The following is a 72089-nucleotide window of genomic DNA, read 5'->3' on the forward strand; positions in this document are numbered from 1 at the left end:
GGCGGTGGCCATCTGTATTTTGCCCATGGTTGTGCTTTTGGAGGGCTTTTTTTTTGCGTTAGGCCGACGTTGAGGCCCGGTTTCAATAAAGGTGGAGTGGCTCCTCCCCAGTTTGTGCGAGTGAGTCGTTTGTTGGGCTTTTTGTGGGGCCCGTTTATTGTTTTTGGGGATTCATGTGGGAAGGGCTTTTCATTTTTGTGCAATAAAAAATTATCTTTATTCATGCAGTCTCCATGGTTGTTCTTCTTAGTGTTTGTTGGCTTCGCCGGCTGAGGGCTTGCGGAGCGGCTGCATTCATCTTCCCTCATGGCCCCTGGCCATTCCCTGACAGGGGGCTTAGAAGTACCGTGTAATAAGGTGGCGTCGTGCGGCCCTTGGCCCTGGTCGCTCCCTCCTGGGAACGTACTCCTGCTCCTCCTCCTCCTCCTCATGCTCCTCCTGCTCCTCCTCCTGAGGTGCTGGTCCAACGTCAGGTGGCAGTGCCTGAGTCCTGCGGATAGCCAGGTTGTGTAGCATGCAGCAAACCACCACAAATTGGGAGACCCGGTCCGGCGAATACTGGAGAGCTCCTCCGGAGCGATCAAGGCAGCGGAACCGCTGCTTGAGGACCCCAATAGTTAGCTCGATGATGTTGCGGGTGGTTTGATGGCTCTCGTTGTAGGCCTCTTCAGCAGCGGTCCTGGGCGCGCGAAGCGGGGTCATGAGCCAGGTGCACAAAGGATAGCCTTTGTCCCCGATGAGCCATCCTCTTGGGGAAGGCTGTGCCTGGAACATGTCATGCACAGTACTCTGCCGCAGGATAAAGGCATCGTGGCTGCTGCCTGGGAAGCTGGCATTGACTGCCATGATGCGCTGCTTGTGGTCACATACCAGCTGCACATTCAGAGAATGGTAGCCCTTCCTGTTGCGATACTGCTCGCCATGCTCCAGAGGGGCCCGCAAAGCCACATGCGTACAGTCAATGGCGCCCTGCACCAAGGGGAATTCCCCGAGTCTGGCAAATCCCAATGCGCGCTGATGCTGGCTCTCGAGGGCCATGGGGAAGGAGATGAATTGGCTTCTCCTTCTGAACAGTGCTTCGGTCACGTGGCGGATGCAGCGATGCGCGCCGTACTGGGAGATGTTTGCTATGTCCCCAGCAGCGTATTGGAAGGAGCCGGTGGCATAGAAGTTCAATGCCACCGTCACCTTCACTTCCACCGACAGAGACGTCCTGCACCTGAGCTTTGGCCGCAGATCTCGGCGAAGCAGGTGGCAGATCTCTGCAATCACCTCCTTTCGGAATCGGAGCCTTCTAACACATCGCGCGGCACTCATGTTTAGGTAGGAGCGCTGCTGGCGGTATAGCCTGACTGGGTAAGGCCTACGTGGCCGACGCCTGTAGCCCCCTCTGCCTCTAGCCAGGGCTGCCCCTCTCACAATGCGTCTGCGAGCCCTACGGATATGGCGCTGCAGCTGCGCGTTGGCACCCCATGCAGCCCCCATCAAATCCTGGCAAACAGTCTAATTTCCAAATGGCCACTTGCAGCGCTATTGCCTGAGTCCAAAAATACCTGGCTCTTGCTGCTTGAAACCAGTTAGCTATCCTCCTTGTTGTGTCTCCAGAAATGCGTTGCACAAGACTGTTTTCTGAAAAAAGGATGGCCTTTATACTGGAGAGGACGTTCCCTTTAATTAGCGCCCCCCGGGGCCCGCGCTGGTTGTGTTGCGTTCCTTTTTCCAAACGCTCCGGCCGCCCGCCGCACAATGGGGCGGTCCGACTGAAGTTTGCAATCGGGGCGGCCAAAGGGCGTTGCACGAGGATGTGACGTCATTTTCTGCGCGCGCATCCGGGCGGGCGCTAAACTTTGCGCCGGCGCTAACGGGCAACTTAATTTGGGGCGGAGCGCAAACTGCGCTGCGCCCGGGCGCTACACGCATAGCGCCCGGAAATCACTTCTCTTAAGGCGCTAACTGCTGGCGCAAGCTACTGAAAATCTAGCCCTATGAGTTCACAATGCCAGCTGGGAGCCTCCCACACCAGAGACACATCTCGAGTTATATTTACGAGATGTGCAGCCAGTGGGCGAGGCTTCCCTCCCTTATATCAACACACTTCACTGACTTCTTGAGAGGGGGAGAAAATTGGAATGAAAATTGGAGAGTAAAAAAGATAAATGCCTTTTATCTTTGATGCATGGAGTATATGGGAACATTAAAACAGGCACTAGTGACATTACTGCTTACACATGCAACTATTCTTTTACTTATGTACTTGTGTATATGAAGGATTGCTCAGCAAACAAATGATTCTGTAGAGAACACGTCACCTTCTAAACACAGCATTGCGGCTATGGTTGCACTCTCTGCATATTGTAACATTTGTGCATCTTAGGCTATTTCAATGCTTTTTAGATCCAGTTTTAGTTAGCATCACAAAAAATTAAAGGCAGTCAACAGGATGATCCATAACTGTTACAGTTAAAATCATCTAAAATGCCTTCTTGGGTGAAGAGATGTAACATTTTCAGAAACATTAAAAAAGGCTCCAAAAGCAGATTTTGTTCGAAGCCTTTATTCTCATAATAAAAAGCACAGCACAGCTCATCAGATGGAAGTGCCATTGATATTCAGCAACCTTTCCCTCCTCTTTAAATGAGAGTACTATACTCATGCTAAATAATCTGTGTGTTTTGTGCACCCTTTAAGTGTGTAGTTCTTCTACCCAATTTTGTGACAATGGTGAAATCGGGAATGCCCTCACCCGGGGCATAAAGAAACATGAAGCAAGCTCATTTGCAAAGGCTTGGCTCAGAGAGAGGGGCATTCTAGCCAAGGGGTGCTCTTTAAAGTCTTCTTCTTAGGCAGTCCCTCGGAACCGAGGATGACTTGCTTCCACATTAACAATGAGTTCTCAGGTGACTGATGAGTCCAATGCGGGACCTACAGTCTCTGTCACAGGTGGGGCAGACGGTGGTTGAAGGGGCGGGTGAGTGGGGTGCTTGGGTTGACGTGCGCTCCTTCCGCTGTTTGCGCTTGGCTTCCGCTTGCTCCTGGCGAAGAGACTCGAGGTGTTCGGCGCCTTCCCGGATGCTTCTCCTCCACTTTGTGCAGTCTTGGGCCAGGGATTCCCAGGTGTCGATGGGGATGTTACACTTTTTCAAGGAGTCTTTGAGGGTGTCCTTGAAGTGTTTCCTCTGCCCACCTGGGGCTCTCTTGCTGTGCCAGAGCTCCGAGTAGAGCGCTTGTTTTGGGAGTCTCGTACCGGGCATGCGGACAATGTGACCCGTCCATCAGAGCTGATTGAGCGTGGTCAAAGCTTCGATGCTGGGGATGTTGGCCTGAGCAAGAACACTGACGTTGGTGCGCCTATCCTGCCAATGGATTTGCAGGATCTTGCGGAGGCAGCATTGGTGGTACCTCTCCAGTGCTTTGAGGTGCCTGTTGTACATGGTCCATTTCTCTGAGGCATACAGCAGGGCGGGTATCACTGCTGCTCTGTAGACCATGAGCTTAGTGCCGGGTTTGAGGTCCTGGTCTTCAAACACTCTCTTCCTCAGGCGACCGAAGGCTGCACTGGCACACTGAAGGCGGTGTTGGACTTCGTCGTCGACGTCTGCCCTTGTTGACAGTAGGCTCCCGAGGTATGGAAAGTGGTCCACATTGTCCAAGGCCTTGTCGTGGATTTTGATAACCGGGGGGCAGTACTGTGTGGCGAGGGCAGGTTGGTAGAGGACCTTTGTCTTACGGATGTTTCGTGTCAGGCCCATGCTCTCGTACGCTTCGGTGAAGGTGTTGACGATGGTTTGGAGTTCGACCTCCGAGTGAGTGCAGATGCAAGCGTCATCTTCAGGCAACTGCTAACATCTTCCGAGATCTGTTCTACAGGCCACGGTAGCATATAGCCACTGAGAAAGGACCCACATACATGCAGGCCCAGCCATGCTGAAACATGTCACACAATATGAAGGTCAGAGGCTGGGTATTCTGTGGCGAGTGTCTCACCTCCTGACTCCCCAAAGCTTTTCCGCCATCTACAAGGCACAAGTAAGGAGTGTGATGGAATACTCTCCACTTGCCTGGATGAGTGCAGCTCCAACAACACTCAAGAAGCTCGACACCATCCAGGACAAAGCAGACCGCTTGATTGGCACCCAATCCACCACCTTAAACATTCACTCCCTCCACCACCGGCGTACCATGGCTGCAGTGTGTACCATCTACAAGATGCACTGCAGCAACTCGCCAAGGCTTCTTCGGCAGCACCTCCCAAACCCGCGACCTCTTCCACCTAGAAGGACAAGGGCAGCAGGCGCATGGGAACACCACCACCTCCAAGTTCCCCTCCAAGTCACACACCATCCTGACTTAGAAGTATATAGGCTGATTCTTCATCATCGCTGGGTCAAAATCCTGGAACTCCCTCCCTTACAGCACTGTGGGAGTACCTTCACCACACGGACTGCAGCGGTTCAAGAAGGCGGCTCACCACCACCTTCTCGAGGACAATTAGGGATGGGCAATAAATACTGGCCTTGCCAGCGACGCCCTGATCCCATAAGCAAATAAAAATGACCTTGACCTTATTTGGCCAGGAATCTGTGAAGGGGATTGGTGAGGGAAAGTTTCAAGGTGTGATACCATCAACCAGCAAATATTCTCCATTTAAAATGATTCTTCTTACACTGGCTCACTTTCTTGGTCCTTACGGCAGACACTACATTTGCAAGGCAGGTACGTGACACACAAAAGGCCTTATGATCTTACCTCTCTTTGCTTGCTTAATCTCTTCGTGTAATTTCTTTCTAAGATAAGAGCAGAACAAGGCTCATCCCTCATGAGCCTCCCAGGGGCGAATATCCATCTCAACAAGTGAAACAACTTCAGTCATCATTTGCAGTGTGTTCTTGCTTTTTGGATGTAGTTTATTTCTTTCATTCATTTTTAAATAACTTTTAAATAGTTGATTTATATTTAAATGGCCATTATGTAAAAGTCCTGTGGCAGTGCTGTCATGCATTGTGATTCAATAGAATTATCTTCTGTTTGTAACAAATGAACCGTAGGTTGGATGGGATCTTACTGAGACCACTTGCACCAAATGGTTAAATTATTTTTGGCACTGTAGCCATGTCCTGGGGTCAGTGCTCCTGGCTGTGACCTCCTCGCCAATCACCTCCCACACCCACCGCATTAGTTGCCCCCTTGCCCCCTGTGGGTAGAGGACATTGCTCCTCCACTCTACCTCCTCTACCAGGACCTCAGTGCCGCCCCTGTGAACCTGTGCACTCTCTCCCTCGGTCCCTGAACTGCCCTGATATGTGCCGTTGTCTGTCAGCCAGCACACTCCGAACCTTCAGTGGAAGTGCGTGTGTGGAGGCTCCATACACCGCTCCACCAAAATTGCTCCTAATCAGCGTTTGAGTGGTAAATGTGCAGGTCTCCAGTTTAACGCCTCCAAGAACGTTTAAAACAACAATGTTTAATCAGCAATTAGCCCCAAAATTGCAGGCTAAAACCAGACTATTACACAGGCGAGACTTATCAGCACATCACCCACTCAGCGCCTGTTTCCACTTTTTGCCCAAACTAACCCCCCCCCCCGATGTCTAATAGGTTCAACAAAATTTATAAGTAACCGTCTTAAACAGATGAAATTCTATTAATCTATAAAGTGTGAACTTGTTATTTTCTTTGCTATTTGATTTCTGTCTATTATCGTTATTTACTTAAGTGTATTCATTTGGTGCAATCAAACACTGTTGTCACATTTGTGTGTCATCGGAAAAAACACACCCACATGACAAGATCAAAACACACCCACATAGAAACATGGGGGCTAATATTCACCGAAGCCATCCAGCGGCAAAACTGACGGGATCGGATCAGCCGCCCGATTCACAACCTGCGCGATTCTACCTTCTATTGACTTCAATGGGCGGGCGATCCAATCCCATCAGTCTCCCATCAGGAAAAGATTACCGCCATAGACCTACACAAGGAGGCCATTGGGTCCATTGTGCTCAGTCTTTGCGAGAATCCCGCTCTCTCTCCCCAAAGCTCCGAGTCTTCCTCGGCTTCAAATATTTATGCACTTTTCCCTTAAAAGATGAAATGGTCTCTGCCTCGATTGTTCCCTCTGGCAAAACATTCCGTGTTCTAACATGAAACCTTCTAACACAAAATATAGTCTCTGATATCAGCCAATTTCATGACACATGCTAGGCCTTAGTAAACCCTTTGCTTTGTTCATTTGAGTTGTCTCAGCCTTATGTATTTTCTTTTAAGGAAAATAAAAAGAAAGAAGCATTAAAGTCCAGCCGTTTCATTGTGTGTCCATTACATTGGTGGGGCGGACACTGACCTATCAATTTAATCAACACTTCTTCCGAATGGCTCATAAATCAAGCTGGGCTTACATGGTTTGCAATCACTGATTCTCTGGCCGTGATCTGAACATCTTTTTTTGATGAGTTCCATGAAAAGCACACTGACATTTTCAGGACCAGAGGGTGGGCCACGAAAACACGTCCAGAGTCAGGCTGCCTGGTTGTAGATCATTGAGCCGAGGAATCTTAAAGTACCTGGAACCGAGAATAGGAAGAATATCATGACTCTGGGATAGCTTTCAAGGTAATGCAAAAATGAAAGCATATATTCTGCTCCTTTTAATCTATTATATATTAAAGTCAGTATGTGGGCCACGCGTTTCATGGAAAGTTCATAATAAGTGCCAGCAGTATCTATTATTCTCCCAGGTGGTGTGATCGGCCTCTTCAATGTTAAAGGTGTCACACTGCGTTTCACACAATAGACATTTTATAGTAAAGGTTCTCCACACATTTCACATAATGCTTTCTGAAATTTTATTCATTACAATTTTCTTCTTTAAATTGTTCATGTCCAAATTAAATAAAAATGAGATAGTGTATTTCACAATAATATGATGACATTTATTCATTAAATTGCCTTTTTGTACTTTATAATACCATCATTACAGTTTATATTTGAATTCCTCAACCTCTCCTAAAGGTCTGGGCTTGAACTTTATATTGTTGTCCAGAGCTGTGACCCTGTGAGCTGAATTAGTGTTGTGCAGTCTGAGCAGGTACAGTGTGTATAATTTCCCCAGGGTTATTGGTACTGTTCAGTCGTACTGGTGGAATATTTTGCTTCAGATTCTACCACTATCTACTCAATAGCTTTTGAAAAGCAAGAAGATACATTTCAAAAGCTTTATTGAGATATAAAACATGTATTGAGCATTTCCTTAACAAACAAAGCTGCTCTGTGTGAGAGGGAGAGAGAAAAAGCGCGAGCCCACCCCAAGTGTATCCTGCAGCCATTGGTGGCTCCTTTTTCTGCCACGTGCCGCCATACCACCCGCCTGCCACCTAAAAGGAAAGAAGAAAAAATACAGATAAGCATGTTGCGTCCGTGTATAATAAAACACAGACTGCGGAGAACGGTACAACAGGTGTTTACTCAACGTGGCTCACACGGGAACTGATCTGTACAGATTACTACTCAGTGCTATATACAGGTGTGGTCACTGCCGGTACTGCAGTATACATGAGCTGTAAAACACAGTTCCCCCCTTAAAGGTATATACATTACAATTCCTCCCCTTTTAGATTAACAGTATCATAACACTCATTTAACAATTAAATATCAAACTAATTACAATTAACACTTTTAACATGCAACATTAGCTGAAAATAGTCTACTTATATATTCAGTCTTTGGGGAGGCTTCCTGATCCTTTCTGGATAGCGCCTTTCCCGAGTGTCTTGCTCTTGGTGCGGAGGCGATTCTGGCCCCCTGTCGTCGGTTGGTTCATCAGCTTCCGATGCTACTGTTTCTGGGGTAGATGCGACCTGTACGTCGGGTTCATCACCAGGTACGTATGGGCGAGGCATGGGGTTGACTTGTTCCTGTGACTCTAGGATCTGGTCAGATGGCGTCTCACGATGCTCTCCCCAACGTCCACTGTGTACATTAGTGGGCCCTGCCGTGTGCATATCGTTCCTGGCTGCCATTTTTCTGTTCGGTAGTCGCGGGCCAAGACTGGTTGCCCTACATTGAAGCTCCTTGTTGGCTTCTCATGGATGTGCTGGAATTGCTTACTCTCAAAATATCTTTGTACGTTTGGTCTGAGCAAATCCAGGCGAGATCTTAACCTTCGGTTAAAGAACATCGTGGCTGGGGCCTGGTTGGTGACTGCATGTGTCGCATTCCGGTAGGCGAACAGGAAATTGTCCACCTTGTGCTGCAGTGGAATGTTGTCATTGTACATAGCCTTTATTGCCTTCTTAAAAGTTTGTACGAACCTCTCAGCCAAACCATTTGTGGCTGGATGATACGGGGCGGATGTGCAATGCCTTACCCCATTCTTTTTCAAGAACCTCCGGAACTCTTCGGACACAAACTGTGGTCCGTTGTTGGAGCAAATCTGTTCTGGCAAGCCATTCCTGGCAAAAATGGTCCGTAGGACTGCAAAAGTTTTCTCCATGGTGGTGGAGGACATTTTGATGACCTCAGGCCATTTTGAGTGCGCATCCACGGCTATTAAAAACATTGAGTCCATGAATGGACCAGCAAAATCAATATGCACCCGTTGCCATGGAGATGAGGGCCACTCCCATGGGTGTAGAGGGGCCTGTGGTGGTGCATTTTGGACTTTCTGGCATCCTGAGCAGCTCTTGGTCAGGTCCTCGATTTGGTTATTGATTCCCGGCCACCACACATAAGCCCTGGCTAGGCTTTTCATTTTTGCCCCTCCCAGATGACCCTCATGAAGCTCATTGAGCACTCTATCCATTAACTTGGGTGGAATTACCACTCGGGATCCACACATCAAGGTCCCCCGGCACACTGACAGCTGTTCTCTCCTTGTCGAGAATACTGGCAACAGTGAGTCGCCATGTGCTGGCCATCCCTTCACCATCAAATCATATACCCGAGACAGTGTCGGGTCATTTCGGGTTTCCTTTTCGATACAAGCGTTAGTTACCGGTAGGTATTCAACTATAGTCCAATGGAATATTTCGACAGGATCCACTGCTGGTGCTTCCTCCACAGTAGGCAGTGGCAGGCGTGATAGCCCATCAGCATTTCCATGCTGTTTCGTGCCCTTATATTCAATCTCATAGTGGTGCGCCCCTAGAAAAAGTGACCATCTTTGTAGTCATTGCGCAGTCATCACCGGAACGCCCTTCTTCGGATTAAAAATGGGGACAAGAGGCTGGTGATCAGTCAGCAAGGTGAATTTCTGCCCGTGCAGATAGTGATTGAACTTTTTCACTCCCCAAACTAGGCTGAGGACCTCCCTGTCAATCTGGGCGTAGTTACGCTCGGCTGAGGTTAGTGATCATGACGCAAAGGCTATTGGCCTCTCTGAGCCGTCCGAGAATTTGCGCGACAGCACTGCTCCAATGCCGTAGGGTGACGCATCACATGCCAACCGAATTGGTAATGCTGGGTTGTAATGGGCCAATACCTCTTTCGATGTGATTAGTGTTTTGCTCTTCTGGAAAGCTCGTCTACATTCGTCACTCCACTTCCATGGCACCCCAGTTTGCAGTAGGGTGTTCAGTGGGTGTAGTATTGTAGACAAATTTGGCAAGAACTTATGGTAGTAGTTTACCAGCCTGAGGAACGACCTCAGTTGTGACACATTTTCCGGTGTTGGAGCCTTGGCTACTGCCTCAATCTTCTCTGGGGACTTATGTAACCCCTCTTTACCGATAACGTGGCCACAATACGAAATCTGTTTTCTAAAAAACTCGCATTTGGGGCGGTTAGCTCGGAGCCCATATTCCTGCAATCTAGTGAGCACCTGCTCCAGGTTGGCTAGGTGATCACTGTCATTTTCGCCCGTGACCAGGATGTCGTCCAAATAACACTGGGTCCCTGGGATCCCTTGCAGGACTTGTTCCATTGCCCTCTGCCAAATAGCCGGAGCTGATGCTACCCCGAATACCAGCCGATTGTATTGGTAGAGACCTTTATGGGTGTTGATTGTGAGGTATTTTTTTGATGCTTCTTCTACCTCCATTTGCAGATACGCCTGGGACAGATCAATCTTAGTGAAACGTTTCCCTCCAGATAGCGAGGCGAAAATATCTTCAAAATACGGAAGTGGATATTGTACGGTGTGAAGGACCAGTTTCACTGTTACCTTAAAGTCCCCACAGATGCGAACCTTCCTTGGCTCCCCAGGCGTGCTGCTCAACGACTTTTTCATCACAGGGACGATGGGTGTAGCCCACTCGCTCCAGTCTATCTTGGACAGTACACCTGAACGTTCCAGACTCTCCAGCTCTGCTTCGACGGCTGGGCGGATCGCATAAGGTACCGGTCTGGCCTTAAAAAATTTTGGGCTTGCGTTTTCTTCAATTTTAATCATCGCTGTCATGCCTTTTACTGTTCCAAGTCCTGGCTGGAACACTTCTTTCGCGTCAGTTAGGATCTTTGACGGTCACCCAGGTGTGACGTCGTCATCCTTTTTGTCAGCCACAGTCAGTGCCTGTATGGAATGCCAATCCAGTTGTATTTTCCGGATCCATTCATGTCCCAGTAATGGTGGTCCTCCATCTTGCAATACATACAGGTCTAGTTTTGGTGTTTCCTTACCGTTATATATAACGGTCACCCTTATTTTTCCTTTGGGGTAGACTTTTTGCCCCGTGTACGTCTTCAAAATAATTTTTGTGTCTCTCAAGGGTATGTGTGAGAATAGCCGCTCGTAGTCCCGTCGGTTTATGACTGTTAGGGCTGATCCTGTGTCCAATTCCATCTTTACCTGGACTCCTGCTAACTTGAGAGTGACCCAAATGGTTCGGTGATCCTCCGTTGTGATCACATTATGTAGTTTCAGACAACTCAGTTCCCTGCTTTCGGAGTCGTTATCACTCTTTTGTTCATCTGAACTATTCTCCGTCATCTTATGTACCTTCTTGTACTTTCCTTTGGTAGGTATCTTATTGCTGGTTTTCTTTCCCGACCTGCAGACTCGTGCTATGTGTCCTACTTTTCCACACTGTCTGCACACTTTGTCTTTGAACCAGCAATCATTCTGGTCATGTGTTGTTCTGCCGCAGCGATAGCACTTCTCTGTTCCATATGACATTTCGTTTGTGCCATATTCTTGCAGTCTCTGTTGTATCTCTGCAGCGCCCCGTGCTGCTGCTTCATATGATACCGCAATGCTGAAAGCCTTTTCCAGCGTAAGGTCCTTTTCAGATAAAAGCCATTTCTGGGTTCCTTCACTTTGAAGCCCACACACAAACTTGTCCCTTAAGGTATCTGCCAGTCCCGCTCCAAACTGGCAGTGTTTCGATAGTTTGCACAGTTCTGTTAAATAATCAGCATTGCTTTCATCCTTATGCTGGTTCCGTTTGTGAAACTTGAATCTTTCTGCTATCAGCAGCGGTGTGGGGTTTAAATGTTCATTTAGTATCGTTTCTATATCTTCAAAACTCTTTTCCATTGGCTTCGTTGGGGTTACTAGCTTTCGTAATAACCCATACGTCTTTGCACCCATTAAATTTAACAATACCGACGCTTTCTTGTCATCTGACACCTCATTTGCCTTGCAGTACACCTCTATTCATTCAACATATGTAGTCCAATCTTCGACTTCATTGTCAAATGCGGTGATACTGCCACTCTTCGGCATTTTGGGTGTGGCTTAAAATGGCGTCTCCCAATGGCTTAAAATGGCGTCTCCCGCGCTTTCCTTCCTCCCCGCTGCTTCCAACACCTCTCCCGGCGGTTCTCGTGGCAATGGCGGTGCCCTGTAGGTTTCGCGCGCTTCTCCTGCGCTGCTGCCAATGCCGCTCTCGGCGGTCCTCGTGGCAACGGCGGTGCCCTGTAGGTTTCGCGCGCTTCTCTCTCCCTCTCTCCGACGCTGCTCGGCCCCTGAACACCGGCTGTGCCCTGTGCGCTCTGCCCTCTCTCTCCGCCGTCGACGCTGCTCGGCCCTTTGCTGTGCCGCTCGGTCGGGCTCTAGCCCACCGCTGTCCGGGAAGGGTCTGCGCACTACCTGTTGCCAGCCCGTTTCGCTGGACCACCTCAACTGGAAAGCCAAGTCTGGCTCTCGACAGCCTCCCCTGCAATTCTCGAGTCTCTGCTGGATGACTGGGCGGTTGCCCTTGGTCGACGCCCAAGTCTCTGGCCTTCACCTCCAATCCACTGATCTCCAGGAACGAATCCCCGGGACGTGATGCAGAGTTGCAGGTAGGTTTGAACCTGCCTCGTCGCCAATGTTGCGTCCGTGTATAATAAGACACAGACTGCGGAGAACGGTACAACAGGTGTTTACTCAACGTGGCTCACACTGGAACTGATCTGTACAGATTACTACTCAGTGCTATATACAGGTGTGGTCACTGCCGGTACTGCAGTATACATGAGCTGTAAAACATAGTTCCACCCTTAAAGGTATATACATTACAAAGTAGAAAAAAAAAAGAAAGACTTGCATTTCTATAGCGCCTTTCACGACCACCGGACGTCTCAAAGCGCTTTACAGACAATGAAGTATTTTTTGAAGTGTAGTCACTGTTGTAATGTGGGAAATGCAGCACTCAATTTGCGCACAGAAAGCTCCCACCAACAGCAATGTGATAATGGCCAGATAATCTGTTTTAGTGATGTTGGTTGAGGGATAAATATTAGCCAGGACACCGGGGATAACAAAAGGACAGAGTGAGAAGCAAAAAGAAGAGTTGAGAGGAGAAAAGCAGTAGAGAAGAGACAGAGTGACCGAAACAGAAGAGGAGGCCTGCATCCCAGGGTCTTAAAAGAAGTGGCTGCAGAGATAGTGGATGCATTGGTTGCAATATCCCAAAATTCCCTGGACTCTGGAGAGGTCCAAGCGGATTGGAAAACCGCAAATGTAACGCTCCTATTTAAGAAAGGAGGGAGACAGAAAGCAGGAAACTATAGACCAGTTAGCCTAACATCTGTCGTTGGAAAAATGCTGGAGTCCTTTGTAGTGTATGTAACTGTTCTACCTTTAAGAGAACTATTGTATGTAACCGTCCACCTTTAAGAGAACTATTTTAGGTGTGGCACTACTTTATCTTGGCTGCTGTATACTGTAATACCGACGGTGACCACACCGGTATATAAGTGCTGTGTCAGGATTTATTGGGCAGATTCGCCCTGACCTTCGAATAGTAAAGTCCTGTTAAAGTTACTCTTGTAGTCTGTGTATTAATTCGCCATAATACCTACAGACTTTACAGTGGCGACGAGTTCGATCTTACCCTGCGGCAACAATACTTCCGAAGCAGTTAACGAGCGTCGAGAAGAGGCACCCGCCCTCGTCGTTCTGCTGAGAGAAAACTCGAGTCTGCAGAGCAAGGAAGAAGGAAGAATTCAGACACGAAGCCTTCCATCAGCAACAGGCACTGATTGTCCCTTCTGCCACGGTGGTGAGTGAGCCGATCAGCACGAGAAGCAAGTCGGCCACGGTGACTGTGAGTAAAGGGAAAATAAAGAAATAAACGGAGGATAAGGGCGGTGAACTCGACCACGGTCGGGGGAAAAGGAGCCGGACAGAAGTCGGGCCCAGAGGCTCTGAGACTGGGGCAGCGTGGAGCACGGAAGCCGCGGTACAAGCGGGCTGGGAGACGCAACGGCGTCGTGAGACAGCTAGACCGCGACCGGCGAAAAAGGCCGGGCAGCGACCGAGGCCACGAAGCGCTGCGACTGGGATCGTAAGGCGCGGGAAGATATAAAAATAAATAAACCGCGGTGAACTCAGCCGCAGCCGGGGAGGAAAGCACCGGACTGCGAGAGGGCTGGGAGGCGCGATTGGAGTGAAAAAGGCCGGGCAGCGACCGAGGCCACGAAGCGCTGCGACCGGGATCGTAAGGCGCGGGAAGATATAAAAATAAATAAATCACGGAGAACTCAGCCGCAGCCGGGGAGGAAAGCACCGGACTGCGAGAGGGCTGGGAGGCGCGATTGGAAGCCGCTGAAGGAGAGACAGAGCCCGAGCGAGCGGGAGAGACAGAGCCCGAGCGAGGGAGACAGAGCGAGATCCAGCCCAGCGGCTGAAACTGTTCGCCGTCAACGGGTTGTACCCAGCGCCGGTTGCCCTGCCGAGAAAAGGGAACAAGGAACGCACTGAAGCCGACGCGCAGGCTGCGAACCCCGAAAGCCAGCGGTCGTCGCCCGAGGGAAAAGCTTACCCCTCCCGCCAGGGGAAGAAATGCGGGAAGCCGCCAGTAGGCGGGGAAGAAGACAGAAGCGGGAAACCGCCATTTTGAAAGTGGGCGGGGAAAGAAGGCAAGCGCGGGAAACCGCCATTTTGGAAAAAAAAAAGTTAAAGAAATATTTCGTTGTTGTTTCTCAGGAAGAGGGTGAAGATGCCTAAGCGTAGTAACATCAACGGTTTTGATTCCGATGTGGAAGATTGGGCCACGTATGTAGAACGCATCGAGATATATTGTAAGGTCAATAAGATAGCAAATTATGACAAAGCTCTAACCTTACTAAACTCAATGGGTGCGAAGACATACGGGTTATTGAAGCATCTTCTATCACCAGCTAAACCGGCGGATCAGTCTTTCGCTTATATTGTTGCTGTCCTGAAGGATCATTTGAACCCCGCACTGCTGATGTTAGCGGAATGATCTAAATTTTACGTGAGAACGCAACTAAAAGAGGAAAGCAATGCAGAGTACCTGGTTGAACTGCGTAGACTAGCAAAATACTGCCAGTTTGGGGTAAATCTGTCAGAGGCACTGAGAGACAAGTTCGTGTGCGGAATGTCGAAGGAAGGAATACAAAAACGACTGCTCGAAGAGAATGATCTTACACTTGAGAAGGCTGTCCTTATTGCAGCATTGCACGAAGCCGCAGCGAGAGGTACGGCAGAAATGCAGCGGAAGACAGCGGTACTCAGTATGGATCAAATGACTTCGGGTACAACGAAATGTTATCGTTGCGGGAAGACAACACACGATCAGAACCAATGCTGGTTTAAAAACCAGGAATGTAGGAAATGTGGCAAGCCCGGTCACATAGCTAAAGTATGCCGGTCAGGAAAGAAGACCAGCAATAATAAGTCACCGCAGAAGAAGTACAGAAAGGTACATAAGGTGACTGGGAAAAGTACAGATGAACAGAATTCGGATTCAGACTCCAACAGCAAGGAACTGGGTAGTCTGAGGATTCACAATGTGAGTAAAGAAGCTGACCGACAAACTATCTGGGTCACACTACAGATTGCAAAAGTCCAAGTGAAAATGGAAGTGGACACCGGATCGGCGTTGACGGTCATGAATAATGGGCGGCATGGTGGCATAGTGGTTAGCACTGTTGCCTCACAGCGCCAGGGACCCGGGTTCGAATCCGGCCTCGGGTGACTGTCTGTGTGGAGTTTGCACATTCTCCCCGTGTTTGCGTGGGTTTTCTTCGGGTGCTCCGGTTTCCTCCCACAGTCCAAAGATGTGCAGGTTAGGTTGATTGGCTATGATAAATTGACCCTTAGTGTTAGGGGGATTAAATACGTGGGGTTACGGGGATCAGGTGGGATATGTGTCGGTGCAGGCTCGATGGGCCGAAATGGCCTCTATCTGCACTGTGGGGTTTCTGTGAATAAGCAAGATTACAAAAAGTTGTTCAAACATATTCCCCTACGGGATACGGAGATAGTATTGCAGACATACACGGGGCATAAAGTATACCCCATCGGAAAGATAAAAGTCAAGGTGAGACACAAGGGCAAAGATCACCGAGGAATGGACATGTATGTGCTACCCGAGGGAGGTCCACCACTTCTGGGACGGGAGTGGATCAGGAAAATAAAGATAGACTGGCACTCACTAAACACAATGACGGTAGATTCCGGAAAGGAAGATGTCAAACCTGAACGGTTGTCCAGAATATTGGACGAAGCTAAAGAGGTATTTCAGCAAGGACTGGGAACACGGAGAGGAATTAAGGCAAAAATCAAGATTGCAGAACATGCAAGCCCAAAATTTTTCAAAGCCAGATCGGTACCTTACGCGATACGACCTGCTGTGGAGGCAGAACTGGAAGAGCTTGAACGTTCAGGGGTACTGTCTAAGGTGGACTGGAGTGAGTGGGCCACGCCCATTGTTCCCGTCATGAAGTCTTCATCAAGTAACAAGCCAGGGGGACCGGGAAAGGTCCGCATCTGCGGAGACTTCAAGATCACAGTTAATCCGGTGCTTCACACGGTACAATACCCGCTTCCGCGGATTGAGGATATCTTTGCTTCATTGTCTGGCGGGAAACACTTCACCAAGATAGACCTGGCACAAGCATACTTACAAATGGAAGTCGAGGAAGAGTCGCGCCAGTATCTCACAATCAACACACACAGAGGCTTGTATCGTTATAATAGACTGGTTTTTGGAGTAGCTTCGGCTCCAGCAATTTGGCAGAGGGCCATGGAGCAGGTCTTACAGGGGATTCCAAGCACTCAGTGTTACTTGGACGATATCCTGATTACAGGAGAGGACGAGGAGGAACACCTCGCAAATTTGAAGCTGGTGCTCACCAGGTTGAAGGAATATGGCCTTCGAGTTAATCGCCAGAAATGTGAGTTCTTCCAGAAACGGATCTCGTACTGCGGTCATGTCATTGACCAAGAGGGGCTGCACAAGTCACCTGACAAGATAGAAGCTGTCGTGAAGGCCCCCGCTCCGGAAAATGTATCACAGTTGAGATCGTTTCTGGGGTTGATTAATTATTACCACAAGTTTCTGCCAAATCTATCCACGGTGCTGCATCCGCTGAATGCTCTGTTGCGGAAAGAAGTACCATGGAAGTGGAGCGAGGACTGTAAGAAGGCCTTTCGCAGAAGCAAGGCGTTGATTACCTCTGAGGAAGTGTTGGATCATTTCAACCCAACGTTACCTCTTCGTCTAGCTTGTGATGCTTCCCCTTATGGAATTGGAGCAGTACTTTCACACAAGTTACCAAATGGCTCGGAAAGGCCAGTCGCATTTGCGTCCCGATCATTGACCTCCGCTGAGCGAAATTATGCTCAGATAGATAGGGAGGCCCTCAGCCTTGTGTGGGGAGTAAAGAAATTCAATCATTACCTGCAGGGCAAGAAGTTCACATTACTGACAGACCACCAGCCGTTGGTGTCCATATTCAACCCTAACAAGGCCGTTTCCAGTATGACAGCGCAAAGGCTACAGAGGTGGTCCGTGTTACTTGGGGCACACCAATATGACATCGAATACAAAAGGTCCAAACAGCATGGAAATGCTGATGGGTTATCGCGCCTACCGTTGCCAGTAGTAGAAGAGGCGGCTACAGGGGACCCGGTAGAGATGTTCCACTCATCCATAGTGGAATGTCTACCAGTAACAAATTCGATGATCGAAAATGAAACAAGAAATGATCCGACTCTCTCACGAGTCTACGATTTAACGGTGGAGGGATGGCCAGCACATGGCGAACCAACGCTGCCCGCATTTTCGCAAAGAAAAGAACAGCTGTCAGTGTGCCGAGGAACCTTGATGTGTGGATCTAGATTGGTCATTCCACCCAAACTTCAGCATAAGGTGCTAAAGGAGCTTCATGAGGGGCATCTGGGTGGAGTGAAAATGAAGAACCTAGCAAGAGCGTTTGTGTGGTGGCCAGGTATTGATGGAGACATCGAAGAAATAACAAAGAGCTGTCTAGGATGCCAGAAGGTCCAAAACGCGCCACCACAAGCTCCTCTGCATCCATGGGCGTGGCCCTCATCTCCTTGGCAAAGGGTACACGTCGACTTTGCTGGTCCATTTATGGACTCAATGTTTCTAATCGCGGTGGATGCACACTCCAAGTGGCCGGAGGTAATAAAGATGTCCTCCACCACCACGGAAAAAACCATCACAGTATTACGGACCATATTTGCTAGGAATGGCCTGCCGGAACAGATCTGTTCTGATAATGGACCGCAATTTGTGTCCGAAGAATTCAGGAAGTTCTTAAAAAGGAATGGGGTCAAGCACTACACGTCAGCCCCATACCATCCCGCCACCAATGGATTAGCTGAAAGGTTTGTCCAGACCTTCAAGAAGGCCATAAAGGCCATGGGTAATGAAGACATCAACCTACAACATAAGGTAGATAACTTCTTGTTGGTGTACAGGAATGCAACACATGCGGTCACAAACCAAACTCCCGCCATGATGTTTTTCAATAGAAGACTAAGATGCCGGCTGGATTTGATTAAGCCAAACGTCAGAAGGGACGTAGAGAACCGGCAATTTCAGGGCATGAATGAAAGGCCAACTAGATCCTTTCAGATAGGTCAACAAGTTTTGGCCCGGGACTACCGTACCGAGAAATGGCAGCCTGGAACTATTGGGAAAAGGCTAGGGTCGCTGATGTATACCGTGGACATTGGTGACAGCATCATAAGGCGACATGTTGACCAGATCATAGGGTCATCCACAAAGGACCAACCTACTCCACAACCTTACACGGCTAATGTTGAAGCAGAGATACCCAGAGCACCTACCTCCGACCTGGTAATACTAGAATCAGATGAACCTGACACTATCCTTCAAGCCGAATCGACCTTGCCAGAAGAACCTACTACCCCGCCGAAAACTACTACACCACCGAGGCGTTATCCGGACAGAGTCAGGAAGCCTCCAGAGAGACTGAATCTGTGAACTGTTTTGCATAAGTTGTATATATGTTATGATGTTATGTTAATGGGGAATAAGTATGTTGTAAGTTAAAAAGGGAGGATTGTAGTGTATGTAACTGTTCTACCTTTAAGAGAACTATTGTATGTAACCGTCCACCTTTAAGAGAACTATTTTAGGTGTGGCACTACTTTATCTTGGCTGCTGTATACTGTAATACCGACGGTGACCATACCGGTATATAAGTGCTGTGTCAGGATTTATTGGGCAGATTCGCCCTGACCTTCGAATAGTAAAGTCCTGTTAAAGTTACTCTTGTAGTCTGTGTATTAATTCGCCATAATACCTACAGACTTTACATCCTTCATTAAGGGAGCAGTAGCAGGGCATTTGGATAATCATAATGCAGTCAAGCAGAGGCATAGTTTTATGAAAGGGAAATCATGTTTAACAAATTTGCTGGAGTTCTTTGAGGATGTAACTAGCAGGGTGGACAAAGGTGAACCAGTGGATGTGGTGTATTTGGATTTCCAGAAGGCATTCGATAAGGTGCCACATAAAAGGTTACTGCATAAGATAAGAGCTCACGGAGTTGGGGGTAATATATTAGCATGGATAGAGGATTGGCTAACTAACAGAAAGCAGAGAGTCGGGATAAATGGGTCATTTTCCGGTTGGCAAATGGTAACTAGCGGGGTGCCACAGGGATCGGTGCTGGGGCCTCAACTATTTACAATCTACATTAATGACTTGGATGAAGGGATCATGTAATGTAGCCAAGTTTGCGGATGATACAAAATGGGTGGGAAAGCAAGTTGTGCAGAGGAGTCAAAGAATCTGCAAAGGGATATAGACAGGCTAAGTGAGTGGGCAAACGTTTGGTAAATGGACTATAATGTGGGAAAGTGCGAGGTTATCCACTTTGGCAGGAAAAATAAAAAAGCAAATTTTATTTACACGGAGAGATATTACAAAATGCTACAGTTCAGAGGGACCTGGGGGTCCTTGTGCATGAAACACAAAATGTTAGCATGCAGGTGCAGCAAGTAATCAAAAAGGCAAATCGAATGTTGGCCTTTATTGCAAGGGGGTTGGAGTATAAAAGCAGGGAAGTCTTGCTACAACTGTACAGGGTTTGGTGAGACCACACCTTGAGTGCTGCGTACAGTTTTGGTCTCCTTATTTAAGGAAGGATATACTTGCATTTGAGGCAGTTCAGAGACGATTCACACGGTTGATTCCTGAGATGAGGGGGTTGACTGATGAAGAAAATTTGAGCAGGTTGGGTCTATACTCATTGGAATTTAGAAGAATGAGAGGTGATCTTATTGAAACATATAATATACTGAGGGGGCTCGACAAGGTTGATGCAGAGAGGGTGTTTCCCCTCGTGGGGAAATCTAGAACTTGGGGGTATAGTTTCAGAATAAAGGGTCGCCCTTTTAGAACTGAGATGAGGAGGAATTTCTTCTCTCAGAGGGTTGTAAATCTGTGGAATTCTCTGCCCCAGAGAGCCGTGGAGGCTGGGTCATTAAATACATTTAAGGTGGAGATAGACAGATTTTTGAAAGATAAGGGAGTGAAGGGTTATGGGGAGCGAGCAGGGAAGTGGCTTTGAGCCCAAGATCAGCCATGATCTTATTGAATGGCGGAGCAGGCTCGAGGGGCCAAGTGGCCTATTCCTGCTCCTATTTCTTATGTTCTTAGGAGAGAAACAGCGATATGAAGATAAACAAAGACATATAAGAGAGGAACCGCATTCTCAGAATTATTGGGCAGATTTTGAATTTTTGCGATAATGTAAATGGCCTAGAAATTAGGTTTGCCTCCGCCAGGGCTTTTGCGCCCGAAATTTTGCGCCCGCGATAATTGCCGCTGCGCCCGCCAAAAATTCAGCTGCCCCGCGCCCAGACGGCTGCAGGCGCTAATGGAGGGTTTCAGCGCCTCGCTATGGGCGCTGAATGCAGGTTTGCGGCGCTAATCCCCCGCTGCGGCACCCGATGCGGTGCGGCAGGCTGGGGTACTGCAGGCCTCCTCCTTCTGTTAAGGAGGAGCTGCCTGCAGCCGACCGCTGACCGGTCGATTCGCCCGACAAATGAGCCCAGCACCTCGGAGAAGTGCCGGGCTCGCGGGCCACACACATCAATGCCGCGGGGGGGTGGTGGAGGAGTCCGGGGAGGGAGGTGCGGGCAGGCGGCCGCCGGGAAAGCGGCCGGCCGCCGCTCCACCTTAATGCGCCGGCGCTACGTGCTGCAACATCCCGTTGAACAATCGTTGGTTGCGGCTGCCACGGGCGAGGCGGCCGCAACTGAATTTGGGCGTCCGGCCGCGTTACCACGGCAACCGGGACGCTGCGCACACCGATGACGTCATCGGTGCCGGCGCAGCGCTACCGGCTAACGCCGATGGTAGGGCCCAACGCAATTTCGATCGCGGCTATAATTCCGGCGCAAGGCCCTCTAATGCCTCTAATTGGGCGCTAACCCCACCGAATTTCTAGGCCCTTGGGTGATAGCGAATCGGCAGCTCGTTTTACATCTCTCCTGATTATTATTTCCACTGACCACACATCTTACCACCCTCCAGATCGTTGCCGCTTCTGACCCCCGATCTTCCGCACCCCCAGCCACACCCCCCGCCCCCCACCCTGGCCTCCTCTGCCAACCTCTGATCTCCCATGGTCCTGCCCCCTACCCCTGATCTCCCTTCCCCCAGCCCTGAAACCTGATCTCGCTCCACCCCACCATCCCCTCCTTCACCCCTTGCCTGACTCCGACCCTCAATTGCCATCCCCCCACCCCGACCCTTGACCTACCACACTCCCGGCCACCCCAACAGCCACAACTACTGGCGCCCGACCCCATCCCGATCCCCGGGCCTCTCAACTACAGGCTTCCGGGAATGGAGGAGGTTATGGGCTGGTACTGAGATGGGGATGGTCTACCGATACATGGTCCCTGATCTCCCCTGCTTTTCTCTTCCACCACACTCCCAGGCCACTGGAGTCTTCTCCACTTTGCCAGATATTTCATGCTTCCTTCCCCCTCTGCTATTCTGCTATAACTATTTACATATCCTCTGGTTCTTGGATACATCTATTATTTCTCTCATTAATGTCTGATTCTGTTACAGCAGTATCCCTTCTATTATTTACTCATCTCCTCCACTTAATCACAGACCATTCTCTTTTTTCTCACCATCTCCTTTGCCCTGGCTCCTTATAAGTTGTTCACCTGTAACAGCTCCCGTTTCAGACTAAATATCATCATCCTGAAAGGTTAACCCTACCCTCCTCTCTCTACAGTTGCTGCCTGACCTGCTGAGTGTTCCTAGCTTTTTCTGTTTCTATTTAAGATTTCCAGCATCTACAGTATTTTGCTTTTAGCTTTTCTCAGTACTTTCTCCAAATGGTGCTCAACATGGAGGGGTACTGGTTTTCAGTTGCAAGAAGCAGTTGGCGGTAATCCACACGAGGTATCCCTGGCCTCATTTGACCTGAAGGCATAATGCTGCATGAGGTCCAGAGTCAAGGTTGAGGACTCCTAGGACTAGGACTCCTAGGCAGCACGGTGGCATAGCGGTTAGCACTGTTGCCTCACAGCGCCAGAGACCCGGGTTCGAATCCGGCCTCGGGCGACTGTCTGTGTGGAGTTTGCACATTCTCCCCGTGTTTGCGTGGGTTTTCTCCGGGTGCTCCGGTTTCCTCCCACAGTCCAAAGATGTGCGGGTTTAGGTTGATTGGCTATGATAAATTGACCCTTAGTGTTAGGAGGATTAAATACTTGGGGTTACGGGGATAGGGTGGGATATGTGTTGGTGTAGGGGTTACGGGGATCGGGTGGGATATGTGTCGGTGCAGGCTCGATGGGCCGAAATGGCCTCTATCTGCACTGTGGGGTTTCTGTGATTCTGTGACTATGCCCATCCAACTGTATACCACATCTGGTGGGTCTATCCCGCGAGTGGTACAGGACATACCCAGAGATGCTGGTGGAGTAATCTGGGATGTTGTCTGATAGATATACCACTATGGTAACAACTATATCAGGCTACGATAGCAAAATACTGCAGATGCTGGAAATCCAAAATAACAACAGAAAATGCTGGAAAAGCTCAGCAGGCCAGGCAGCATCTGTGGAGAGAGAAATAGAGTCAACAAGGTCGATTTTCCTGGAGCCGTCAGGCGAGGTTTCAGGTGGGGGGTGGTGTTGGGGGGGGTTGGGGTGGTGTGGGGGGGGGGGGTTGGGGGGGTGTGGGGGGTGTGGTGTGGGGGAGGTTGGGGGGGTGTGGGTGGGGTGGGGGGGAATCCCGAAATCGGGGGTCCCGCCGCCATCCCACCCAAAACCCGCCTCCACGTAAGTTTCAGGGGAGGCAGGTACCCGCCCCGCACTGGGACCCGCTGAACCGAGGCGGGAAGGGATTAGTGCCAATTAACTGCCTGTTAACAGGTAGTTAACAGGCAGTTTTTAGCCTAATCCCTATTTTGAGGGGTGTCGTGTGGGATTCCCGACAGCTCCAAACCACGCCAGGTTGGAGCAGGTGGGCCGTCGGGTTAAAGGACTTGGAGGGGTCGCGATGTCGGTGTTCAGGTGAGTGATGGGCGCATGAGTGTAAAGGTAAGTGTGTTTGGTGTGTCTAAAGTGTGTAAAGAAGTTTAAATTACCTGTACTTACCTTAACAGCCTTTCTTCCTCTAGGCTTCGGGAGTCCATCATTCAGCCGGCACTGAAAGCAAAATGGCTGCGAGCTGTCAAAAGTGACAGCCCTCAGCTTTCATTGCCGGTGAGGCTTCTAACTGAGTCTGTGTAGAAAGACTCAGGTTAGAAGTCAGACTGTCAGTGTTTGACAGCTTCAAACAGCTGTGAAACACTCCATATTTCATCTGCCAAGTCCTCTTGACAGATGAATTTTCAGTCTGTGACATCACCTGTTGCCGGATGGCCCTTAATTGGCCTGCTGAGCCCGCTGGGCGGGTTTAACAAGGTCAATCAAGGGAAAATCGCGTGGATTGGCTGAACGTCGATGTAGGTGGGACTAAAACTCAAAAATTGTAGTCCTGCCTCCTTCCCGACAGCTTTATCAAAATCTACCCAAATGTTTCAGGTCGAAACCCTTCGTCAGGACTGAGAAAAGGCAGGAAATGAAACAAAAGGCAGTTTGGGGGGCTGGGAAATGGGGGAGGGGATGAAAGAAGAGACATTAAGAGATATTCAAGGTGAGACGAGATGGTAATAGGACAGGTAAAGAGACAGACAATGGCTGTAGATGAAGTGTGAAATGCGCTGGCAGAGTGAGAGACAGCTGCCATGTGGGAGAGAGAAAAACAAGGAAAAGTCACAAAGCAAAAGTGTGGATAAAAAATATAAAAATATAATAGGGGCCGAGGTTACGATCTGAGGTTGTTGAACTCGATATTGAGTCCGGAAGGCTGTAGAGTGCCTAATCGGAAGATGAGGTGCTGTTCCTCGAGCTGTTCCGGGGCGTGAAAGGTGGTGGTTGCATAAAAGTTCAGAGAACTATATCAGGCTGTTGCTAGACTAGTCTGTGGGACAGTTCTCCCTATGTGAGTACCAGTCCCCCAGATATTAGTCATTTTTTGGAAAAGGATCCGTACCAGGCAGGGGAAGCACCACAATGAAGACCCGCACAACTTTTGAACAAAGGATGATGGCCTTCAGTAATTGGAGAGAAGTCAAAGGGCTGTCTCTTGAGAAGGTGGGAGGAACTTGTACAAAAATCTGCAGGCAATCGGTAATTCGCTGGCCTTTGGAGATGTGGACCAGCTGGTCAAAATCAAGTTGCCTTTGTCCCTGTTACTGGTAATCGATACTAGACTTTATGAGCTAGTGTGCCCTTCAGTAAGAGTTTCTGACACATCCCAATAATGACGATTTCCTGCGGGGCCTGAAAGGTGGTGGTAGCATAAATGTTCAGAGCAATGGTTACCTTGGCTTGCAGCGAGGGACTGTTGTTCTCACTGACCTTAGCTGTAGGTCATCTCACGCCAGGTAACACAACACAGTGATTGCTCGACTTCAGCCGCATCAGACACTACAGGGAGAGTTTTTACATCCCAGCACACTGGGAGCGGGTGAGGGGGGCGGTCCGGTAGCGTATGGGAAATCCGTGCGTCTTCTATCAGTGACAGGTTCCATGCCCGGAATCAGCCTGACTGACAGGCTTGGCTTCCGGGCAGGCAGGGAGTATCCTGGAGGAGGCCGCAGGACCAGGTAGGTCCGATCCCTGACCCCGGGGAGGGGAGTCCGATCCCGGGGGTGTGTCTGATGGTGCGGGAGCTTCCGGGGCCAGGTCAAAACACTCCTGCTCCTCCTGGCCCTCAAGGAGTGCTCCCTGAGGCTGTCCTCGCCTCACTGCAGCTGTTGGGCTCTCTGAGGCTTGTCCTGCCTCAGTAAAACCCGGAGGTCAGCGAGTTGGAGCCAGCTTCCCGACACGCTTCAATTTGTTGCCCATTTAACCCTTCCCCCACCCACACCCATTCCCACATAAAAGAAAGACTTGCATTTATATAGCGCCTTTCATGAACACCAGACGTCTCAAAGCGCTTTACAGCCAATGAAGTATTTTTGAAGTGTAGTCACTGTTGTAATGTGGGAAACATGGCAGCCAACTTGCACACAGCAAGCTCCCACAAACTGCAATGTGATAATGACCAGATCATCTGATTTTGTTTTGTTTTGTTGGTTGATAAGTCATAAATATTGGCCCCAGGTCACCGGGGATAACTCCCCTGGTCTTCTTCGAAATAGTGCCATGGGATCTTTTACGTCCACCTGAGAGAGCAGACGGGGCCTCGGTTTAACGTCTCATCTGAAAGGCGGCACCCCCAACAGTGCAGCGCTCCCTCAGCACTGCACTGGAGTGTCAGCCTAGCTTTATGTGCTCAAGTCTCTGGAGTGAGACTATGAACCCACAACCTTCTGACTCAGAGGCGAGGGTGCTGCCCACTGAGCCACACGTTAAAACTCCCCCCCTAATTTTCAGTCAGCTCCAGATAGCTGTCCATTGCACTGAATCTGAGATGTTGGTGGATAAAGGATTATCCCACTGCAAGCAGCCATTCTGCTTTTGAGAACATATACTACTGAGACTTGGACAGCTTCATCTCTTGAACAATAACGGCAGGTCTCACCAAACTAGAACGCTGTCCTGATCTAATTCTTTCTACCATGAGGAAAGCACCAAGGGGGAAAAATTCAGTATTGCCCCGCTTGGGGCGCCATTATCGGCCGTGCGCAAAGTTTAGAGCCTGGCGCTAATTTTCGCCCCCGACAGCAAACTTGGCTTTTATCGCCCCTGGAGGTGATTGGAGCGCTAAATCAGGCGCTTCACACCTGTCTTAAGGCGCAAAGGCCGAGGAGCGAGGCGCTACCTCCGAGTGCGGGCGAAGCAAGGAAGGGCAAATCAAAATGAACCTGCAAAGTGCTGCTCAGTATCCAAAACCCCTTCACACGGCGTTGAATCTCTCCAGAAGTCTCTCTCTCTCTCCCTCAGAATGCGTGGTGCAAAAATGTCACCAACAAAAAAAGGCAGGAAGTGGTCACCTTTAAATAGCGCTCCCCCAGTCCCTTCCTTACTGCAAAACGCTCCCATCAACCTGTCGTTGCTAGCAGCAGGCGGTAAGGCAGGGGGCGCCACTCAATATCCGGTCCGGGGCGTTGCGCACTCGACTGATGTCACGATCTGCCGGCGCAGGAGATCATGGCGGTAGTGTTTAGTGCCGCCGTAAAATGTCTAGTTAATTTCACGAGCGGCGCAAGCATCGCCGCGCCCGGGCGCTAGTTGCTTTGCGCCCCATTAGCACCCTCTTAAGGCACTAACGGGAGGCGCAAACCAACTGACTTTCTCCCCCCAACTGTTTCTATGCAACTAAATTAAATGAGGGAATTCCAGACATTAACAAGCGGTTAACAAGCCGTCAACAGTTCTCTTTTTAACTTTCATTATTCACATCACATCAATTTACAAGCTAGAGGAAATCGTCTCGAGATGAGAATAATGCAGTTCCGACCAAATTTATAAATAATAGATCAGGATTTGTCACAAGTTATATACTACACTTTCAGTGTAGCAGGTTACACAATGAGGAAAGTACATTCCAAGGGCTCATTTATGATTAATAGGTTTACGAAACAATTTGATTTGTTATTCATCAGTAACAAATATTTAATAGGTGTACCACTATTATACTAAGCATTGACTATGCTAATTGAATAAAATGCCCACACAGTGAAAGGCTGCTTCCAATTTCATATTCTTAACATAGTTCCTGTTTAAGCTTTGACTTGATCTGAGGATAGCCTCTTTGACTCACTGCGGAATAATTTTCTCCTATAAATTACTATTGAAACTATGTGTAAGCCACTTAGTTGACATTTCATGCTGAGGTGTCAGTGTCTGTACTTGTATTCAACAGCCAAACATTTGGTATTTCTTTAACAGTTTTGGGGCATCACTTGGACACACAATAGTCACAACCATAACCCAGCTCACAAAGGAAGTTTTATCTGTCTGGTACAGACGAGCAATTAAACTGAGCCCATACTAGTGCCAGATGATGCGACAGGAATCCGTGTTAAATACTGAATATTTGAAGTTTAAAGTGAAACGACAAGGTTGAAATCTTTACATAGTTGTTAAGGTCAATGACTGGATGAACAGTAACAAAAACACCTGTGGTCTTTGCAAAAGAAAACTGAAAGTGGGCGAAACCACGAGCGATTCACCAGCATATAAAAGGATTCAATTTTCTCACAGAGAATGGTGCCGCTAATACATCAATTAAAGCTCGATAAGTACATGAGGGAAAGAGGAATAGAAGGATATCTTGATGGGGTGAGATGAAGAGGAGTGAAAGGAGACTCGTGTGGAGCATAAACACCGGCACGGACCAGTTGGGCCAAATGACCTGTTTCTGTGCTGTAAGTGCTGTGTAATTCTATGAAAAATGATCTGTGCCCACTGGTAGCCTGGAGAGGTAGTTACACAAAAGTTTCCTGGGCAAGGTCATTTACATACCCATCGGAGTGATCATTGGCATAACTCCGATGTAAAACAGGTGCAATTAGCTGACATGCTTGGAAACTGGGGTGCGGCCTTTAAGATGCCAGTTCAGCCCACAAACCTCAGCTGCGGACCCAGAGGGACAACCAGGTAAGAGAGAAAGCTCGCTCACTTAATTCTCAGATAACTTCACTTCACTTCTCATCAATCTTTTCATCATCCTTTTCAAGAATTGTGCCTACATCAGGAGCACCTGCAGCAAGCAACTGGACGAGGCAGCAAGGAATCACACCAAGTAGGAGGAGAAGTAAACAGAACTTCATTGACTCTGAGCTCCAAGTCCTCCTGGACGAAGCTGAAGTCAGGAGGCCCAGACTTCTGGGTCTGTGTGACAGCGAGCCAGCTTGGAATATCACCCATGCCATCTGGTAGAAGATGGCAGTGGCACTGAGTGCCAACTCCTTCACCCCCAGGTCTGTAAAGCAGTACCAAAAGAAGTTCAATGACCCAACCAGGGCAGGCAAGATAACACACTGGACATATTTCCTTTGCTTCTTTGCTCGGCCTGGGCACAGGCACACTCTTCACACTCTTAAATCAACACTTGCAGAACTAACTGAGAGTGGTTTGAACAGAGTGCTGTGAGTTGGGTGAGTCAGGGAGTTAGGTGAGGAGTGGACGGAGGAGCTCCCTTGATTCGCCTTTGTTTTCCCTAACTTTTCACCCGGTAGGAATTGGTTCTTACTTTACACCAAGGAAAGAGTCTGAGAGCAGGAGCAGTAAAACAACAACAAGTAAAGGGAATTCCTCGAAGTAAAGGGAATTAATGGTTACAGGGAGCGGGCAGGAAATCGGACATGAGTCTAGGTTCGGAATGGTCATGGCCCTGTGGGTAGTGGAGCGGGCCCAGGGGCCGTGTAGCCTGGTTCTGCTCCTACTTCTTGTGTTCTAATTCTGTGTTAGATTTCAGGAGATGGTTTTATTCCTGTTCTTGGCTGGGGTGGAGGTCGCCTTTACAGAAGGTAAGTACTGTAGAAAATATAGGGACAGAGTGATCTCCTGGAAGAATTTCGATCGCCTAGATGGGTCAGAGAGGAATTTCCCAGATTTTTTCTCCCAAATTGGCCATTGGGTTTTTTATCTGGTTTTTCGCCTCTCCCGGGAGATCACATGGGTTCGGGTGGATGGAGAGTGATAGAAGATTTGAGGTTAGGATCAGATCAGTCATGGTCTTGTTGGGTGGTGGAGCGGGCTCGAGGGGCCGATTGGCCGACTCCTGCTCCTATTTCTTATGTTCTAACCGTGAAACCGCTAAAGTGACGTAACAACCAGGAAGGAGCTGATTGGTAAGTAGGACCTGGTGAGTATTTCTACAGTCCAGTCGTTAAGTAAAAGTAAGGTCCCTAGTTTAGAGTAAGTAGTGTTTAAAGTGAAGTAACGTCCCGAGTGTATTTAACATTCTTTAATTTAAAGGAAGTAAAGGGAGTAAATTAAGTGTAGGACATGGCAGGGCAGCTCGGCAGCGTGGAATGCTCCTCCAGTGCTATGTGGGAAGTCAGGGACACTTTCGGTGTCCAAGGCGAACACATGTGCAGGAAGTGTCTCCAGCTGCAGCTACTCGAAATCCACGTTTCAGAACTGAAGCTGCAGCTGGAGTCACTGTGGAGCATCCGTGAGGCTGAGATCTTCATGGATAGCACGTTTAACGAGGTGGTCACACCGCAGGTAAAGCATGCACAGGCAGACAGGGAATGGGTGACTGCCAGGCAGAGTAAAAGAACTAGGAAGGTAGTGCATGAATCCCCTGGGTCCATCTCCCTCTCCAACAGATTTTCCATTTTGGATACTGATGGGGGAGATGGTTTCTCAGGGGAATGCAGCAAGAGCCAAGTCCGTGGCACTACGAGTGGCTCAGCTGCACAGGAGGGGAGGAAAAAGAGTGGGAGAGCAATAGTGATAGGGGATTCTATCGTAAGGGGAACAGATAGATGTTTCTGTGGCCGCAGATGTGACTCCAGGATGGTATGTTGCCTCCCTGGTGCCAGGGTCCAGGATGTCACTGAACGGCTGCAGAACATTCTGAAGGGGGAGGGTGAACAGACAGAGGTCGTGGTCCATATTGGTACCAATGACATAGGTAGAAAGAGGGATGAGGTCCTGCAAGCAGAAAATAGGGAGCTAGGAAATAAATTAAAAATCAGGACCTCAAAGGTAGTAATCTCAGGATTACTCCCAGTGCCACGTGCTAGCGAGAGCAGAAATAGGAGAATAGACCAAATGAATGCGTGGCTGGAGAGATGGTGTAGGAGGGAGGGATTTAAATTCCTGAGGCATTGGGACCGATTCTGGAGAAGGTGGGACATGTACAAGCTGGACGGGTTACACCTCGGCAGAAATGGGACCAATATCCTCACAGGGGGGTTTGCTAGTGCTGTTGGGAAGGATTTAAACTAGTTTGTCGGGGGGCTGGGAACCTAAGTGTGGGCTCAGAGGGAGAGAAACAAAGCTGGAAGTGAAAGTTAGAAAAGTAGTCAGCAAAACTAGTAGGGAGCAGAAACAAAGGCCAACAGTAAAGAGGGTCAAAGTGCAGAAAAATATTAAACGGGCAAAGTTGAAGGTACTTTATCTAAATGCACATAGCATTCGCAACAAGGTGGATGAATTAATGACACTAATAGAAGTAAATTGGTATGATGTAATTGCCATTAGAGAGACATGGTTGCAGGGTAACCAAAGCTGGGAACTGAATGTTCCAGGGTACTCAACATTTAGGAAGGACAGACAAAAAGGAAAAGGAGGTGGCATAGCGCTGTTAATAAGGGATGAGATCGGTACGGTAGAGATAAAAGATCTTGGCTTGGCAGATCGTGATGTAGAACTGGAATCAGTTTGGGTGGAGCTAAGAAACAGCAAAGGGTGGAAAACATTGGTGGCAGTTGTGTATAGGCCACCAAACAGTAATGGTAATGTAGGGCACAGTATCAATCAAGAAATTAGAAGTGCATGTAATAAGGGCAATACGGTAATCATGGGGGACTTTAATCTACATATTGACTGGGCAAATCAAATTACCACTAATGGTGTGGAGGACGAATTCGTGGAATGCATGTGAGATGGTTTCCTGGATCAGTATGTGGAGGAACCAACCAGGGAACAGGCTATTCTGGATCTGGTACTGTGTAATGAGAAAGGGCTAATCAATAATCTTGTGGTAAAGGGGCCTTTTGGGACAAGTGACCATAATATGATTGAATTTTACATTAAGTTTGAGAGTGAGGTAGTCCAATCTGAAACTAAGGTCTTCAATCTAAACAGAGGAAACTACAAGGGTATGAGGGACAAGTTGGCCATGGTAGATTGGGAGACTACACTAAAAGGTATGAAAGTGGGCATATAGTGGCTAACATTCAAGGAAATAATGCATAATTTGCAACAAATATATATTCCTCTAGGGCATAAAAACCCAAAAGGAAAAGTGATCCAACCATGGCTAACAAAAAAAGTTAAAGCTAGTATTAAGTCAAAGGAGGAAGCTTATAAAGTTGCCAGAAAAAGCGGTCAGCCTGAGGATTGGGATCTTTTTAGAAATCAGCAAAGGGGGCCCAAGAAATTAACCAAGAAAGGGAAAATGGAATATGAGCACAAACTAGCGAAAAATATAAAAACGGATTGTAAAAGCTTCTAGAGGTATGTGAAAAGGAAAAGACTGGTGAAGGTAAATGTAGGTCCTTTACAGTCAGAGACAGGAGAATTTATAATGGGGAATGAGGAAATGGCAGGGAAATTAAATAAATACTTTGTTTCTGTCTACACGGAGGAAGACACAAAAAACCTCCCAGAAGTACGAGCAAACCAAGGGTGTGGCAAGAATGAGGAACTTAAAGAAATTACTATTAGTAATAAAACAGTACTAACAAAATTAATGGGACCAAAAGTCGATAAATCCTAAGGACCAGATGACCTACATCCTAGGGTTTTGAAAGAGGTGGTCATTGGAATAGTGGACACATTGGTTGTCATCTTCCAAAATTCTATAGATTCTGGAATGGTTCCTGCAGATTGGAGGATAGCAAATGTAATCCCGCTATTTAAGAAAGGAGGGACATGAATCTTGTCATTCATGTGGAAATGACTTATGAAATAATACTGGGCGGCCTGCGGGTGGCGCTGTCCAGGGAGAGTATAAATGCTCGGGCATGGGCCCAGCTTGCTCAGGACATTCTTTAACAGGAACTAGTGAAGGACACAACTAGATCGCCATGTTGAAAAACAGTTGATTAAAGCTTTGTTTAATACTCAGACCAAGTGCCTAGTAGTTTTCTTACATCAAGGAGGAACAGAGAAAACAGGGAACTACAGACCTGTTAGCCTCACGTCAGTAGTTGGGAAAATGCTGGAATCTATTATAAAGGATGCAATAACTGGGCACTTAGAAACTAATAGTAAGGTTGGGCAGAGTCAACATGGATTTATGAAAGGGAAATCCTGTTTGACAAACCTTTTGGAGTTCTTTGAGGATGTAACTAGTGGAGTAGACAAAGGGGAGCTGGTAGATGTGGTGTATCTGGATTTTCAGAAGGCCTTCAATAAGGCCCCATCCAAGAGGTTGGTGAACAAAATTAGGGCACATGGAATTGGGCGTAATATACTAGCATGGATTGAGAATTGGTTAACAGACAGAAAACAAAGATTAGGGATAAACGGGTCTTTTTCAGGATGGCAGGATGTGACTAGTGGGGTACCTCAAGGATCGGTGCTTGGGCCCCAGCTATTCACAATCTATATCAATGATTTGGATGAGAGGACTAAATGTAACATTTCCAAATTTGCTGATGATACAAAACTAGGTGGCAGTGTCAGTTGTGAAGAGGATGTGAAGAGGCTTCAAGGGGATCTCGACAGGCTCAGTGAGTGGGCGATAATATGGCAGATGGATTATAATGTGGATAAATTTGAAGTTATACACTTTGGTAGAAAAAACAGAAAGGCAGAGTATTTCCTAAATGGTGAAAGATTGGGGAATGCAGATGCTCAAAGGGACCTGGGTGTCCTTGTACATGAGTCACTGAACGTGAATGTGCAGGTTCAGCAAGCCATTAGGAAGGCAAATGGTATGCTGGCCTTCATTACAAGGGGATTTGAGTACAGGAGTAAAGAAGTCTTACTCCAATTATATAAGGCCTTGGTGAGACCACACCTGGAGTCCTGTGTACAATTTTGGTCTCCTTACCTAAGGAAGGATATACTTGCCATAGAGGGAGTGCAATGAATGTTCACGAGGTTGATTCCTGGGATGGCGAGACTGTTGTGTGAGAAGAGATTGAGTAAACTAGGCCTGTATTCTCTTGAATTCAGAAGAATGAGAGGGGATCTCATTGAAGCATACAAAACTTTTACAGGGCTTGATAGGGTGGATGCTGGGAGAATGTTTCCCTTGGCTGGGGAGTCTAGAACCAGAGGCCACAGCCTCAGGATAAAGGGTCGGCCATTCAGGACTGAGATGAGAAGAAATTTCTTCACACAGAGGGTGGTGAATCTTTGGAATTCTCTACCCCAGAGGGCTGTGGAGGCTCAGTCATTGGGTATATTCAAAGCAGAAGTCGATAGATTTCTGACTAGTAAGGGCATCAAGGGATATGGCGATAGGGCCGGTGAATGGGATTGAGGCAGAAGATCAGCCATGATCTCATTGAATGGCGGAGCAGGCTCGAAGGGCCAAATGGCCGACTCCTGCTCCTATTTCTAATGTTCTTATGTTGTAACCCCTGACAATGCCCTCTGGTTATGTGTGAGCGGAGCTATAACTCTGAATATTGCACCATGGCTACACATCTCCCCTAACAGAAATTACTTGCATGCACAAACGTAACGCCCTTTCCTGCACTTTAACAAGCTGATATCGCCACATTTCTTCAACCCTCCAATGCTACTTGGCACACAATCCACAACTACTATTTTTCATCTTAATAGATTGGGAGAAGGGGAAGTGCAACGAGACCTGGGTGTCCTTGTGCACCAGTCGCTGAAGGCAAGCATGCAGGTGCAGCAGGCGGTTAAGAAGGCAAATGGTATGTTGGCCTTCGTAGCAAGAGGGTTCGAGTACAAGAACAAGGATGTCTTGCTGCAGTTGTACAGGGCCTTGGTGAGACCACACCTTGATTATTGTGTGTAGTTTTGGTTGCCCTATTTGAGGAAGGATGTTCTTGCCATGGAGGGAGTGCAGCGAAGATTCACCAGACTGATACCTGGGATGGCAGGAATGACGTATGAGGAGAGATTGGGTCGGTTGGGCTTATACTCGCTGGAGTTTAGAAGAATGAGAGGGGATCTCATTGAAACTTATAAAATTCTAACAGGACTAGACAGACTAGATGCAGGAAGGATGTTCCCGATGGCGGGGGAGTCCAGAACCAGTGGTCCCAATCTAAGCATAAGGGGTAAACCATTTAGGACTGAGATGAGGAGGAATTTCTTCACCCAGAGAGTGGTGAACCTGTGGAATTCTCTACCACAGAAGGCAGTTGAGGCCAATTCATTAAATAAAGTCAAGAAGGAGTTAGATATATTTCTTAAGGCTAAAGTGATCAAGGGATATGGGGAGAAAGCAGGGACAGGGTACTGAGTTTGGATGATCAGCCATGATCTCATTGAATGGCGGAGCAGGCTCGACGGGCCGAATGGCCTACTTCTGCTCCTATCTTCTATGTTTCTATGAGATGTCGCCCGGGTGCTTGAATGGCCGTACAGGTGCATCCAAAGGCATCCTTGCAATGCCACAGTTTTCAAACATGCCTGCTGAAAAAGGACATCTGCAACCTGGATAGGACACTGTGACAAATTTTTGACTGCCATCGTAAGTTTCACTACTACTGACATTATGGTGTGGATGTTTTTATTTGGCAGTGGATCTGGTAACAGCAGATGGCACAAATCATCTACAGCTTCTCTGGGGAGGTGCAGCCATCCCCAACATTGCTCCTTTGTAAGGCTGAGGTAGATTTGCTGCCATTGGTAGTAGTGAACCTTGGTGGCCGTCTTCCTGTGGGTCTGGACCTCCCTGGTGCTGCTCTGCTGCTCTTCCTACTCCAACATGTCCAGTAAAGTAACCTTGTTGATACAATCATGACGCCATGTGGACTGAAATAGCTGTTTCACTCTTAATAATATTCCCTGCCTTTCTCCAATTCTGAACCTCACCTGATTCTCCTCATGGAGATAACAGTTGACATGATTAATGTGTTGTGGACTGGAAGACAAGCATGTGCAGAGTTCTGCACTTTCCATTAATTGGAACATAGGAACAGGACTAAGTCATCGAGCCCCCCGAGCCTGTTCCCCAGGCTTGGTGCTTCAACAGCTTTACCAACCAAAAAAATACTAGCGTCAGATCTCGGTGCTCACCTGCATTAAACTGGTTGGGTCCCAGGAGGAATTTTTGGAATTCGGGCAAAAAATGCAGTAATGCTCTGTTAACGCACCAAATTACAACGCATTAATGCACACTTAGCGTGTGCATTCGCTCTGACACACCGAGCCATCTCAACCCGGCATCGGTACATGGACAACCTGAATGTGCTCATTAGTTCCTGGTACAACCCTCATGCTTTTTGTTTTCCACATTAAATGTGCCCGAATCTCTCATGAACCTTCCCGAGGTGCGGTGATGTGTCCAGAATTCTATCCATTACTGAAACTATTCTTTCATGTGAAATCTTATCAGTAATGAAAAATGGTATCCCTTCCTTTAATACTGGTTCCTTGTCTGCCGGATAAGTAGTTGACTGCAGCTGTCAAGCTGCTTGTTTCCTTGTTCCAATAATATAGGAATCCCGATTACAAAATGTATAAATCAATGAGGACAATTTGTTAAAATTTACATTTCAGAAATCTGAACTTTACCACTAAATCTCTACACATTTTGCCTATTCAGATAAGAACACATTTATTTTTTATAGAAACTGTTATAGTTCAAAATGCCCTCATCAAATTTACCTTTGACAAGTGCCATTTGGTGTAAAACTGATGCATTTATATGTCTGGATGGGAAGGTTTTACTCTATTCTCCTTTTGACCATGATTGAACTTTATTCCCATTAATTTAAATAATTTGTTGCCCCTTCTTGATCATCTATAAGGTATCCCCAATAGCACATTACATGGAGGGTGATGAATTGCTTTGCAGTTCATCTGAAAGGTTCCAATATTCTGTAAAGTCCTGCCTGATTTTTGTGGCACCAATTTGATATTCTGTGCGATCTGATATTCTGAGCTCTTGGATTATTTTCTGTCACCAACTCAATATTTTGTAAGTAGCCAGAATATTATACCTCAAAACCTTGAGTTTCTGAGGGTCTGTGAGGGTCCGCGTGTCAAGGAGATCCTATTAGCGTTCGAGGAAAAATCATGTTTTATCAGCAACATTTTGGGCTGTAACTTGCTGGAGCAGGGCCTCCCACAGTGTACGTCATTAGTTAGACTTTTTCCTGTACCCTACAGCTGAACTATGTTTGCAATCCTAGCTCGCTGGGAGTGCGAGCTGACAACGGTGTGGCGAAGGCAACGGGGCATCTGGGACCTCAGTGAACGACGAGGCCAACAGTGCATCTCCTTAACCAATGAGGTTCAAGAATTGAGAAATAACAGAGGAATGTCTGAGAAGGAGGGTGAATTCGAGTCAATCAGTTACAGAAGAGAAATAAAGAGAGGGAAAGAAAGATTGGATTAAGAGAGAGATAAAAGAGACACAAAGGAAAAGTAAGAAAAACATTTAAAAATTAAAATTTGACTTTTTTATATCTTCAACAACAATTCATTACCTGAAGGAATGAGACTCAACAGTTTAAATTGTTCGCTTTCTGGGCCAGACAGGTTGATTGGCAGTCAGTAACAATTATCACATCATTAAAGATGTACTTGCGCTATTAATTACTAGACTTTACTTTCTGTGGCAAGTTTAATGGTCAATTATTATGCAAGTACAGCATACGGCAAACAACCCTGGTTCAATAAGGAGTGTAGAAGAGCATGCCAGGAGTAGCGCCAGTCGTACCTAAAAATGAGGTGCCAATCTGGGGAAGCTGCAACACAGGACTACATGCATGCTAAACAGTGGAAGAAGCATGCTATAGACAGGGATAAGCAGTCCCACAATCAACGGATCAGATCAAAGCTCTGCAGTTCTGCCACATCCAGTTGTGAATGGTGGTGGACCATTAAATAACTGAACATTCCCATCCTCATTGATGGTGGAGCCCAGCACGTGAGTACAAGAGACAAGGCTGAAGCGTTTGCAACCATGTTCAGCCAGAAGTGCTGTGTAGATGAATCATCTTGGCCTCCTCCTGAGCTCCCCACCATCAAAGAAGCCAGTCTTCAGCCAATTCGATTCACTCCACATGATATCAAGAAACGGCTGAGCGCACTGGATACAGCAAAGGCTATGGGCCCTGACAACATCTCAGCTATCGTGCTGAAGAACTGTGCTCCAGAACTAGCCGCGCCTCTAGCCAAGCTGTTCCAGTACAGTTACAACACTGGCATCTACCCAACAATGTGGAAAACTGCCAAGGTATGTCCTGTCATTAAATATATTCAAGAAGGAGTTGGATATATTTCTTAAGGCTAAAGGGATCAAGGGATATGGGGAGAAGGCAGGGACAGGGGACTGACTTTGGATGATCAGCCATGATCTCATTGAATGGCGGAGCAGGCTCGAGGGGCCGAATGGCCTACTCCTGCTCCTATCCTCTATGTTTCTATGTTTCTGTCCAAAAAAGCAGGACAAATCCAATCCAGCCAATTACTGCCCTATCAGTCCACTCTCAATCATCAGCAAAGTGATGGAAGGTGTTGTCAACAGTGCTATCAAGTGGCACTTACTCACCAGTAACCTACGCACTGATGCTCAGTTTGGGTTCCACCAGGATGACTTGGCTCCAGACCTCATTACAGCCTTGGTCCAAACATGGACCAAAGAGTTGAATTCCAGAGGTGAGGTGAGAGTGACTGCCCTTGACATCAAGGCAGCATTTGACCGAGTGTGCCATCAAGGAGCCCTAGTAAAACTGAAGTCAATGGGAATCAGGGGGAAAACTCTCCACTGGCTGGAGTCATACCTAGCATAAAGGAAGATGGTTGTGGTACTTGGAGGTCAATCATCACAGCCCCAGGACATCGCTGCAGGTGTTTCTCAGGGCAGTGTTCTAGGCTCAACCATCTTCAGCTGCTTCATCAATGACCTTCCTGCCATCATAAGGCCAAAAGTGGAGATGTTCGCTGATGATTGCACAGTGTTCAGTTCCGTTCGCAACTCCTCAGATAATGAAGCAGTCCATGCCCACATGCAACAAGACCTGGACGACATATAGGCTTGGGCTGATAAGTGGCAAATAACATTCGTGCCACAGAAGTGCCAGGCAATTACTATCTTCAACAAGAGAACGTCTAACCACCGCCCCTTGACATTCAACGGCATTACCATCACCGAATCCCCCACCATCAACATCCTGGGGGTCACCATTGACCAGAAATTTTACTTTACCAGCCACATAAATACTGTGGCAACAAGAGCAGGTCAGAAGCTGGGTATTCTGTGGTGAGTGTCTCACCTCCTGACTCCCCAAAGCCTTTCCACCATCTACAAGGCACAAGTAAGGAATGTGATGGAATACTCTCCACTTGCCTGGATGAGAGCAGCTCCAACTACACTCAAGAAGCTCAACACCATCCAGGACAAAGCAGCTCGCTTGATGGGCATGCCATCCACCACCTTAAACATTCACTCCCTCCACCACCGGCGTACCGTGGCTGCAGTGTGTACCATCTACAAGATGCATTGCAGCAACTCATCAAGGCTTCTTCGGCAGCACCTCCCAAACCCGCGACCTCTTCAACCTAGAAGGACAAGGGCAGCAGGCGCATGGGAACGCCACCACCTCCAAGTTCCCCTCCAAGTGACACGCCATCCTGACTTGTAAATATATTGCCGATCCTTCATCGTCGCTGGGTCAAAATCCTGGAACTCCCTCCCTTACAGCACTGTAGGAGCACCTTCACCACACGGACTGCAGCGGTTCAAGACGGCAGCTCCCAGGATGTTGATGGTATGGGATTCGGTGATGGTCATGCCGTTGAATGTCAAGGGGCGGTGGCTAGACATTCTCTTGTTGGAGATAGTCAATGCCTGGTACTTGACTAATGGAAGGGGTTGATGTTGTGTCAGGTTTTATGCTTTTCCTGGCAGCCTGCTGGGATTGTGATGCCAGAAGGTCACTGGAGTTCTGTGGGGGATCTCCCAGCCTCCCGCCATAACTGCGGCAGATCAGAACCCCCACAGAGGCCACAATCTTCTCCAGGTAGACGGGTTGGGGGCGGGCGGCAAATCCGGGCGGCCGACTTCAATGGCGGGGCCTGATTTGCATGTGAGGCCTCGGATTCTTGCCCGCAGCCAGCCAGAATGAGAGGCTGGCAGGCTGGAGTCAGGTAGGCCTCAGTGGCGGAAAGTGAGCGAAGGGTCGGTCCAGAGGAGGGATCACGACGGTGGGTGGGCGGGGGGGGGCTGAGGGCGGGTCGGGGAATGGTTAGATCAGTCATTGATCGGGAGGGGAGGGGGGGTTCGGGGATCGGCAGGGGGTGCGGTCGGGGATCATGGGGGGGGCGGTGTCGATGAGGGGGTTTGGCCCGGGATCAGGTGGGGGGAGGCGGAGGATCAGGATGTTGACGGGGGTGGGGGAGATCAGCCAAGGTTCGGCAGGGGGGAGAGAGGATTGGGGCCGTCTTCAGCATCATCGGTGGGGTGGAGTTGGAGGCCTCGTGGGGGGGTCTCTGATCACGGGGGGTGGGGGTGGCAGGGACCCTGGATCCAGGAGCTGTGTATAAAACCATTTAACCTCCTGGGTGCAGCAGTCCCCACCTCGGTTTGTCTGCGGGATTTCATGAACTGTATACAACCCGTCCACAGGCAGTTAAACACAAAATGGAGGGGAAAATAGCGGCTTCCAACCTCATTATAATATTTAAATTGACGTTCCGCCCCCTGGCAGCAGGTTGGTTGCTCCTCCGTTAAAACCGGAAGTGGGCGGGTTGGAGGCGGGATCACGTTGAGAATCCCATTTTTGACACTTTCACTGCCCCCCACACTCCAAACCCACCCGTTTTTTTATGGGGAAAATTCCGGCCAGAATTCTCAATCTGAGATCTTCATCTGCTGTGGACCGAGAGGGCACAGCATCTGTGTCAGCCATGCCCAGCGCTGTTACAGAGACTGGGCTGTGCATGCTTTCTGGCACATCTACAATCACTTACCCAGAGAGACTCTTGATGGTTTGGATCTGAGTCCTGTGGTGTGTACTGGCACCCTCACACCCACTTCACTTAGAAGATTCCACTGACATTCCTTTGTCCACTATTTTTACAGAGATGATCGCATGTTTACTTTTAGCAATTAGGCTGATTCCCTGATTAGCCTTTGTGGTGAAGAGTGGCCCTTGAAGGGAGTGATGGGTGGGAAACCATGGGCTCACACTACACAGCCCCTGATTCTCCTTCTATTAATTTAAGTGGATGGAAAATCAAGGACTCTGGACCAGCAGTTTCCTGATCAGTGCTCCCTGCAGGTTCTGCTCTCTCTGGGAGGGTCTGAGTGGGAATCGGCCCGAACAAGTGCTGATTACATTGTGGGGAATAAAGTCTAGAAAGAGTTCTTCAGTCAGATAGCATGAAGGAACTGAATACAGTGTAAGATGCTTCCTTTTGGGACATCACAGGTTTAAGATTCTGATCCAAGAATTATAAGTGAGCAATTGACACAAACATGGAATCCGACTTAACTCAACTTTATTGAGGTGTCAGAGATCAAAGGGTAAAACACAATGTCAGAACTAAACTTGTTGCAATACAAAGCCCATCACCACTCACATATGTTGCGGATAGGATATACATACGATCACCCACGGATGGTCAGTTCGTGTTGATTGTAGGTTCTTGGGGCCGACCGACCAAGTCATACCCCTCTTCCGACTGCAGCCCTATCCTCGTAGGCGAGATGACAACTGGCCAGGCCACCTCTTTTCAACTGCAGTGAAGATATCTTTTTGGTTGTTGTCTTTTATTCTTCTCAGTAAATCACTCTGCAAAGGGGTGTTCCCTTCTGTCTCCGGTATGTGGGAGGAGTTGGTTGAGATGGCATTCTTCCACTATGTCCTGAGTCCACTGGCTATTACGATAGCAAAATACTGCGGATGCTGGAAATCCAAAATAACAACAGAAGACGCTGGAAAAACTCAGCAGGCCAGGCAACATTCGTGGAGAGAGAAATAGAGTCAACGTTTCAGGTCAAAACCCTTCGTCAGAACTGAGAAAAAAAGGCAGGAAATGAAACATTAAAAGGCTATTGTCAGCTATTAACGTCTTTATCTCCTTATCAGACTCGAGGCCACTTAAACAATGTCTGAGAGGGTTGCAAAGTTTGCAGAGGTGATCAGCAAAACAATATGCATTGTGCAGAGGTCATTAACTTGTGTTCTGTCTTGCAGGCCTCCTTTCAGGATGTCTTGATTGTAGCTTCGTAACACCTCATTGTCTACTTCCTTATCTGTAAACCGCTTGTAGCCGCAAAAGTTCAATTGTTGATTACGGAATTTGCCCAGCAACACGGCCTTCGGTCAAGCATAATGACAGCCAAGCTGAATCAGCAAAGGACTTTTTGCTGCAACATTTAGAATGACCGCTCATTGAAGCATCTGGGTCAATGGCAGTGCCTGGTTAACTTCAAATGTTAATTCAGCCCCTTTCACTTGGTAAACCTGCATAACTCCTCCCAACAAGTTCCCTATGTAATTAGTTAAAGTATAATCTTATCACCAGGGCACTATTGTGGCAGAACTTCCACGGGCGATCCCTGATCTCCTGCCATAACTTTGGCAGAGGATTGGCCAAAACCCCAGGGAAATGGCGCGATTGGCTGTTTACACCGTTACTCTGTGGTTTCTGCAAATCTCCCACCAAAGTCGGGAGAACCCCCATGGAAATGTCTGGTGAACATCTTGAGCTTTATTGCGTTATATATTAAAATGATTTAACATTTTTCCCTCTAAGATTTTTCTTGTATTTTACTCCTATTTTCTTTTCTCTTGAGGAAAGAAATTCAACATCATGTGTTCATGGATTGTTCTATCTGGGGGGTGGGGTGGGGGAAAGGAAGCATTCGCACAACTTTACTAGACAAATGGGGCTAGAAATTCATTATAGCCAAGGAATGGCAGTGTTTAGACTAAAAATGATGAATTAGCGCCATCTGAAAATCGTCTAGACTGCACGCAAAATTCGTCCTCACTCCTCATTAAAATGATTGCAGTCATGATTCTCATCTAAAAACTCAAGTTCATTGGCCTTACACTGAAAAGATGGATCAATATCGGGTGTAGTCTACACTCAAGTAATGATTGCCACAGGCTTTTTTAACTAGTTAAAGGGGAGGACCATTGATGCTGCAGCACCTCATTCTCAGTATTGTTGGGTGTGCAGCTGCCTCAACAACCATAAGAAGATTGACAAAGAGAAGGAACGCTTATATACAAATGCTGATGGCAGAACGCCGCACCAGGGAGAGAGCCCGGGGGTTTTCCGTGAAGCTTTGGAGGCATTGGTTTTAGCGTTGGAGAGAAGGCGGGCAGTCCTGTACCAACAGGCAGGAGGCCCTCGCCACAAGTCTGCTGGACTCTGTGGAGGGAGGTGGCACACCATGTCACGGGCAGCACTGCGGTCCCCAGGACCCACACCCAGTGCAGGGGGAAGTTTAACGAGTTCACTCTGGTGGTCAGGGTGATGGAATGTTTCAACAAATGCTACATACCACCATCTGTACCACGAGCTTCTCACACAGCTCAATACTCCACACCCCCAACACTCACCCACTAACAATCTCTACCTAGCAACACTCACACCCACATCTCACACCTTGCACACAATGGCAGCTATTCAACTATGGCAGGCGCAAGGGTCATTAGTTATTAGAATTCATGTGATATGTGTGATATGTTTATAGATAAATTTATTAATGGTGTTTGGAATATTTTGTGGTCTCTCATTTCACCTTTGCGCCCAGGAGGATGCGGTGATATGCCATGAGACAGGGATGGTATGATGAGGACGTGGTGAGCTACGGGGATCTGGGGATTCATTCATTCAAATCGCTAGATTGGGTGTCCCATTTCGTGGTGGTCTGCTGCATTCTCCACAACTTGGCCAGCATGAGGGTGCAACCCTGACCAGCAGGGATTGCGGGACCACCTCAGGAGGAGGACAAGGCAGATGAGGATGAGGAGGAGGATGAAGAGGAAGAGGGTGAGGAGGGAGGGAGGAGGCAGTGAGACAATCGGCCTTCCAGACGGGCTGTCTATGACCATTCTCTCCAGTTTCAAGGATGTTGCCTGTCAGTTTGCCCCAGTTAGAAGAGGCCATTTTATATGCAGCTTCAAGCGTGTATTTTACCAGTCACAGATATGATTGAAACAGGTCTTTCAATCTAGTTTCGAGTATGTCTCCTGCCAGTTAATTACAGGAACACGTGACCAAGTTTTGACACTAATCATGCCATTTGCCAATCTAGGCAGTGGGTGGTGAATAAACGAAGTGCACAACATTTCGTGAAGCCTGCCCCCTGTTAACTGCATACCAGTGTGTTGCCCAAGCACATGCATGCTTCCTGTTAGTTGATTACAGATATCTGTGAGCCTCGCTCTCCAAGCCTGCCATAAATTTGTTTCCTACTAGTCAATCACGGTAGTAATTATGACAATCTCTCATCTCCTGCCTCTAGATGAGGAAGGTTAAAATTATCCAAATGGATTTGAAAAGGCTTAACATCTGGGCTGATGATTGGAAAATTTAATTTAATGTAGATAACAGTGAATACTAAATATGATTAAACAATGTGGGGGCGGGGGGGGGTGCGGGTGCACAACAGCCTTGAGGAACAAGGGCAGGAACTTCTGCCCTGCTATTCAGTAGAAATGTTTATGCAGCATGAAGTAACATTCAACAAAGTGAACACAACCTAAGAAAGAAAGACTTGCATTTCTACAGCGCCTTTCACGACCACCGGACATCTCAAAGTACTTTTTTTGAAGTGCAGTCACTGTTGTAATGTGGCAGCCAATTTGTGCACAGTAAGGTCCCACCAACAGCAATGTGATAATAACCTGTTTCTGTTATGTTGGTTGTGGGATAAATATTGGCCCAGGACACCGGGGATAACTCCCCTGCTCTTCTTCAAAATAGTACCATGGGATCTTTTACGTCCACCCGAGAGAGCAGACAGGGCCTTGGTTAAACATCTCATCTGAAAAATGGCACCTCCGACAGTGCAGCACTCCCTCAGCACCACACTGGGACTGTCAGCCTAGCTTTATGTGCTCAAGTCCCTGGGGTGGGGACTGTGAATCCACAACCTTCTGACTCAGAGGCGAGTGTGCCTCCCACTGAGCCATGGCTGACATGAGGCGCAAGCTCGAAGCAAAGTATGAATCTGCAAGAAAATATAACTCGGTGGAACCTGATGGAACAAAATGCTGCATCCAATTCTTTTATAGCACACTAATGGATATCAATTCAGATCACTCAACTAGTAGAAGTGAAAAATAATGTTGCCGTTCCATTTGTCTACATCCACTTATACTAAATTTAATTTCAAATCAACATAAAGAGAACTCATTGGGGGTACTTTTAACATTGTGCGAGAGTGTAAAATGGGCGACAGTGAATTGGCAGCCCGTTTTACAGCTCTCTCGTTTTGGTTTCTATTGAAGTCTCCTATCAGGTAGTTCCAGCAGCAAGCGGGTGATCAGCAGTGCCAGTTTCATGCCCCGGGCCAGCCAGGTGAACATTCGCCCCCTTGTCTGCTTCACAGCTGGATTGGGAATGGTAAGCTCTACATCTTCAAACCTCTACATCAATCTGCTTTTAGTTTCAGATCATGATTGCTGCGGTCTGACCCTCTGAACACCTTTGTACGTTACATAAAAAAAACTCAGGAAAAGCATAAAATCAATATATTGGACAACTAATTTACCACAACAAATCCATGTCCCTCAAGTGGCCTGCTGCATTGATGTTACACTGAATGTCTGAATAGGTATTAACGTATTAGTAAAGGTAAAGAAATCAACTGGGATTACTCTTACAACTGAATTTTCTTGGAACAGGCTGGATAATTCTCCTTATGCAAAAAAACCCAAACGAAAAACGAAGGACTAAATATAGCAGCATCTGTATAACTAAACATTAAGAGCAAACCTTTTCATGGAGAGGCGGAGCTGGATTTTCCTTCCTGAAACTGCATGTTTGTGGGTAGTTTTTGTGGCAAAAGAAAAGAGTAAAATGGGGCTGCGTGATGTACTGCCCCAATCGTGCCCCAAAAAATCCACCAGTTACTCTGCCCCTGCCCTGCCGCATGGAAATGGTGACAGGCAGGTGTGGCCAAGGTCTCCGGGCAATTTACATAAGAACAAGAGGAGACAATTTAGCCCCTCAAGCCTGTTCTGCCATTCAAATTAGGCAAAGGCTGATCTGTACCTCAACCCTATTTACTCGCCTTTGCTGTATAATCCATTGAAAGACTTACCTAACAAAAATCTATCGACCTCAGTCTCAAAAGTCTCAATTGACCCAGCGGTCACAACCTTTTGGGGAAGAGAGTTCCAGATTTCTACTACCCATTGTGTTTCCCCCATTGAGCACCCAACCTGACATCTGGAAACAATGCCCATTATAAAAGTGGAGGTATGAGCAGGACAGCTATATCCCTGAAACAGACACCACAATGAGGAAAGTTCTGACAAAAGGTCATCGACCTGAAACGTTGGGAATTTTTCGGGGGGTCAGCGGATGCATTTGGTGGCGGGTCGGGAGGGAATTTTTATTTTGACAGCGGGTAGGGAAACCACCGTCAACCCGCCTCCACGCTAATCTCCCAGATGTCAGGCTGAACAGATCCAACACCAAGCGGCGGGGGAGGCAATTTAGATTATTAAGAGCTTGTTAACAGGCACTTAAAAACTATTTTAAGCTCACCTTTAGATTTTAAGAGTTCACCCACGGGTTCCCCGCTGCTCGGGGAATCACGTCAGGTAAGCAGGGCGGGAGTTGTGTCAGCATGGGATGATTTCTTAACTTGACAGCTGCAAATGTTCTATAAAAGCTTCCATTTCCTGGCTGTTCACTTTCCAAGGTTAGAAGCTGTTGCTTACTGCATTTTGAAGACAGATTGAGCTTTATGAAGCTTGCAAGTGTTTGGAGCAAACATTCTATCCAGCGTCACCTCATTGGAACAAACTCTCTCACCATTGACAGTTCGCTTCTGTCATCTCTACTTCACCTGCCATCTATGCCATCTCCACTTCACCTGAAGAAGGAGCAGCGCTCCGAAAGCTTGTGATTTCAAATAAAGCTGTTGGACTATAACCTGGTGTTGTGTGATTTCTTACATCTATTACATCAGCATCGGTGCCCTTGAAACTCTCTCACCTTGGTCCTCAGAATCCCACCACGATCAGCCCCAACACCAGCCTCACCAGGCACACCAGCAGCACCAACAACAACACCAAACTTCTCCGCAATCAACTGATGCTACACAGGACAGAGGGCATCATCACCCGACCGCATTGCTGCCCGAGAGGCCAGGGATGGCCTCACTATGGCCAGATTTACTTCACTTTATGCTGTACACTCTGGCTGCCACATGATGTGCCAGGTTGGCACCACCCCACACCAACATCATAAAGCATCCCTACAATGTCCAAGCCATTCCTTTCACACTCATCACCATTGTGGGGGAACTGTTATGTCTCACCATTCACTGCAACTCACTAAGCCACTTCCAAAGGTGCACACAAATCTGTCTAAGAACGCAAAGTGTTGGAAATAAAGATTTCAATGTTTGACACCACATTAACAGAAACTTAACATGAACATTGGCTAAAACAGTGGGCTAGGAAACTTCAATGGAGAGCAAAATCAGGCGGGGTGTAAAACCAGCCTTGCACTCGATTCCATCAGTTTCCTGACGTTATGTTAAAATTGCCCCAAAGAGTGAGCGGTCCAAATCTATAGGCCAGCATGATTCCTATAGGTGCAGGAAGCAATTGGTAGAATACACCTGGCCTTGAAAGCCCCATATAAAACCCTCCTCAATTTAATTAATAGAAAAGGGTTTCATTCTATCAATGTCCAGATAGTGTGTGATGCCAATTACCTCATCCTCCATGTTAATGTCTGCTTCTCAGGTAGTTGTCATATGCTTTAACCATGCAACAATCCACCATTCCAGCCTAATAACTCAAAACTACATCTCAGGATGGTTGACTGGTGATCAGGGATATGCCCTGCAGTCCTAGCTAATGACTTCAGTCTGGTATCCACAGACAGAAGGGGAGAATTTATATAATGAGGCCCGTGGGACTATAAGAAGTGTGATCAAACCATTAGCACTCAGAAGTCTCATTTTAGGTGCCTGGACAAATCTAGTGGAGCCTTGTAGAGTGTCCAGAATTCTAGTAACTTGCTGTGTGCTGCATATTTTCATTATGCAGCAAGGATTACTATTATTATTTCTTCAAGCTGCAGATGATGGTCAGGAAGAAGATGGAAATATCTCTTCATTCCCACAGCAGTGGGAAATTGCACGAGAAGCGGTGAAACAAGAGATCCATCATCACGAGGCCAGAGAAAGGAGGCAGCAGTTTATTGCTGATTGCTTGCAATAAAAGAACGTTGTATAGAGTAATAAAAATCCTTGCCTCATTGCTGGTCACCGCCGCACCCCACACCCCCAACTGTATCATTAAGACCTGTATTCCCAAGGCATCTTTACCTCACCTCAATAATAGAAATCTCACATTTCATCAACTCAATCATTAAGTCGCAAGCATCGATAGAAATGTGAAGTCTGTGTAGCCCAAGAATTTTTATTTTTCAGTATAATATTTTCCAAATTATAACAACAATTTCAAAGGCTAACTACTGCTATGCCTCAGCACTGTGTCCACCCCTTATGTTGAACTTCTAATTAACTCATGCTCCTAACTTCTTACTTCTATGAGGTGCTCACTAAATGATAGAACGTTGAGAGGTGGGTGGGACATTTCCGCTGAAGCTTTTGAGAACTGAGGTGACTCTTGTCTCAGTGAATTGGTATGCTTCCTGTATCCTTTCTCTTGCTATGTCAACGGGTGCTGGGCGTGGAGGCAATGGAAATGAAAATCAGGAGGGACATACAAAGGGTGACCGAATCGATATCGCCCGTTCCACGCTATCACAAAGTCAAAATTACCCCCATTGTTTCTGGAGATTCACCTGTAAATAGGTCAATTTTCCTGTCACCCAGATAATGACATAAAAAGGGCATGAGAGGCAAAGACGTGCAACATGCTTTATCATTCCTACAGAATGTATATGGGGAACTTACCTTGTCCAACATGATGGCCATTGGGGTCGATTTTCCTAAAGCTGTCGGGAAGGAGGCGGGACTACAACTTTCAAGTTTTAGTCCCGCCTACATCGATGTTCGGCCAATCCACGCGATTTTCCCTTGATTGACCTTGTTAAGCCCGCCCAGCGGGCTCAGCAGGCCAATTAAGGGCCACCTGGCAACAGGTGACCTCACAGATGAAATATCAGCATTTCACAGCTGTTTGAAGCTGTCAAACACTGACAGTCTGACTTCTAACCTGAGTCTTTCTGCACAGACTCAGTTAGAACTGTCACCGGCAATGAAAGCTGAAGGCTGTCACTTTTGACAGCTCGCAGCCATTTTGCTTTCAGTGCCGGCTGAGTGATGGACTCCCGACGCCTACAGGAAGAAAGGCTGTTAAGGCAAGTACAGGTAATTTAAACTTCTTTACACACTTTAGACACACCAAACACACTTACCTTTGCACTCATGCACCCATCACTCACCTGAACACCGACATCGCGACCCCTCCAAGTCCTTCAACCCGACGGCCCGACTCCTCTAACCTGGCGTGGTTTGGAGCCGTCGGGAATCCCACACGACACCCCTCAAAATAGGGATTAGGCTAAAAACTGCCTGTTCACTACCTGTTAACCGGCAGTTAATTGGCACTAATCCCTTCCCGCCTCGGGTCGTCGGGTCCCAGTGCGGGGCGGGTACCTGCCTCCCCTGAAACTTACATGGAGGCGGGTAATGGGCGGGATGGTGTCGGGACCCCCGAAATCGGGATTTCCCCCCCCCCCCACATGCCTGAAACCCCGCCTGACGGCTCCAGGAAAATCTACCCAATATCTCTTCCTCCACTGTGCGATAGTTTGGAGCGTGGTGAAGTTTGGGCTCCCTAGGGTAGATTGTCAAGTGACCATCGTGCTCTGCTCTTGGCTGTGGTTGGATCTCCTCCTCCTCCATTTGCTTCATGATTAGGTCTCTCTGGATGGCCACGTTCAGCAGCATGCAGCAGACTATGATAATATCTTTGAGGTTCAGTGAAGCCTTATTGTAGGACATTTCTTATATGGTCCAGGGATCTGAAGCCTGCTTCAAGATACGTGCAGCTTGTTTGACACAATAAGAGATTTAGGCGTGTTCTTACATGCTGCTACACATTTAGGAATCTGTTTAACCTGAGCAGACTATAAGCCTCAGGAAAGAACATAGAGGCAGTCATGCATGAGCTTCTGTTTACAGATTACCAGCTGGCTTGACACAGCAAGTTTCACTTTGTTATAAGTCTGAAGAAAACAGAGGTCATGTACAAGCCAGCCCCAGAAAAAGCGTGATGAACTAAATGCTATTAACCAGTTCATTTGTCCGAGCAGCCTGCGCTGATAGACAATGAGGCACCTGAAGGTAGCAGGCCAGGTAGATAAGTTGGTTAAGAAGGCATACGGAATGCTTGCCTTTATTAGCCGTGGCATAGAATACAAGAGCAGAGGGGTTATGTTTCCACTGTATAAAGCACTAGTTAGGCCTCAGCTAAAATACTGCCTGCAGTTCTGGTCACCACATTACAGGAAAGATGTGATTGCACTAGAGAGGGTACAGAGGAGATTTACAAGGATGTTGCCGGGAGTAGAGAATCTTAGCTATGAGGAAAGACTGGATAGGCTGGGTCTGTTTTCCTTGGAACAGAGGAGGCTGAGGGGAGACCTTATTGAGGTGTATAAAATTATGAGGGGCATAGATAAAGTGGCTAGAAATGACCTATTTCCCTTAGCAGAGGGGTCAAAAACCAGAGGGCACAGATTTAAAGTAATTGGTGGAAGGTTTAGAGGAGATTTGAGGGGAAATTTCTTCACCCAGAGGGTTGTGGGGGTCTGGAACTCACTGCCTGAAAGGGTGGGAGAGGCAGGACCCTAACCACATTTAAAAAGTACTTGGATGTGCACTTGGGATGCTCTAACCTGCAGGGCTACGGACCAAGAGCTGGGAAGTGGGATTAGGCTGGATAGCTCTTTGTTGGCCGGCGCGGACACGATGAGCCGAAATGGCCTCCTTCCATGCTGTAACTTTCTGATTCTATTACTTCTTCGTAACAGGAAAGCCAGCCCTGCATTTGCAATACTGTGGAAATGTGCCTGAAATCATCATGGAACCAAACTTACAACAGAGCGGAAAGTAGACAGGGCTGATATCGTCACCATCCTTCTACTTGCATGAGAGTTCTGGTCGCGTAACCACTGTCACAATTCAGGACCTTGACAAACACCCATGTTCTGACTGTTGTGTCGGTACCTTTCTACCTAGACACAATTTAGGACTCAGAACTCAGAGATTCAAACATGAAGTGCTTTATTGGAAGGAAAGGAAGTTCTGGAAAGTTCCGAACAAAGAGAGCTAAACTTAACAGAGAACACCCAACCATTTATCTCCTGTGACAGCACCACCACAGGTGGGAGGAGAACACACAATAGAACAAACAATACATAACATTTCCTCCCCTCTTAAATGGAAGGTCCACAGTATTCCTCAACAGGTAAGTTACTTTCAATGCACTCAATGAACCTAGGGTAGAGGTAGACTGCCTCAACCCCTGAATTTACCCTGGGGTTTATTCTGCCCCAGTCTTGTGGGTAAGTCACTAAGCCTACAGACCCAAGCGTCTTGGAGGCCGCCGCTCTCTGACAGGATACCGGCAGTCATCGCTGGCTTCCACAGCAGTAGGCATTGACACAGGCCTGGATGGAGAAGGTGCCTGTGTCAGTCGAAAGTCAGGAGTTTGCACAGGTGGAACAGTCTCTTTGACTTCCTGTGTTGGAGAAGAGCACTGTGGCAAAGGATGCTGGTTTGCGGTATCATCCGGAAACAGTTCAGGCCAACCAGCCGTTGGAGCCTCTGTGGCTGCCTCTGCTCCTAGCAACAGTTGATCTGTGTGTCTTCTCCAGACGACGTCTCAGCAGTCTCAACCATGTAAGACACAGGGCCCGTCTGCGCGATCAACGTAGCAGGAACCCATTTCGGTCCAGTGTTGTAGTTTCGAGCTAGGACGTGCTCTCCAGGGAGAAACCGTCTCTCCTTGGCTCTTTTCTCTCTCTTTTCAACTTGAGCTTGTTGTTGACAATGGACAACCTGTTCTGCTCTTGGAGGTTTGAGTAAGTCAAAACTTGTCCGCAACTGCCTCTTCATCATGAGCGAAGCGGGGGAAGTTTTGGTTGTGGCATGCGGCTCGTTCCTGTAGGACAACAGGAAGCTGTTCAGACGTTGGTGGATTGAGCCCTGACCTTGCGATGCCTTCAAGGCGTGCTTCAAAGTTTGCACAAACATTTCTGCCTGGTCGTTAGTAGAGGGATGATAGGGCGCAGACCTGATGTGTTGGACCCCATTCACATGCAGGAAGGTTGCAAACTCCTGTGATACAAATTGTGGACCGTTGTCACTTACGAGTTGTTCCGGTGAGCCATAACGGCTGAACATCTCACCAAGTTTCTCAATTGTTTTCTCTGCCGTGGTAGACCTCATCACAGCGACCTCCGGCCACTTGCTATGAGCGTCCACAACCACCATAAACATCTTCTCTTCGAAAGGACCGGCGAAGTCCACATGTACTCGCTGCCACACTTCTGCAGGTCAATCCCAGGGGTGTAGGGTTGCCAGCTGTGGAACATTCCGGACCCTTTGACATGGGGAACATGTTTTGGCTTTCTCCTCAATATTTCCATCAAGACCTGGCCACCAGAAGTAGCTTCTTGCCATTTCCTTCATCCGAACCATCCCACTGTGGCCTGTATGAAGTTGTTGCAGTATAGGTTCCCTCAGAGGTGGCGGAATGATGACACGGCGTCCCCAAAGAAGACAACCTGCCTGGACGGAGAGCTCATTTCTTTTTGAAACATAAGGTTTCAAACTAGGAGAATCTCCTATAGCTCTCCCTCGAATGACATCGTCCATTACCTCAGACAGGACTGGATCATTGCGGGTGTACCTTCGCACCTGAACTGCAGTGACAGGTGCTCCCTCCACTTGTCTAAAGTAGAAGATGTCTATCTGATGAGGCTCTGGGGGAGTAACAGGCAAGGGTAGCCTCGAGAGACCGTCTGCGTTGCCGTGCAAGTCTGATTTGCGATATTTGATGTCGTATGTGTGTCCTGACAACAGTAAAGCCCACCTTTGCATCCTGCTTGCAGTGAGAGATGTGGGGCCCGAAGATTGAAGTCAATGGACGGTGGTCCGTCAGGAGTGTGAACCTTCTCCCAAACAGGCACTGATGAAATTTTCGAATTCCAAAAACGATTCCCAAAGCCTCGTGCTCGATCTGCGCATAGTTACTCTCGGCCCGGTTCAAGGTGCGTGATGCGAAGGCGATAGGTTTCTCTTCACCCGAAGGCATGATGTGGGATATGACTGCTCCCACACCATATGGTGATGTATCACATGCTAGCTGCATGGGCAGCTTTGGGTTGAAGTGTGTCAGGACCTCCGATTTCAACAATGCTTTCTTTGCTTGGGCGAAAGCTTCGTTGCACAGTTCAGTCCATTTCCATGTTTTGCCTTGACATAGCAACTGATGTAATGGCTTCAGCAATGTTGCTAAGTCTGGACTAAACTTCCCAAAGTAGTTAAGTAGCCCCAGAAATGAACGTAACTGGCTCACATTCTGGGGTGCTGGGGCCTCCACGATTGCCTTGACCTTTGACGGCGCCTTATGCAGGCCAGTAGCGTCAATCACATGCCCCAGGTACTCAACTGAAGACTGAAAGAATTCACATTTGTCTTTACGAACTCTGAGTCCGTACTCTTTCAGTCGTTGTAGTGTCGCATCCAAGTTCAGAAGATGATCCTCCTCATTTGTCCCAGTGACAAGGATGTCGTCCACGTAGCACTGGACCCCTGGCAGTCCACTCAAAATCTGATCCATTGCCCTTTGGAATAGAGCAGGGGCTGACGTAATTCCAAACGGAAGGCGGCAGTACCTGTATAGCCCCTTGTGTGTCACAATTGTCAGCAGCTCCTTTGATTTGTCATCGACATGCATTTGTAGATAAGCCTGGCATAAGTCTATTTTGCTGAACTTTTGCCCTCTGGCCAGGCCTATAAAAAGATCCTCAATGAGGGGAAGAGGGTACTGTTCCGCAGACAGCACTGGGTTAATAGTCACTTTAAAATCCCCGCAGATTCGAACAGATCCATCCTTTTTCAGGACAGGAACAATGGGTGTGGCCCATTTGCTCATGCTCACAGGCTCCAGGACTCCATTCTCGACTAAGGCCTCCAAGTTAGCCTCAACTTTTGGCCTAATTGCATAGGGTACAGGTCGGGCTTTGAGAAACTTCGGCTTGCTGTCAGGTTTAATGTCCAGTCTCACGCTGACCTTTTTCATGCTCCCGAGTTCCCTATTGAAGAGCTCTGCAGTCAGACCTGACTCCCCTTTTGACATCATGCGGACTGCAGGCCAGTCCAGCGTGATTTTCTCTAGCCACGCATGTCCCAGTAGCAATGGGTAATTTCCCTTTACCACATATAGTGGCAGTTTTGCAGTCTGTCCATTCAATTTAACTGTCACCTCAATGACGCCTCTCATGGCCACAGGTTCGCCGGTATACGTCTTTAGCACAATGTTTGTTGGCTGAAGGGTAAGATGCTTTAGCATTTTGTTGTAGACAGTGTCTGAAACAAGGGATACAATCGCGCCTGTGTCCACCTCCATCCGCACTGATTCTCCCTCCACCAGCGGTGACACCCAGTAGCCATTTGAATCACCTGCAACCGTCAGTATGTGCACCTCTTCCTCCTCAGAGGTGTCGCTCCCCTCTGTTTGAATGAACACTCTTTTTCCTCTCTTGTCCAAATACAGACATTTTGCTTCCATGCTTCCCAGCTCTGTCTGTTCTTTCTTTACCTCTACAGGCGCGTTCAATGTGACCCTTTTTGCCACAATTTCGGCATTCCAGCTCCGTACACCAGCAGTCATTAGCGTGATGGCCCGTTTTCCCACAACGGTAACATGTGCCGTTCCGCGCACCTTTAGGCTCAGACGACACCTTGTGAACTCTCCCTGTTGAACTCAACTGGTGAGCCTCCTTTTCCGCCATCTCCATGGAGAAACTAACTTCAATGGCCTTTTCAAGAGTAAGGTTGTCCTCAGTAAGAAGGCGCTTCTGTGTGGCTGCATTTTGCAGACCACACACAAGTCTGTCTCTAATGGTGTCATTCAGCACCTCCTTGAACTGGCAGTGTTCCGACAACCTTTTTAAAGCAGCAATAAACATCGTCACTGATTCCCCCTCCTCTTGATTCCGTTTGTGAAATCTAAATCTCTCAGCAATAACCAGAGGTTTTGGTGAAAAATGTGCTCCAAGAATTTCCACTAGTTGCTTATATGTTTTAGTTCCTGGCTTATCTGGCTGCACGAGGCTGAGAAGTAAATTGAATGTCTTCGGCCCGATTACACTCAAAAAGGTAGGCACAACATTTTCATTTGCCACCGCATTCGCCAATACAAAATAGTCAAAACGTTCTGTATATGCGCTCCATTGCTCCACATTTTCATCAAAATCACCAATGTTTCCTAATATAGTAGCCATCTCATGTTTCAAATTAAATTTTCTGTTTACTCACTGCACCCGTAACGTACGCAGATTCATCCCATCCTCGTCACCACTTGTTGTGTCGGTACCTTTCTACCTAGACACAATTTAGGACTCAGAACTCAGAGGTTCAAACATGAAGTGCTTTATTGGAAGGAAAGGAAGTTCTGGAAAGTTCCGAACAAAGAGAGCTAAACTTAACAGAGAACACCCAACCATTTGTCTCCTGTGACAGCGCCACCACAGGTGGGAGGAGAACACACAATAGAACACACAATACATTACACTGACAACTACTAATAAGAGGCAGGGCTGTGAATAACTAACAGCTTCTGCCAATAAAATAAGCTGCTAACCAGATTTTACTTGGACAACTATAAATATTCTTCATATACTATGGCAAGTCACAACCCGTGACAAATTTTATTACCGGGTTTGCTTCTCATTTGTCAAATCCAAAACTTAAGAGGTGGCAGGATTGGCACAGAGAAGGGATGGGATCATGGCTTGGGTCCACAGGGCTAATTTTACGACTGTGCGTTCCTGACTTGGAGCCTTGCTCACTGCGGGTGCACCTCGGGACAGTGTGGGAGGCAACCATGATTTTTCAGTTATTCATTTAAATGGACAAAAAGTCATGTGGAGCCCACCTGTGATTATCAATTTGCATTCCCAGACAGGCGAGGCTCCCTGGAAGGAGCATGATTTCATGAAACCTGCCCTCGAATGTTTACATTGCCAATGTTGATAATTCTCAAACAAACTAATGCCTCTACTTGTATGACGTAACACTGGCAAAAATGGACTTTTGAAAGCCGAAGTTTCAAGGCCTCACTTCCCACACTGAGCCTCACTAACAGCAAGTGTGGTTGGGGAGCAAGGTTTACCATGTTATTATCTGATTTGTCACATCTAGTAAGACTAGGCGCTGGGAGTGAAACCTCACAATCAACCTTGCAATTTTCGTCACGTAGTGCTGGTTTTCATGTTATAGATTACTAGGCAGCCCGGACAAATTGGGCTGTCTAGTCTAAAACCAGAGATGCCAATTGCCGTCACTATGTAATGATTGCTATAACATTGATGCAGCATCCAACATATATGTCCGGCAGATAATGGCAAGGTTGGTATTTTTAAGTTCTTAAGGGCCTTGGAGTTCTGATGAAAGGTCATCGACCTGAAACGTTAACTCTTTCTCTCTCTCCACAGGTGCTGCCTGACCTGTTGAGTGTTTCCAGCATTTTCTGTTTTTACTTGGTACTTTTAAGGTTTTGAGGTTTTAGAGATTGCAAAATGTTAAAGGGTTCTCAGAAAGCTGTAATGACCTGAAGGGCCTTACAAGCTTTTTACAAATATGTCTAGCAGAAGTGCAGCGAATTACTTACAACCATGCCATAAAATTTGAGTTAGAAGCGTTCAGCTTCTGCAGTAACCATAGCAATATAAATTACTTACCTTGTTCATAAAGACTTACTATTAAAAATCCGGGGTTGTCAGGGGCACTAAAAATGGTTTCAGGGAAGTAAAAGAGAGGGGATCTCATTGAAACTTATAAAATTCTAACAGGACTAGACAGACTAGATGCAGGAAGGATGTTCCCGATGGTCGGGGAGTCCAGAACCAGGGGTCACAGTCTAAGGATAAGGGGTAAGCCATTTAGGACAGAAATGAGGAGGAATTTCTTCACCCAGAGAGTGGTGAACCTGTGGAATTCTCTACCACACAAGGCAGTAGAGGCCAATTCATTAAATATATTCAAGAAGGAGTTGGATATATTTCTTAAGGCTAAAGGGATCAAGGGGTATGGGGAGAAAGCAGGGACTGAGTGCTGAATTTGGATGATCAGCCATGATCGCATTGAATGGCGGAGCAGGCTCAAGGGGCCGAATGGCCTACTCCTGCTCCTATCTTCTATGTTTCTATGTTTCTATGTAAAAGCTCAGCAATATTCTCACTCTTAATTGCTATCCACAGTATTGATACATGAGGAAGGACTAATGGTGGAGCCAGGAAAGGTAAGAAGTGGTAACTATTGGTTAGACGTGTGAGAGTCATGAGAAAACTGTAGGGCCAATTTGTCTGTGAGTTACGCTCGGGAAGCATGTGTTCCCTGGGAATGAAGCTGGACCTCCATCACGCTTTACATTACCCAGGATTTCCCGGGATTCCCCCCCGAGGGCGGCACCATGTCTGCATCTTCCTGGTGGGAATGTTACTTAGTATCAGTTATAATGGTGGAAGAGAGTGGAGAATCCTTACCAAGATCATTAAGATTAAAGTTGGAAGATAAAAGTGAGGTAAAAAGGCCAGTTTCCTTTACAATTGTGCTATTAGGATGGGTGAAAAGGAAGATTTACAGAGATTATGAGAAACAGGAGAGTGAATGCTGGAGAAGCAGGAAGATAGCAGCTGATTTTTTTTTTCAAAACCACATTTAGCAACTCTAATAGCGGATTAAGTTCTTCTATTCAATAGGTTTTCTTCTTCTAGGCAAGCCAGAAATTTACAAGAAAACATTTGCATTTATATAGATTTTTCACAACCTCAGGACATCCGAAGCGCTTCACAGCCAATGAAGTACTTTTGAATTGTAACGCCCGGAAATTCAGCAACCAATTCGCAAACTGCAAGTTGCCACAAACAGAAATGAGCTGAATGACCAGATCATCTGTTTTTGCAATTATGTTGATTGAGGGATAAATACTGGTCAGGGTACTGGGAGGACCACCCTGCTCTTATTCGACTAGTGCCATGCATCCACCTGAAAGGGCAGATAGGGCCTTGGTCTAAAGGATCGGCCGAAGGTCAACACTTCTGATGGTGCAGTACTTCCTCAGTACTGCGCTGAAGAGGTTGTGGGCGGAATCTTACCTTCCTGGCCGAGGTCGAGGCGGGGCTGCTGGTTTTCGAGTTCTAGTCCCACCCCCAGCGACGTCTGATGAGCTGACGCTATTTTGCCCTGATTGGCCTTGTTAAGCCTGCTCTGCGGGCTTGCCGGCGAATTAAGGGAAAGCCGGTGTCAGATGACGTCAGTTGATGATGCTTCATCTGCCGGTTTTCTTAAAGGTATATGCACCACACTTGTTTGACAGATGATCCGACATTATTTGACAGCATTGAGGTGCTGTCAAACACTGACGGTCACTGTCCAAAGGTGAGCTCTTGCACCCAGGCTCTCCAATTACTCTCTCCTTAGGATAAAACAGATGGCAGCTGCAACTTCTCCCGATGAGATGAGGCTACACAAACACTTCACAGCGTGTCACCTGCAGAAACATCTAACCACATTAAAAATTACTTTCATAACTTTACCTTACCTCTGATACTCACCAGTGTCCCACTGAATCCTTTAAACTACTTCTGCAGCTGTCATATATACACAAAAATTACAGTAGACCCACATCACGCCTCACTTACCCTGCCGTGGTTCCCCGACATTGGGGAGCCCGCAGCAGCAGTCGAAAAATGGGAAAAAGCCTTTTAACTGCCTGTTAACAGGCAGTTAAGTGGCTGTAATCTTCTTCCCACCTCTAGGAGTCGGGACCCTGCGCAAATCGGGGACCCGACTCCCGAGAAGATTGGTTGGAGGCGGGTTGGGAGCGCGTTTGAGACCCGCTCCCATTTTTTGGAATTTTCCCAGCAGTCCCGCCTCCAGACACACCTCCTCAGGCTGGTAAATTTAGCTTATTAGTGGTTGTGGTTATAATGGGATATTTTAATTTTCCCATAGACTGGGAGAAACTGAATAGCTAAAGTAGTGAAGGTAATTACTTTCTAGAATGCATTCATGAGAGCTTTTTAGAACAATGACCCAAAAATTGTGGTCGATAGCATAGCTATGGAGCACACCACCGACCTATAAAAAGAATACGTACTTACCTCGTGCAAGGCCCGGAACGGAGACTTGCTCTTCCGCGCTGCAGAGTTCCGCGCAGCGTCTGACATCAGGGAGGCCAGGAGCGCAGCGCGCAGCCGATGAGTAAGGGAAGACCCACCCGCAGAAGCTGTCAAAACTGAGCCACGCCCACAGAAACATCGCTCAGTCGCTTCCATTGAAATTACATTTTAAAAACTTATAAAAATTTCTAAAAACTTTTAATTAAACTGGAACTTGGACATATTTCATATCAGCATTTTGTTTTATTTTTTCATCCAAACTCACAATTTATTCGCCCCTATGTGTACAACGTCCTATTCAATACTCAGTAAAGGTCCATTAATGTTTTATATCTCCTACAAGTAATGTTGTTGAAATTCAGAAAGAGATTCCCAGCCATATATTCAAAGTTAATTTTCAGGATTAAAATATATTATTCAGTGCTCATTTAGACTGCAAATAGATAAATCTATTTTCCTTGTTATAGATGCTTCATAATTCAGAAACATAGAAACATAGTAAAATAGGAGCAGGAGTCGGCCATTCGGCCCTTTGAGCCTGCTCCACCATTCAATATGATCATGGCTGATCCTCTGGGGTCGATTTTCAGTGTGCCATGAGGCAGGCTTTTAGGCGTGCGGGGGGCTAAAATCCCGAATTCGGGGGGTCCCGACACCATCCCGCCCAAAACCCACCTCCATGTAAGTTTCAAAGGAGGCGGGTACCCGCCCCGCACTGGGACCCACCGACCCGAGGCGGGAAGGGATTAGTGCCAATTAACTGCCTGTTAACAGGTAGTTAACAGGCAGTTTTTAGCCTAATCCCTATTTTGAAGGGTGTCGTGTGGGATTCCCGATGGCTCCAAACCACACCAGGTTAGAGGAGTCGGGCCATCGGGTTGAAGGACTTGAAGGGGTCGAGATGTCGGTGTTCAGGTGAGTGATGGGTGCATGAGTGCAAAGGTAAGTGTGTTTGGTGTGTCTAAAGTATGTAAAGAAGTTTAAATTACCTGTACTTACCTTTACAGCCTTTCTTCCTCTAGGCTTCGGGAGTCCATCATTCAGCCGGCACTGAAAGCAGAATGGCTGCGATCTGTCAAAAGTGACAGCCTTCAGCTTTCATTGCCGGTGAGACTTCTAACTGAGTCTGCGTAGAAGGACTCAGGTTAGAAGTAAGACTGTCAGTGTTTGACAGCTTCAAACAGCTGTGAAACACTGATATTTCATCTGTCAAAAGGTCTTGACAGATGAAATTTCAGTCTGTGACATCACCTGTTGCTGGGTGGCCCTTAATTGGCCTGCTGAGCCCGCTGGGCGGGCTCAACAAGGTTAATCAAGTGAAAATCGCGTGGATTGGCCGCATCTCAATGGAGGCGGGACTACTACCCGAAAGTTGTAGTTCCGCCTCCTTCCCGACTTCTGAACGAAAATCCAGCCCTCTATCTCAATACCATATTCCCGCTCTCTCCGCATACCCCTTGATGCCTTTTGTGTCTAGAAATCTATCTATCTCCTTCTTAAATATATTCAGTGACTTGGCCTCCACAGCCTTCTGTGGTAGAGAATTCCACAGGCTCACCACCCTCTGAGTGAAGAAATTTCTCCTCATCTCAGTCCTAAATGTCCCACCCCTTATCCTGAGACTATGACCCTGCATTCTAGACCCCCCAGCCAGGGGAAACATCCTCCCTGTATCCAGTCTGTCTAGCCCTGTCAGAATTTTATACGTTTCAATGAGATCCCCTCTCATTCTTCTAAACTCTAGTGAATACAAGCCTACTTGTCCCAATCTCTCCTCATACAACAGTCCTGCTGTGCCAGGAATCAGTCTGGTGAACCTTCGCTGCACTCCTTCTATGGCAAGTATATTCTTTCTTAGGTAAGGAGACCAAAACTGCACACAATACTCCAGGTGTGGTCTCACCAAGGCCCTGTATAACTGTCATAAGACATCCTTGCTCCTGTACTCAAATCCTCTTGCAATGAAGGCAAACATACCATTTGTCTTCCTAACTGCTTGCTGCACCTGCATGTTTGCTTTCAGTGACTGGTGTACAAGGACACCCAAGTCTCTCTGTACATCATTTCCCAATCTATCACCACTTAAATAATACTCTGCCTTTCTGTTTTTCCTACCGAAGTGGATAACTTCACATTTATCCACATTATACTGCATCTGCCATGTATTTGTCCACTCACTCAACTTGACTAAATAACTTTGAAATCTCTTTGCATCCTCCTCACAACTCACAATCCCACCTAGTTTCATGTCATCAGCAAAGTTAGAAATATTACATTTGGTTCCCTCATCCAAATCATTGATATATATTGTGAATAGCTGGGGCCCAAGCACTGATCCTTGCGGTACCCCATTAGTCACCGCCTGCCACCCTGAAAAAGACCCATTTATTCCTACTCTCTGTTTCCTGTCTCTTAACCAATTTTCAATCCATGCCAGTATATTACCCCCAATCCCATGTGTTTTAATTTTGCACACTAACCTCTTATGTGGGACTTTATCAAAGGCCTTCTGAAAATCCAAATCCGCCACATCCACTAGTTCTCCCTTATCTATTCTACCAGTTACATTCTCAAAAAACTCCAGTAGGTTTGTCAAACATGATTTCCCTTTCATAAATCCATGTTGACTTTGTCTAATCCCGTTGATATTTTCTAAGTGTCCTGTTATCACATCCTTTATAACAGACTCTAGCATTTTCCCTACTACTGATGTTAGGCTAACCGATCTGTAGTTCCCTGTTTTCTCTCTCCCTCCTTTTTTAAATAGTGGGGTTACATTTGCCACCCTCCAATCTGCAGGAACTGTCCCATAATCTATAGAATTTTGGAAGATGACAACCAATGCATCCACTATTTCCATGGCTACCTCTTTTAGTACTCTGGGATGCAGATTATCAGACCCTGGGGATTGATCAGCTTTCAGTCCCATTAATTTCTCCAGCACTATTTTTTTACTAATACTAATTTCCTTTAATTCCTCCTTCTCATTAGACCCTTGGTTCCCTAGCATTTCTAGGAAGTTATTTGTGTCCTCTTCCATGAAGACAGAACCAAAGTATTTGTGTAATTGCTCTGCCATTTCCTTGTTCCCCATTATAAATTCTCCCGTTTCTGACTGTAAGGGACCTACATTTGTCTTCACTAATCTTTCTCTTTTTACATAGTTGCATAAGCTTTTACAGTCCGCTTTTATGTTTCTTGCAAGTTTACTCTCATACTTTATTTTTCCCCTCCCAATCAATCTCTTGGTCCTTTTTTGCCGAATTCTAAACTGTTCCCAATCCTCAGGCTTGCTACGTTTCCTCGCAACATTATATGGCTCCTCTTTGGATCTAATACTATCCTTAATTTCTTTTGTTAGCTGTGGTTGGGCCACTTTTTCTTTTGTGTTTTTGTGCCAGAAAGGAATGTATAACTGTTGCAATTCATGCATTCGTTCCTTAAATGTTAGCCATTGCCGAGCCACCGTCAAGCCTTTTAATGAAGCTCCCCAATCTATCATAGCCAACTTCCTCCTCATACCTTCGTAGTTTCCTTTGTTTAGATTTAGGACCCTAGTTTCAGATTGGAATTCTTCACTTTCCATCTTAATGAAGAATTCTATCATGTTATGGTCACTCTTCCCTAAAGGACCCCGCACAACAAGATTATTAATTAACCCCTTCTCATTGCACAATACCCAATCTAGGATAGCCTGTTCCCTAGTTGGCTCCTCAATGTACTGGTCTAGAAAACCATCTCGTACACACTCCAGGAATTCATCCTCCACAGTATTATTGCTAATTTGGTTTGGCCAGTCTATATGTAGATTAAAGTCACCCATGATTACTGTAGTACCCTTGTTACATGCATCTCTAATTTCCTGTTTGATGCCGTCCCCTACATTACCGCTACTGTTTGGAGGCCTATAGACAACTCCCACCAATGTTTTCTGCCCCTTGGTGCTTCTTGGCTCCACCCAGACTGATTCTACATCTTGATTTTCTGAGCCAATATCCTTTCTCACAATTGCTCTGATTTCATCCTTTACTAACACCACCCCACCTCCTTTTCCTTTTTGCCTGTCCTTCCTAAACATCGAATATCCTTGGATATTCAGCTCCCAGCCTTGGTCACCCTGCAGCCATGTCTCCGTAATCGCAATTATATCATATCCGTTTACATCTATTTGCACTGTTAATTCATCTACCTTATTACGAATGCTTCTTGTATTCAGATACAGTGCCTTTAGACTTGTCTTTTTAACATTTTTAGACATCTTAACATTTTTTTGTACCATGGCCCTATTTGTCTTATTACCATTTTCTCTTACCCGGACCCTATTTGTTAGTGCACTCCTTTGTTTGTACGCTCTGTCCCTTCCTGACACAATCTGGTTATCCTTACCCCAATCACTTTCCTGCACTGCTTCCTTGTCTTTTGTTTTTAGCATTCTAGATTTCTCTCCACCGGGACCCCCCCCCTCTATTTAGTTTAAAGCCCTATCTACCTCCCTCATTATTCAATTCGTTAGAACTCTGGTCCCAGCATGGTTCAGGTGGAGTCCGTCCCAACGGAACAGCTCTCTCTTTCCCCAGTACTGGTGCCAGTGCCCCACGAATCGAAACCCACTTCTCCCACACCAATCTTTGAGCCACGCATTCATCTCCCTGATCCTATTGACCCTATGCCAAATTGCCTGTGGCTCCGGTAATAAGCCAGAGATTATGACCTTTGTGGTTCTACTTTTTAATTTAGTCCCTAGCTGCTGAAAGTCTCTCAGCAGAACCTCTTTCTTTGTCCTACCTATGTCGTTGATGCCTACGTGGACCACAACAACTGGATCTTCCCCCTCCCACTCCAAGTTCTTCTCCAGCCTGGAGGAAATGTCTTTTACCCTGGCACTGGGTAGGCAATATAGCCTTCGGCACTCACGCTCCTGGATGTAGAGAATAGTGTCTATCCCCCTAACTATACAGTCGCCTACTACAATCACCTCCCTTTTTACTCCCCCCACTTGAATGGCTTGCTGTACCACGGTGCCATGGTCAGTTTGCTCGTCCTCCCCACAGTCCCCGCACTTGTCCACAAGGGTTGCAAGAACCTCGAATCTATTGGACAAGTGCAGGGACTGAGGCTCCTGCAATACTACCTCCTGGATCCCCGTACCTGCCTCACTCGCAGTCACACCCTCCTGTCCCTGACCACGTGTCAATTCTAAAGTATTTAATCTAAGGGGTGTGGCTGCCTCCTGGAGCAAAAGGTCCAGGTAACTTTCTCCCTCCCTGGTGTCTCGCAATGTCTGCAGCTCAGACTCCAGCTCCTCAACTCGGAGCCGAAGTTCCTCGAGCCGCAGACACTTATCACAGATGTAGTCACCCTGGACAAAAATGTCCACAAGCTCTCACATATTGCAGCAGCAACACATCTCCTGTTCTCCCTGTGGTAAACCACTGTTTGTATTCCACTGTGTACATGCCTGGACATGCCTCGGCTGACTCCTCCCACAAGTCCTAGTATAAAGGTGACTGCTCCCCAGCCCTTTGTATTTCTGGACCGGTCGACCACTCGAGGCAGACCTTCATTCTTTTGTTAATAAAAGCCTTTAGTTACTCTCTTAACTCTCAGTCTTTTATGAGTAATTGATAGCGCATCACTCCCATTATTTTATTTATTTAATTAATTCGTTTAGCATTAATCAAACCATTTACCTCATTTAGTTTATTAAATTAATTAAATTAAGTTTAGTTTTTAAAATTTAGTTATATGCTATATGTTAACTTAAAACTTAGCCCACAGTCACTACCACTTATCTGCCTTACCTGTGATGTCACACTGCTGTTTTCTCCTGTTGATGCAGGGGTCTGCTGCTGTTTTTATCCTCACTCTTGGGCCTTGGTCTGCTCCCCGCTCTCGGGCCTCGGTCTGCTCCTGCTCAGGTCCGCCGCCACTCTGCGGGAGAAGTTAGGAAAAGCAGCACCTCCTTCCTCCACTTCACTGAACTACCACACTTACCGAACTCCCATGTAGTTCGGAGCTACAAAAACAGCGGGAGCCCAGGAGAGAGTGAGTTCGGAGCTACTTAAATAGTGGGAGCCCAGGAGAGTGAGAGTTCGGAGCTACTAAAACAGTGGGAGCCCAGGAGAGTGAGAGTTCGGAGCTACAAAAACAGCGGGAGCCCAGGAGAGTGAGAGTTTGGAGCTACTAAAGCAGCGGGAGCCCAGGAGAGCGAGAGTTTGGAGCTACTAAAGCAGCGGGAGCCCAGGAGAGAGCAAGAGATCGGTGCTACTAAAGCAGCAGGAGCCCAGGAGAGTGAAAGTTCAGGTGAGCGGGAGCCCAGGAGAGCAAGAGTTCAGGTGAGCGGGAGCTCAGGTGAGTGGGAGCCCAGGAGAGCGGGAGCCCAGGTGAGCGAGAGTTCAGGTGAGCGGGAGCCCAGGTGAGCGGCTATAATGGACCGGTGAGTGTAAAGAAGTAAAAAGTAATCGAAGTGTGACTTCACCAGAAAGCAGGTAAGTGATTGGTTGGTGAGTATTTCTATATTTCTCGCTTTTTTTCCAAATTTGGGCATCTAAGTTTAAGTGCCTTGGTGTAGATTAAAAGATATATGTGTTCCAAATTTTAAAACTAAATTAATTAATTGAGATGGGAGACAAGGCAATGTGTTGTTGTTGCATGTGGGAGTTGGTGGACACCATTGAGGTCCAAGGCGACCACGTCTGCAGCAAATGTTGGCTGCTCGAGGAACTTCAGCACAGAGTTGATGAGCTGGAGTCCGAGATTCAGAAACTGCGACACATTAGGGAGGGGGAGCATTACCTGGACACTAAGTTACAGGAGGCAGTCACACCCACTAGATTAATTACTTCCATTTGGCCCATGGTCAGGGACAGGAGGGTGTGACTACAAGCAAGGCAGGTATTGAAGGAGGAGCCTCAGCTCTTGGCCTTGTCCAACAGGTACGAGATTCTTGCTCCCTGTGTGGACGAGGGTAGGGACTGCAGGGAGGATGAGCAATCTGACCACAGCCCCGTGGTACAGGGAGCCATTCAAGTGGGGGGAGTAAAAAGAAATGTTGTAGTGATAGGGGACAGTATAGTTAGGGGGATAGACACTGCAGCCGAGAGCGTGAATCCCGAAGGCTGTGTTGCCTGCCCGGTGCCAGGGTTAAGGACATCTCCTCTGGGCTGGAGAGGAACTTGGAGTGGGAGGGGGAGGATCCAGTTGTTGTGGTCCATGTAGGTACCAATGACATAGGTAGGACAAAGAAAGAGGTTCTGCTGAGAGAGTATGAGCAGCTAGGGGCTAAATTAAAAAGCAGAACCACAAAGGTAATAACCTCTGGATTACTACCTGAGCCACGAGCAAATTTGCATAGGGTAAATAAGATCAGAGAAATGAACGAGTGGCTCAAAGACCGATGTGGGAGAAATGGGTTTCGATTCGTGGGGCACTGGCAGCAGTACTGGGATAAGAGGGAGCTGTTCCGTTTGGACGGGCTTCACTTGAACCATGCTGGGGCTAGAGTCCTGGCAAATCGAATAACTAGGGCTGTAGAGAGGGCTTTAAACTAAATAGTGGGGGGGGGGGGAGGATCCAGGTGAGCGGGAATTTAAAAAGTCAGTGAGAAATGAGAAAGCAATAGAGCAGGATAGAGATGGGGGAAATAATAACCAGAGTGTGACAGGAAGGGACAGAATGTTTAAAAATAAGAGTGCAACAGAAAATGGGGCCAAAACAAGGAGGAATGGTAAAAAGACAAAGTTAAATGCTCTATATCTGAATGCACGCAGCATTCGTAACAAGATAGATGAGTTGATGGCACAAATAGGTACAAATGTGTATGATCTGATCACCATTACAGAGATGTGGTTGCAAGGTGACCAGGGCTGGGAACTGAATATTCCAGGGTATCTGACAATTCAGAAGGATAGACAGAAAGGAAAGGGAGGTGGGGTGGCTTTGTTGGTAAAGGATGGGATCAGTGCAGTGGTGAGAAGTGATATTGGCTCAGAATAATCAAGATGTAGAATCGGTTTGGGTGGGGATAAAAATAATAAAGAGAAAAAGTCTCTGGTGGGCGTAGTCTACAGACCCCCGAACAGTAGCAATACTGTTGGACAGATTATAAATCAACAAATAATGGAGGCTAACTAAGGAAGTAAAGGATGGTATCAAATTAAAAACGAAGGCATACAATGTTGCCAAGATTGGTGGGAGACCAAAGGATTGGGACATTTTTAAAAACCAGCAAAGGATGACTAAAAAAATAATAAAGAGAGAGAAGTTGAATTATGAGAGTAAACTGGCAAGAAATATTAAAACAGAAAGTAAGAGCTTCTACAGGTATATAAAAAGGAAGAGGGTAGCTAAAGTAAATGTTGGTCCCTTAGAGGATGAGACTGGGGAATTAATAATGGGGAATGGGGAAATGGCAGAGACTCTGAACAAATATTTTGTATCTGTCTTCACGGTAGAAGACACTAACATCCCAATAATGGATAATCAAGGGGCCACAGGGAGGGGGGAACTAAAGACAATCACTATCACTAAGGAAATAGTACTTGGTAAAATAAATGATGACAAGTCCCCTGGACCAGATGGCCTGCATCCCAGGGTCTTAAAAGAAGTGGCTGCAGAGATAGTGGATGCATTGGTTGCAATATACCAAAATTCCCTGGACTCTGGAGAGGTCCCAACGGATTGGAAAACTGCAAATGTAACACCCCTATTTAAGAAAGGAGGGAGACAGAAAGCAGGAAACTATAGACCAGTTAGCCTAAGATCTGTCATTGGGAAAATGCTGGAGTGCTTCATTAAGGAAGCAGTAGCAGGACATTTGGAAAATCATAATGCAGTCAAGCAGAGCCAGCATGGTTTTATGAAAGGGAAATCATGTTTAACAAACTTGCTGGGGTTCTTTGAGGAGGTAACGAGCAGGGTGGACAAAGGTGAACCAGTGGATGTGGTGTATTTGGATTTCCAGAAGGCATTCAATAAGGAGCCACATAAAAGGTTACTGCATAAGATAAGAGCTCACGGAATTGGGGGTAATATATTAGCACGGATAGAGAATTGGCTAACTAACAGAAAGAAGAGAGTCAGGATAAATGTGTCATTTTCCATTTGGAAAACGGTAACTAGTGGGGTGCCACAGGGATCGGTGCTGGGGCTTCAACTATTTACAATCTACATTAATGACTTGGATGAAGGGACCGAGTGTAATGTAGCCAAGTTTGAGGATGATACAAAGATGGGTGGGAAAGCAAGTTGTGCAGAGGACTCAAAGAACCTGCAAAGGAATATAGACAGGCTAGGTGAGTGGGCAAACATTTGGCAGATGGAGTATAATGTGGGAAAGTGCGAGGTTATCCACTTTGGCAGGAAAAATAAAAAATCAAATTATTATTTAAATGGAGAGAGATTAAAAGTGCTACAGTTCAGAGGGACCTGGGGGTCCTTGTGCATGAAACACAAAATGTTAACATGCAGGTACAGCAAGTAATCAAAAAGGCAAATGGAATGTTGGCCTTTATTTTAAAGGGGGTTGGAGTATAAAAGCAGGGGAGTCCTGCTACAACTGTACAGGGTAATGGTGAGACCACGCCTTGAGTACTGCGTACAGTTTTGGTCTCCTTATTTAAGGAAGGATATACCTGCATTGGAGGCAGTTCAGAGACGATTCACTAGGTTAATTCCAGAGATGAGGGGGTTGACTTATGAGGAAAGGTTGAGGAGGTTGGGCCTATACTCACGGGGATTTAGAAGAATGAGAGGGGATCTTATTTAAACATATAATATACTGAGGAGGCTCAACAAGGTAAATACAGAGAGGGTGTTTCCCCTCGTGGGGAAATCTAGAACTTGGGGGCATAGTTTTAGAATAAAGGGTCACCCTTTTAGAACTGAGATGAGGAGGAATTTCTTCTCTCAGAGGGTCGTGAATCTGTGTAATTCTCTGCCCCAGAGAGCCGTGGAGGCTGGGTCATTAAATACATTTAAGGTGGCGATAGACATTTTTTGCAAGATAAGGGAGTGAAGGGTTATGGGGAGCGGGCGGGGAAGTTGCTTTGAGCTCAAGATCAGCCATGATCTCATTGAATGGCGGAGCAGGCTCGAGGGGCCAAGTGGCCTATTCCTGCTCCTATTTCTTATGTTCTTACCAGACCCCCAGTCGTTCACTCTGTGCTCGTTGCTCAGTGCTCATCACTCAGTGCTTGTTGCTCAGTGCTCGTCATCACTCAGTGCTCGTGGCTCAGTGCTCGTGGCTCAGTGCTGGTCGCCCAGTGCTGGTCGCTCAGTGCTGGTCGCACTGCTCGTTGCTCAGTGCTCATCGCTCAGTGCTTGTTGCTCAGTACTCGGTGCTCAGTGCTTGTTGCTCAGTGCTTGTTGCTCAATGCTCGTTGCTCAGTGCTTGTCGCTCAGTGCTCGTTGCTCAGTGCTCGTCACTCAGTGCTTGTTGCTCAGTACTCGTTGCTCAGTGCTTGTTGCTCAGCGCTCGTTGCTCAGTGCTTGTCGCTCAGTGCTTGTTGCTCAGTACTCAGTGCTCAGTGCTTGTTGCTCAGTGCTTGTTGCTCAATGCTCGTTGCTCAGTGCTTGTCGCTCAGTGCTCGTTGCTCAGTGCTCGTCACTCAGTGCTTGTTGCTCAGTACTCGTTGCTCAGTGCTTGTTGCTCAGCGCTCGTTGCTCAGTGCTTGTCGCTCAGTGCTTGTTGCTCAATGCTCATTGCTCAGTGCTCGTTGCTCAGTGCTTGTCGCTCAGTGCTTGTTGCTCAGTGCTGGTCACTTAGTGCTGGTTGCTCAGTGCTGGCTGCACTCACAGGCCCCTGTGTTTATACTGTTTGTGACTCGGAGAGCTCGCTGGTTTGTCTCTGCTTAAGCCGGAAGAAATTAAAATATTTAAAGTTTAAGGGCTCGAATTTCCAAACCCCGTGGAGGCGGGTTTGGAGGCGGGAGTGTGGGGAAAATTGCAGAATCGGGGAGCACGATCCCTTCCCTCCCCCAACACGCCTCCATGCCCGTTTCCCAGGAGGCAGGTACCCGACACATGCTGGGAGCCACCTCCCCGAGGCGGGAAGGCGATTAGTGCCAATTAACTGCCTGTTAACAGGTAGTTAACAGGCAGTTTTTTGCCTAATCCCTATTTTTAGCCCTGAAGTGTGGGCTGCCCGACGGCTCCGAACCATGCCAAGTTAGCGAGGCGGACCGTCGGGCTGAAGGGCTTGGAGGGGTCGAGATGTCCGGTGTTCAGGTGAGTGATGGGTGCATGTGTGCAGAGGTACGTGTGTGAGGTAAGTGTATAGGGCTAGATTTTCAGTATAGACAGTTTTGGGGCGCTAACCTTAGCGCCCGCCCGAAGTTAGCGCCCGCCCCAAAGTAGCGCCCCGTTGCCGGAAATTCAGTGGCTTCGCCCTAAGAGGTTGGTGGAGCGCTAAAAGAGGTGTTCCACTACTATCTTTAGGCGCTAAGCTGGCGGTGCAGAGCGCAACACCCGAGCTCAGGCGCAGCGCACGGCAGACACTCTGGTGCCAGTGAGCTCTTAAAGGGGAAGGGTGCATGTGTTTTTTTCAAAGGCAGAGTCTGGGGGGGAAAGGTCAAGGGTGGGAGCAACAAGTCGGATGATGATGATGATGATGATGATGATGATGAGGAGGAGGAGGAGGAGGAGGAGGAGGAGGTGGCCGGAAACATAAATACACCGTTCACAACAACACACTGGAGCCTTCCACACAACACATGCAGAGTGCGTTTTATAGTGCAGGAGGAGCGCCCTTTAATTTGCGCTCCCCAGGGTGTGGTGCGTTCCATTTTACAAACGCTCTGGACGCCAGCCGCACAATGGGGCGGTCTGACTGAAGTTTGGATTCGGGGCGGCCAAAGGGCGTTGCACGAGGATGTGATGTCATTTTCTGCGCGCGCATCCGGGCGGCCGCTAAACTTTGCGCCGGCGCTAACGGGCAACTTAATTTGGGGCGGGGCGCAAACTGCACTGCGCCCGGGCGCTACACGCATAGCGCCCGAAAATCACTTCTCTTAAGGCGCTAACTGCTGGCGCAAGCAACTGAAAATCTAGCCCAAAGTGTTTTAATAAGTTTTACTTACCTTTACTTTCTCCTGCAGGCTTCCTTCCTTCAGGTCTCGGGAGTCCCTCAGCCCACCGGCACAGAAAGCAGAATGGCCGCGAGCTGTCAAAAGTTGCAGCCTCTGCTTTCTGGTCTGGAGAGATCTCTAACTGAGTCTGTGGAGAAGGGCTCAAGTTAGAAGTCAGATTGTCAGTGTTTGACAGCTTCACAGAGTTGTTAAACAGTAAACCAGGCTGAACTGTTAAAGTGTAGGCCGACAGACAAACAGTGGGATGTATTCAAATAAGTATGTGGTATGATGCAAAACCAGATGTAGCCTGACCTGCTGAATATTTGCAACATTTTCTGTCTTCTCAGAGGCCTTCCTTTACCATTCGAGGCCTTGAAAACATCCACCAGCACTCCCTACACACTGAAAAAAACTTTTAACATATATTGCAGCAAGCCACCACTTCAATAAAAAAAAGTGCAAAAGCTTAAATGAAAACTTACCTGAAATATGTGTGTGTCCCTTTAAGAGGTGCTGCCAGAGCCTCTGTCAGTCTGCTTGCATGCTGGGTTTACCTGGTGTGCTTAGGACCCAGCGCTAAACTTAACACTGGGGTCGAACTTCTCCCCGGTGACATTAAGTTGACGTTACATGCTGACTTAATGTCACCACGGTGCCATTTTTCTTTTCAGGGCGATGCTACTTACTGGCCGAGGAAGCCGTGGGACCTGCCACCAGATGGTGGAAGAGCGGTGGCCGCTGCTTTCTCCACGTTACACTGCGCTAACGGGTGGCAGTAAAGTAGGGAATTCATCCCCTTGTATCCATTTTCATAGTACAGGAAGAGGAAAAATAATACTAACACAAGGGAACCTAAAAATAAGCCGAGGAGGAACTTAGTGGATTTCAGATAAATTAAAAATATGATCATAGGGAAAATAATGGGACTTAAGATAGACAAATCTCCAGGGCATGATGGTTACCACCCCAGAGTATTAAAAGAAATAGGTGAGGAACTAACAGATGAATTAGCCATCATTTCCAGATTCAGGAATTGTGCCTTTGGATTGGAATATTGCAAATGTTAATCCATTATTTAGAAGGGAGGGAGAAACTAGATAACTGCAGATTCTTTAGTTTACATCAATAGTGGGAAAGTTACTGCAATCTATCATCAGAGACAGAGAAACTGGATAACCTCACTTGTATCCACATTATACTGCATTTGCCATGCATCTGCCCAATCATCCAACTTATCCAAATCATACTGGAGTTTATCTGTATCCTCCTCACAGCACACACGCCCACCCAGCTTTGTGTCATCTGCAAACTTGGCGATATTACATCTAGTTCCCTTGTCTAGATCATTAATATATATTGTGAATAGCTGGGGTCCTAGCACCGATCCCTGCAGTACCCCACAAGTCACTGCCTGCCACTCGGAAAAAGACTCGTTTATTCCAACTCTTTGCTTC

At 47.3% G+C, this 72089-nt stretch overlaps 1 long non-coding RNA gene across 1 annotated transcript; it reads right to left on the reverse strand.

The window, feature by feature from the left end:
- Positions 1–5238: 5238 nt before the first annotated feature.
- On the reverse strand, positions 5239–58636 carry LOC147112224 (uncharacterized). The gene is made up of 3 exons (XR_015079644.1): positions 58550–58636; positions 7304–7373; positions 5239–6563 (listed from the first exon to the last, which is right to left on the reverse strand). It is a non-coding gene; the product is annotated as an uncharacterized LOC147112224 (long non-coding RNA).
- Positions 58637–72089: the final 13453 nt, after the last annotated feature.

The sequence above is a fragment of the Somniosus microcephalus genome, chromosome 9 (assembly GCF_052327205.1).
Source record: "Somniosus microcephalus isolate GS21.2 chromosome 9, FLI_Smic_1.0, whole genome shotgun sequence".
In the NCBI taxonomy this organism is placed as follows: Eukaryota; Metazoa; Chordata; class Chondrichthyes; order Squaliformes; family Somniosidae; genus Somniosus; species Somniosus microcephalus.